At 37.6% G+C, this 72089-nt stretch overlaps 1 protein-coding gene across 3 annotated transcripts; it reads left to right on the forward strand.

Moving 5' to 3' along the window:
- The first annotated feature begins 1628 nt into the window (after window positions 1–1628).
- Window positions 1629–37608, forward strand: RAB18 (RAB18, member RAS oncogene family). Of its 3 annotated transcripts, XM_055092535.2 has the most exons (8): window positions 1746–1971; window positions 7418–7473; window positions 24594–24655; window positions 29300–29386; window positions 30279–30351; window positions 31511–31629; window positions 31704–31770; window positions 35652–37608. In XM_055092535.2, the coding sequence occupies exons 1-8, from the start codon at window positions 1904–1906 to the stop codon at window positions 35825–35827; spliced, it is 708 nt and encodes a 235-aa protein (XP_054948510.1). In that variant the 5' UTR covers window positions 1746–1903; the 3' UTR covers window positions 35828–37608. The 3 variants fall into 3 exon arrangements, with proteins under 3 accessions (XP_003821474.1, XP_034786079.1, XP_054948510.1); XM_003821426.5 differs by lacking the exon at window positions 29300–29386 and having other exon boundaries at window positions 1629–1971; XM_034930188.3 differs by lacking the exons at window positions 29300–29386; window positions 31704–31770 and having other exon boundaries at window positions 1740–1971; window positions 35652–35867.
- Window positions 37609–72089: the final 34481 nt, after the last annotated feature.

The following is a 72089-nucleotide window of genomic DNA, read 5'->3' on the forward strand; positions in this document are numbered from 1 at the left end:
ATCTCTTATTTATCCTACTAGAAATTAAAACTGAGAAAATTTCAAACATGTTAATTTACTTAAAAACAATAATAAACCTATTACCAGTTAATAGAAATGTTTATGAAAATAACTACTTTAAAACAGAACAAAATTGAGAACAGTGGCAATGTTTTACATTTTAGGAAATCCCTTTAATATCTGGCTTAATATCATAGAAAACCAATAAGTTCACATATCTTGTTCTGCCTTCAATCTGTTTTGCTATTACATGTTATTAATATATAGCCTCTGGAAAACTCCATTATATTATCATCAGAGAATGTGCATGAAAAAATAACATATTAACTATGAAAATAGTTTGATCTTGCAACCCCCCTGAAAGGTTTTCAGGGATTTCTAGGGATCTCGGGACCCCAGGGCAGGAGAGCGTGACAATACTGTGAACCTCACAAATAAGATCTTTTTGTCATAATGAAAAGTAAGCTAGATAGACTTGACTGAAGTTTCAAGGGCTATCTGATGAGAAGTGGAGGTTGTTTCATTGACATTATTCTCTAAGGTTAGGAATGGACTCTACAACATTCATTCAATTAATTCATTCAGCATACATTTATTTAGCACATATTATGTGCCATGAAGTACTCTAGATACTGAAGACATACCAGTAGACAAAACAAAAAATCCTTGCCTTCATGAGACTTCTAATAAAGTGGTAAAATATATAGCGTATCAGAGAGTGGTTAAATCCTATGCAGAAAAACAATGTAAAGAGGTCTAGAGAATGCTGGAGGGATTTGCATATTTCAGTAGAATGGACAGGGAAGGCCTCTTTAAGAATGCAACATTTGAGCGAAGACCTGAAGGAGGAGAAGCCATTTGGATATCTTTTCAAAGGGCTTTTCCAGCTATTTAACAAATTAATTTCTTAACATTTGAAATTTTATTTATATGTAGTCTTTAATCAAATGTCCATTGTATACGACATTAGCTGCAGGTATAAGGAAATAAGACAAGAGAACTGAGGTTTATTGAGTGCCTGCCATGTACCAGGCACTGTGCTAAGTATTATGAATGAGGTTTGGTACCTTCACTAAGATTTACAACTTAATGCAGGAGGCAAGGTGTAGACATACACTTCCTGCAGTCTGGGTGTAGCAGTTCTTATGAGGAGGGAGAGTTGACTTGAAGTTGCACCGCCAGAAGTAATGCACCTGACCTACCTGAAGTCTACGCCTCCCTTTCAAGATGAATTAGGGTGCAGAGGGTGCTCTCCACTATAACAGAGGGGAAGCCAGCAAGTTAATACCTGATCACACCTTTTATAGAGCACTTTGGTTAACAACATGTCTTCACAAATTAACTCATTTAACCTTCATAACAATAAGAAGCAGATGTTCTAAGAAGTGTTACTGTGTCTCTCAGAGATGGAGAAAGGCTAAGAAAGCTGGGTAGTATGACAAGGCAGTTATAAGGTAGAGCTGGACCTAAATTTAAGATAATCTGCTTCAAGCACAGTGCTTTTCCCACCGCAGTGCAGCTGTTATGAGCAGCTGCTGAAATGAAACAGCTTGATATTCTCCTGACTGAGTCCTCCCACTGACTCAAAAGGAGGGTTAGGTTGAGGTTGGGGCGGAGCTAGACCTCAAGAAGAAGCCAACAAAGTCACACACAGCGCTCCCCACCTGCGCTTGCGCAGGGGAGGAATACGCAGTCCGGAAAAACGCCGGGGATTCTGGGTCGCGCAGCCGTGGAGCTACCTCAAGGCGGAACTGGGGAGTCCAGGGCTTCGGCAGCCTGAACACCCGGTGTGAAAGGAAGGTGGCAGACGTGGAGCGGCGCGCATGCGCAGCAGCTCACTCCGCTGAAGGGCTGAGAGGCGCACCCGGGCGGCCAGCTGGGCTCGGAGCGGAACGGGGTCAGGATGGACGAGGACGTGCTAACCACCCTGAAGATCCTCATCATCGGCGAGAGTGGGGTGGGCAAGTCCAGGTGAGGCGGAGGTGCGGGTCGTGACAAGGGTGGCTGGGCTCTTTCTGCCCCGGTGGCTGCTGTCTCCTGGGCCGCGACGGGAACTGTAAACTGCAGCGGCGGGTTCGGGCCGGCTCCGCTCGCGCCCTCCTCGGCCTCTGGGCCGCGCTCTCCCGCGACGTCTGCTTCCCTCTCCCCACCCGCGCCTGCCTGGTTCCCGGCCTTTGCCAGGCCCAAGTTCTCTGGGTCGCTCTCCCTCCTGTAGCGCCGAGAAAACACCATTCCGAGGGCCGCCGCTCGGCCGGCCGGTTTGCTGCGCGGAGCTCAGGGCGTGGCGGGCTGGTTTGGGCCCGAATCCGGCCGGGGGCGCCTTGCCTGGAACCTCTCGGGGTTCAGGCTGCCTGTCACCCCGAGACCCGGGAGACATAACTTTCCCACTTGAGGGTTTCTGTGGGGCCTTCTCTAAATACATAATGTCCTCGGGAAGTTTCGTGACGCCTTAGGTCCCATTCCTGGCCTGTTTGGGCGCAGCTTAATGTCGATTCTTTTACTTTTTTATTAGTCGGCTGTGAAAGAACTGGATCTTGTGACTGCTGGAAAATTTCGCTTTAGTGTAAGGTCCGAGTGCTTCAGCCGTGGGCCACCTTTGAAAATAAAATGTAATTGTTATTTCTCATTTTGCCACATCCTGTGGGGACAGAAGATTAGTGTTGTGCTTTCATTTTTTACTTTTTCCTTGGGGAAAATAATATTGACAGTGGAGTTGAGTATAAGGTAAGACATGGATCTAGGTGGATGTTGCTAGAGGGCTGTGATTTCATCCAGGTCTTGGAACAGAGTTCTCCAGCTGATGTCATTCTTGCCATCTGATTATGAGTAGGTTATGTTCAAGGCCGTCCTGATCCTTAAACCACATTTGCACTCCAGGGGCTGTAATCAGTTTCATATTTTAGCTATACCTTCTGATACACGTATCTTTCAAATAATTTTTTGTATTTCATAAATTGAAATAGCCTTAATTCTACAAACTAGAATGAAAGCTCTCCTCAAATAACTTGTAAAAGTCACTTCATAAAGTCTTACTTTTTAAAAGCTTCTTCAGAATTTGAAAGCTTATGTAATATATTCTGATATTATTTACTTATTTATTTATTTATTTTTTGAGACGGAGTCTCGCTCTGTTGCCAGGCTGGAGTGCAGTGGCGCGATCTCGGGTCACTGCAACCTCCGCCTCCCGGGTTCAAGCGATTCTCCTGCTTCAGCCTCCCGAGTAGCTGGGACTACGGGCGCGCACTATCATGCCCAGCTAACTTTTGTACTTTTAGTAGAGATGGGGTTTCACCATGTTGGCCAGGATGGTCTCCATCTCTTGACCTCGTGACCCGCCCACCTCGGCCTCCCAAAGTGCTAGGATTACAGGCGTGAGCCACCAGTTTGACAACACATTTTCATAGTGTTCCTCATGTAATGTCCTCTGTGTCTACTGGAATGAAGGATTTGCACATACCAAGGAATAGAATAACGAAATACTATGAGTTAGCAAACCAGCATGATTTGTCTGTGTGTGTGTAAAAGGCGTGAGTAAAATTATTTACATCATCATCTATTATTGCACATACATATTTGAGTGTTAAAAAGTTAATGTAAACATTGTCTTAATAGGAATTTCACAGCCTTGTGATCTTTCTTTTTCTTTTCTCCTTTTTTTCCTTGAGATATCATTTAAGTTCAGGCATATGAAATTAGTGTTTTTGAAGTCAAGAATGGTTGGTTGTCATTTCATGTAGTTCAACCCAATACATGGTTGGTTAGCACTTTTTCTAAATGTATTGCATGGATGACAAGTTAGGGCATGTTAAAATTTTCTGAAAGGTTAACTGGAGTATATAAACAAAATTCCTCTGCTCTACCCGCTGTTTTTTTGAGACAGGGTCTTATTCTGTCACCCAGACTGGAGTGCAGTGGCATGATCATAGCTCACTGCAGTCTCAATCTCCTGGGCTCAAGTGATCCTCCCACCTCAGCCTTTTGAGTAGCTGGACTATAGGCACGAGTCACCATGTCTGACTAGTGTTTTTTTATTTTTTATAGAGAGGAGGACTCACTGTGTTGCCCAGGCTGTCTCGAACTCCTGAACTCAACAGATCCTCCTGCCTTGACCTCCCAAAGTGCTAGGAACATAAGCATGAGCCACCACAACCGGCCCTACTTCTAAAATTTTTTTCATAGATGGGATTTTCCTATGTTGCCCAGGTGGTCTCCAACACACAGGCTCAAGCCAAACTCCTGCCTCATACTCCTAAAGTGCTGGGATTACAGACACAAGGCATGACACCCAACCGAGGTTCTCCTTGTAGAGTAAGACCTGTTAAGTGGATTTATCAGTCTCCCTAGTTCATGCCACCGAAACAAAGAAACAAATTTACCGTGGGCCTAATCTGTTTTAAACTTTTTCCTCAATATGTAGCAATGGATTATCAACTGCTCGATGCAGGATTTTGTCACTTTATTTCTTTTGTGAAAGGATTACATATAGTGAGAAAGTTGTCTTATTTGTCTAGCTAGATATACATTATTGGCCTGTGTGATATGCTGTGGAAAACAATCTTAAACACTCTGGATAAGATGAGAATAAATGACTCCACTGAAATAGAATTCTATGCCTTTTAAAGTGAATTAGTACAAAAACATTTGCTGTGGATATGATCTTAAAGGATTGTTTTAACCAAGTTTGTTTCTATTTCATTACAGAGCTGGAGCTAGTGGAAGTGAGATAGCACTTGTGCTGTTGGGGAAAACAAAGGATATGTTTAATCCGAATTAGTGGATTACTTTCTAGTGTATTTCATAGTGTTAGAGTCTAAAGGGTATGTGATAGTAGTCAGGAGATCAGGATTATGAAACTGGGGCTGCCACTTGTGTGACCTTGTGTGTGATACTTGAATGCTGTAGGCCTTCATTTCAAAAGCGAGGGGGTTGGAATAGAAACCTCTCAGACCCTAAATGTGTAAGACTCCGATTCTGTGGCTAGGCCTGGTAAGGTAAAGAGTAGCAGAATATATCAAGAACTGGAAGGGATTAGAGAGACCTATTATCTAAATTGCTGTCCCTCCTTTGCCCCTTGCCTTCCCTTTTTTTTTTTTTTTTTTTGGTGAATTTCATATGTAAATTTAAAAAATGCAGATTAGTTATAGTCACACTCTGTTTATTATAAATTTGGTCACATCTAAGTGCCATGGTAGTAGTTACTCCTTCCATCTCTACTTCTGCATGGGAAACATTTTGCTCCTTTAACTTTGAAAATATGAGGGTGTAAATATACAATACTATAAGAATGGTGCTTCTGCCAGGTGCAGTGGCTCATCCTGTAATCCTAGCTACTCGGGAGGCTGAGACAGGAGGATCTCTTGAGGCCAGGAGTTCGAGACCAGCTTGGGCAACATAACGAGACCATGCCTCTAAAAAAATAAAAATAAAAAAATTAGCCGGCCATGGTGATGCACACCTGTCATGCCAGTTACTTGGGGGGCTAAGGTAGGAGGATTAGTGAGCTGTGATTGTGCCACTGCATTCCAGCCTGGGTGACAGAGTGAGACCCTCTCTCTTAAAAAAAAAAAAAAAAAGTGTGCTTCTTAATTATTTTGAGATTGTCAGTTCTTTTCAAAATCTTAATAGAGAAATGGACTCTCTGTCCCTTTCAAAATCTAATAGAGAAATGGACTCTCTGCCTAGAAAAATGCACACATAGAATTTAGAATACTTTTTGGGCTACCAGGGTACCCCTGTCTAAGATCTGATGTATACCCAGAGCCTGTATTAAAATTTGTTGCTTCACACCATGCCACCAATTCCCTGCCTCTCCTTACAAAGTACTGTTAATAACAAAGGCCATTTAAGGATTAGCAATTATGAGAGAAAAACCTCTGGCTTTGTGTCTGCACATTGCCATATGTTCAATAAATAATACCCAATATCATCATTATTGTATTATTATTATGATATTATTACAACTAGTCTACAAGGTAATCTTAACTTATGTTTTTGTAGTAATATTTTCTGTGGTGACCACGTGTAGATATTATGTACCTTTTCTTAAATTATGGGTAACTGAGTATGTTGGGAGAGAAGAAAAATTTTATAGGTAGTCTTTAAGAGTCTTACTAGTATTGTTACCTATGTTCCAAGTAAGTAAATATAGTCAAGATGTTAAGTAGATAAATCTAGAATTTGACTCTTCTTTTTTACTTTGATTTTATGATGCTGGTTTTATGGTAAACACAAGAAAACAAAACCAAGTAAGGGAGAGTTAATCGTTCAAATATAATTAATGACACTGGGTTTGGAAACTACCAGGAGGCCATTATGTTTTGCAGAAACTCTATGGACAAAACATACCTCTACCAGCAATAATCACAACCTGTAGAAAGAGTCATAAGATTTTTCTATAATTTAGATATCTGATGGCTGTTTCTTTGATTTTATTCATGCAAACAGGTCAATTAGGAGAGTCTTATACTTCAGAAGTTAACATGAGGGAAGATTGAATGACTTTAAAATCAAGGGCTTTAACAAAAGCTTAGATTTTATTTTTGAAGAGTTTCTAATAACTGACACTTCTGCTTCATAGTAAGTAAAATAATTCTGGAAGATGGAAAATCTTAGAGTACCCTTCTAATCTGGTGTCTTTTGCTTTTATCCTTTCTTTCTAGTTTCTTACCATTTCCTAGGTTTAGTCCTTTGTTCTCTCTTGCCATAACCATGGCGGTTGTCTTCCATTGATTTTCTTCCATTTTTTGTTAGTATTAACTTTTCAAAACAAAGAGCAGTACTTGTCTTAACTTTCTTTAAAAGCCTCCAGTAGCCTCCAGTTGCCTACTTGGTTTTACACACTCTACCTAGTGTTTGCCCGAGTCTACCTACTCTGTCCTGTGATCTTTCTTTTAACCTCTCTTTTTACTGTATCTTCTCTTAGGTAGTAGCCGTACTGCGTGTTACAGAATGCTCGGCTTTGATATATTTCTGGTTTTGCTTGAATTCAGAGTGGATTACACAATCAGATTTTTTAAAGCTAGTTTGTTGCATTCTAAGAGACTTTATTTTTTCCCTTTTCATCTATGTCAGTTAAAGCATGACATGCTGCTAATATCATTTTCTCAGAAGGACATACCAGAACAGTTAAAAAACAACTACAACAAAAACCCCCACCTTTTGTACTTGGGGGATTGTGTAGGAGAGCACGGGGAATATATTTCATAGTAAACTACTTTGCTCTTAGGATTTTTAAATTGCCTTTCTAGTAATTTAATTTTTCTGTGTATACCTGCTCTGAGGCAGTATTCCTAGGAACAGGCCTACATCAGTTATTTTTATCTGCATCTAATAATTTGTGACCAAATAATCATGAACACATTTATCATATGATTAAAAAATTCAAGTTCCCAACCTGTCTTTTTAATATCTCTTTCAGCCTGCTCTTGAGGTTCACAGATGATACGTTTGATCCAGAACTTGCAGCAACAATAGGTAAGCCTGTGTTTAAAAATTCTATAGAAATGGCCAGTATTTTCTTGCCTTTGGCCTTTTTAATCTAAATCCTTCTACCTTCCTCTCACCACCCCACTGCCTCCATGTCTGTTGAAATCTTATTTGTCCTTCAAGACTTAATTTTGGTATCATTAAATCTTTGAAGCCTTTCTAGATCTTACCAAGAGAAAAAAACTTCCTTATCTGTTGTCTCATGATACTTTATTAAAACTGCTAATGTGATTATCTGTACACACATTTCTTTCCTATACTATGGATTGTCTTTTATTTTGTAATATACAACAGTTATTTGAATACTTATTGTATGCCAGGGACTGCTACTAAGAGGAGGGGTTATAATATTGAATAACAAACTTGGTCTCTGTCATCATGGACCTAACAGAGTGTGTTAATTTTGTATGTTCAGCATTTGCTACAGTGTTTGACATGTATTCTTATCTTCACATATGTATTGATACTAGTTATTAAGGATTGTTAGGAGCAATGATACTTAAATGCCTTTTAAGGATAAGATTTAGATCGCCTGAAAGTGGTTAGTCACACTAACTTATGAGAATATATGAGAAGATAGAGGTAAGTATTTTGGTATCATGTGTTTAGACTGCAGACAACATAAAGGGATGAAGAGACCACTTGGAATAGTTGAAAGGTAGCTGAGCTGAGTCAGAGCTAGATAATAGTCTTGGTTGACTTTGCCTTGAATTACATGTAATCTTGATGAAGTCACTTAACTTACTAACTTCATCTGTAAATTGGGAGGTTTTGGGGAGAGAGAATACTTTTTTTTTTAAAGCTTTAAAATTTCATGATCTGATGAGGAGAATATAGTAAAGATGATCCTAGCATTATTGTTAGGGAAAATAAAGAGTTTCTCTTAACTGGCTTTATTTGTTTTCATTGATTGTATGTCTATTTTAAAAATTTTATTGTGAAACAATTTCAGACTCAAAGATTTGTAAAAATAGCACAAATAATTCTTATGTATCCTATTAAATTACTCCAAATGTTAATGTTTGTCACATTTGCTTTATCATTCTCTCTCTACACACAGTATTCTTTTTTTAAAAAATGAGAGTAGATTGTAGACATGATGTCTTCAATGTCTGCATATTTTAATGTGTATTTCTTAAATGAACATAGATATATTTTACTGTCTATACACAGATTTTATCAGTTGTCCCATTAATGTCCCATATAGCAAAAGACAAATAATTGTTTCGGGTCCAGGATCATACACTGATTTTAGTTATTTCTCTTTAGCCTCTTTTATTTCATTTAATTAATGAATTAATTTATTTTCGAGACAGAGTCTAGCTCTGTCGCTCAGGCTGAGTGCAGTGGCAGCATCTCAGCTCAGTGCAACCTCCTCTTTTCAGGTTCAAGTGATCCTCCTGCCTCAGCCACCCAAGTAGCTGGGACTACAGGCACATGCCACTACGCCTGGCTAATTTTTTTTTGTATTTTTGATAGAGACGGGGTTTACCATGTTGGCCAGGCTGGTCTTGAGCTCCTGACCTCAAGTGATCTACCCACCTCGGCCTCCCAAAGTACTGGGATTGCAGGTGTGAGCCACCGTGTCGAGCCTCTTCAGACTCTTTTAATCAGCAATTCTTCAGTCTTTATTTGCCTTTTCAGGGCCTTGACATTTTTGAAGAGTAAATAGTTATTTTGTAGAATGTCTCTCAATTTGTGTATGTCCAGTATGTCCTTAACGGTTAGATTCAGGTTATGCAGTTTTGGCAGCAATTCCACAGAAGTGTTTTTCAGAACATAGTGTCAGGAGGCACATTGTGTCTGTTTATCCCATTTACTGGTGGTGGGACTTTGGTTATTTGAGGTGATATATGCCAACTTACTCCTCTGTGAAGTTATTATTTTTCCCTTCATAACTAATATATTTCTTGTAGAGAGATACATTGAGACTGTATAGGTATCCTCCTTCTTACACTTTTTGCCCTCCTGTTGTAGCATCCATTGATAATTCTTGCCTGTGACAAGTGATAAGGACAGTATATGATCTTTTCATTCCAACTGTGATGGTTATCCAATGGGGATTTTTTTAAAATGCCATCACTCTGTCTATGTATCTTGTTTGGAATTCTGTAAGTAAGAGCTCTTTTTTTTTTCTTTTTTTGTGAGGCAGTGTCTCACTGTGTTGCCCAGGCTGGCCTGAGACTCCTGGGCTCAAGTGATCCTCCTGCCTCAGCCTCCCAAGTAGCTGGAACTACAGCCATGTACCACCATGCCCTGCTCAGGAGGAGCTCATGTTTGTTTGTTTCTTTTTCTTCATATGAACTCATGGTGCCTCTAAATTTTCAATAAATTAGGCATTACTTAGCTTTTGCATGATATTAAGATTTACAGATTTACTCTTATTTGTGTCATAGGAAAGGGAATCATTTAAAACACGAATTCAAAATCCATTGTAATTTGGCTTTGTTGTATTATAATAATAATTATTATTATTTAATTTTATTTATTTATTTTTAGACACAGTCTTGCTCTGTTGCCCAGGCTGGAGTGAAGTGGCACAACCTTGGCTCACTGCAGCCTCCACCTCCCCATTCAAGTGATTCTGGTGCCTCAGCCTCCTGTGTAGCTGGGACTACAGGCATGCACCACCACACCTGGCTAATTTTTGTATTTTTAGTAGAGATGGGTTTTGCTATGTTGGCCAGTCTGGTCTTGAACTCCTGGCCTCAAGTGATCCACCCACCTTGGGCCTCCCAAAGTGTTGAGATTATAGGTGTGAGCCACTGTGCCCATACTGGTGTATTATTTACTCCTATAAAAAATTACTTAGTAGTAAAACCTTATTTTGGTCAGAACCTGCCTGAGTACGTATTGGTATTGGCTAGCCAGGAGGAGAGCAGTAGCAACTGGCAGGAAAATAAACTTGCCTAAAGTTAAAATTTTACTGAAGGAATGAACATACATATAATATTAACTGTCTTCATTACAAACCCAAATGGAATTTGGGGACTTGTAGCATGACAAATCGTGGGTTGTCTTTATTACTAAAAAGGCTTTGTCTTCTGCAAAGACAAATACTAAGATTATAGTATGCTGGTGAAAATATATGTAATTTGTTCCCCAAATAGGCCCTAGATCTTGAATATGCTGAACAAAATATCTTTTACATTGAAGCATCAGATTACTTTCAGCCTTAGGTAATAACATATATATATATATATATATATATATATATTTATTTATTTTTTTTTTTGGAGACAAGAGTCTCGCTGTGTTGCCCAGGCCGGAGTGCAGTGGTGCATGATCTCAGCTCACTGCAATCTCCGCCTCCCAGGTTCAAGTGATTCTTCTGCCTCAGCCTCCCAAGAAGCTGGGATTGCAGGTGTGTGCCACCATGCCTTGCTAATTTTTAATGTTTTTAGTAGAGATGGGGTTTTACTATATTGGCCAGGCTGGTCTTGAACTCCTGACCTCAAGTGATCCACCCGCCTCAGCCTCCCAAAGTGCTAGGATTACAGGTGTGAGCCACCACGCCCAGCCCACACATGAGTTTTAAACATAAAAACAATTACTTAACGGCCTTGTGAAAATTAGTGTTTTATGAAAATTGGTATTTTACCCCACAGTAAAATGGTAGTAAGGAAAGTGTATTGTTACCTTTTAGTAACTTAGTGAGACACTTAAGTTTCTGTCTTGCATAAAATACTCTTTTAAGATAATTGTTGGATTTGGGATTTGCAGATGGTACTATAAAGTTAGCATTCTTCTTTCTTGGCAATTAGCTAAAAACAACAAAGAGAGGGAGAAACTGACACACAAACCCAGCATTCCACTAAACTAGAAGACAGTTAAAAACCCCAAGCCACAAAATAGGTGGAAATGTTGCCAGGAGCAGTGGCCATCAGGCTGGCTGCCTGTGGGAAGAAGTAGGTAGGATGCCGTGGCTGTGGAGCTCAGAGACAGCAAGAAACACCCATGAAACTGCAAGGCCCCCCTGAGGTATAAAACCTAAACCCCTTGTTTACAAAAGTGAAGTGGGTTTCTTCAGCTCAAGGCAGGAGCTTTCCTGCACCTGGTTTAATTCTAAGAAGTCGGGGAAATGAAGCCAAACAAGGAGTCACATAAACAAGCCATTTTTGCAGGAAGTAATATGTGTCTATCTCTATAGCAGTTGGGGAGGAGATGACTGCATTGTGAAAAACCTCCAGACTGCCTGTCTGCATTGGCTGTTGAGAAGTAAAATGCTAAACTGTCTCTTAGGTAAATCTCTGAATCACGAAAAAGTTGTCAGTCCAGAACTGGAGGCACTCTGGCCTTCTGCATAAACCTCCTACAAATATCAGGTTCTGGACAACCAGCACTTCTTCAGAGATGAATAATCAAAAGGAATTCATTAAGCTTGACTGCCACAAATGTTTGGAAATAAAAAAGGAAGAAAGAAACAGAAAAACAAAGGACAGATGAAGAACAGTAACCTAAAATATTGCCATAAAGAAGATGAATATTGTGATCAAACATTTTGCCATGAGTTTAGAAAACTTAATGAAGTATTTACTGCTGAGAGCACAACGCACTTGACATAAGAGGCCGGGGAAGAAATAGAATGATTGCATGAGAAAATGCAAGGTAAGCTGATTGAGTGGAAAGAAAAATAAATGAAATTAGAAAATAAAACTATTACTGAAATGAAGATGAAATTGAAAGGATCACATAGATAATAGAGAACTGTGGAAAATACAATAAGAGACAGAGTCTAGAAATGGAAAAAGCAGGTAGAATTTACCAAAATTAATGAAAACGTTAAAACGAATTAGAAAATGATAGATATGGAAATCAGAAAAGGAAATCCAACATATGCATATTTGAGACTAAGAAGGAAACATAATGAAACACAAATATTTAAAAATATAGTACAAGATAACATTTCTGACATAAAAATAAACATTCATACACACAAAATTGCAAGTTTTTTTGTTTTTTGTTTTTTTTTTTCTTTGAGGCAGGGTCTTGTTCTGTCGCCAGGTTGGAATGCAGTGGCACAAACATAGCTCACTCCAGCCTCAACCACCTGGGCTCCAGTGATCTGCTTGAGCCTCCTGAACTGGAACTACAGGCACGTGCCACCATGCCCGGGTGATCTTTGTATTTTTTTAGAGATGGGGTCTCACCAAACTGTTGCCCAGGCTGGTTTTGAACTCCTGGGTTCAAGCAGTCCTCCTACCTTGGCCTCCCAAAGTGCTGGGATTGCAGGTGTGAGCCACTGCTCTCAGCCTGCAAAAATATCTCGACCAGTTTTTTTGTTTGTTTGCTTATTACATAGGAGTGTTTGATAAAAGATAGTATTAGGTTTCTTTTTCTGCTATGACAGGATCACATGGTGGTCCTTAATCAGGTACTTATCTAAGTAATTGGTAGCATAGATGGAATTGGTAAGCATGGAAATTAGATCCTGTAGAAATTAGTTATACTAATTTTATATAATCTGATTAAATAGGCACAATTTGCTTTAAGTTTTTTATTTTTTTATTTACCCTGTTTTATGTACCTTTTGACTATAAAAAGGGTGCTTTAAAAACTATTTTCAAATAAAAACCTAGAAAATGAATGTAAAACCATTTTTCTACTTCAGACTGGGTCACAACATATTTCTTAATCTATTTTAAGACTTATAATTGTTAAAATATGTGAAAATGTCTTTTGAGGGTTGGTATATTTCAACTACAGTTAGACAAATTGTGGTTGTTATGGGTTGATGTTATTTCCTTAGTGAGCTTTCAAAAATACCTATGACTTCTGCTGGGCACAGTGGCTTATGCCTATAATCCCAGCACTTTGTGAAGCCAAGGCAGGAGGATCACTTGAGCTTGGGAGGTCAAGGCTGCAGTAAGCTGTGATCGTACCACTGTATTCTAGCCTGGGTGACAGAGCAAGACCTGTCTCAAAAAAAAAAAAAATTTTTTTTTTCATGACAAACTTAAATAATATTGGAATTATCTGTTCTTTAAAGGTTACATTTTACCTGTTGAATCAATCTGATCCTCCTTCCTTCTTTATCATTCCAACCTCTTTAAGTTTTCTATTCTTAGAATAGTCTTGGGAGTGTAACTTGGAAAGTATTCATTTTCTCTTAAGATAGTTGCACATAGTATTATTTTAAACTTTTCATTATCTGTGATCGTGGCTCTTCATTTCTAAAATTGTCTATTTTTGTTGTCTTTTCCTAAGGAATGTATCTATTTTATTGTTTTGAGGATTGCTTTAATTTTTTTCCCTCGTTCTTCCTGCTTTTCTTTTGGTGTTATTTTTTTGGTTTGTTAAGATAAATATTAAGTCCCCTCATTTTTAATGCTTATTCTTTGTTAAAGATGTTCTCTAAGAACCAATTCTGTGTTCCATAGGTTTTGGTATGGAGTGTTTCTTTGTCATTGCTCTGGATACTTTGAATTTTCAGTTTAGTTTTCCCCTTTGAACATTTGAAATCTTTGGGCCAGGCGCAGTGGCTCACGCCTGTAATCTCAGCACTTTGGGAGGCCGAGGCAGGTGGATCACTGAAGGTCAGGAGTTCGAGACCAGCCTGGTCAACGTGGTGAAACCTCCCATCTCCCCTAAAAATACAAAAATTAGCCAGGCGTGGTGGCAGGTGTGTGTAATCCTAGGTACCTGGGAGGCTGAGGCAGGAGAATCGCTTAAACTCAGGAGATGGAGGTTGCAGTGAGCCAAGATCGCACCACTGCACTCCAGCCTGGGTGACAGAGAGAGACTCCATCTCAAAAAGAAAAAAAAAAAAAAAAGAAATCTTTGATTTCTATACCTTAGTCTATATTCCTTAGGCTATACCTTAGTCAGAAGGCTGGGGCTAAATCCAGCCTCCCAACTTCTAATTTGGAATTCTTTTAATTATTTCACAGTATATCAACCACAGATTTGACCTGAATGTCAAAGAATGCTAAATATAATTAAGAGGGAAGCAGTAAAAAAATATGTTAATTAATTAAATGTGCCTGGGTCCACTTCTCTTAATAATTCAAATTATCAGCTAGAGTTGAAAAAGAAGTAAGAAAAGGTTGAAAATAGATGAACCAGGCAAATGCAAAAATGCAAAAGTGGTATGGTAAAATATAGCCTAAGTTAGGTAGAATTTAAGGTTAATGCACTGGACAGAATAAAGTGGATAGTATGTAATGCTGGCCCAGTAAATTAACTAAGCAGCTATAACAGTCATAAACAAGTAGGCACCAAACATAGAAGCTCTCTATAAAAGCTTCAAAACACAAGAAAAGAATTCAATGAGGGCCAGGTGCAGTGACTCACACCTGTAATCCCAGCACTTTGGGATGCTGAGGAGGGCGGATCACCTGATTTCAGGAGTTCAAGAACAGCCTGTCCAACATGGTGAAACCCCGTCTCTACTAAAAATACAAAAATTAGCCAGGCATGGTGGCTCACACCTGTAGTCCCAGCCACTCGGGAGGCTGAGGCAGGAGAATCACTTGAATCCGGGAGGCAGAGGTTGCAGTGAGCTGAGATTGTGCCACTGCACTGCAGCCTGGGCGACAGAGCGAGACTCTGTCTCAAAGAAAAAAAAAAGAATTTGATGAAAATACAGTTATATTAGATTTGCTGCATTTCTTTTGTAGATAGATAGACCCAAAAGATACAGATAAAGGCATAGGGAATTGGACTAACAAAATCAGCAAATCTTTTGAATAAAGACCTCACTACTTTAAAAGCCCATGGAACAATTATACAGAATCAATCTCAGACTTGACAACAACAAAGTAAATCCTAAATTGAAAAGAAGTAGAGGTTTTACAATACACATTCTTGATAATTTATTCTTTCAGAAAATATGTTTGACCTATTGTGTTTCTTACATATGAGTTCATAGCAGCATTTTTAAAAAAATTATACATTAAAGTTGATTTTTTTGGTATACAGTTTGATTTTTAACATATGTATTAAAACAAATGTTTATGGTCATATAATTGCCACCACCACAGTCAGCATACCAAATAGTTCCATCATCCCCAAAGCTACCTGGTGCTATCCCTTTCTGTTCTATTCTAGTCTGGTCCTCCTGCCTCTAACCTCAGCAGCCACTTACCTGGTCTCTAGTTTTATCTTTTTTGAGAATGTCATGTAAGTGGAATCATATGGTATGTTACCTTTTTTTTTTAAATTATACTTTAAGTTTTAGGGTACATGTGCACCTCTGAGACTGCTTTCACTTAGCTTAATGCCTTTGAGCTTCATCCAAGTTCCTGTGAATTGTTTGTTCCTTTTTATTGCTGAGCTATATTCCATTGTGTGGATGTACCACAGTTTTAGTTGGTTTATCTATTCATCAATTGTAAGACATTTGTGTTGTTTCCAGTTTTTAGTGATTATGAATAGTCCTGTTGTAAACATTCAGGTATAGGATTTTGTATGAATACTAATTTTTATTTCTTTAGAATACATACCCAGTAATGGAATTGGTGGGTCATATGATAAATGCATATTTAACTTTGGAAAACAGTTTGGCCATATTTTTATAAAGTGGTTGTATCATTTTTACATTCCCACTAGCTTCATATGAGAATTCTTGTTCTTCTATACCCCTCACGTATTATATATCTACGAGCAGCCTTATTTAAATTTTAACCATATTTTCAAATGAGTAAGTAGGTATGTGTTCAGATCTCATTGTGGTTTAATTTGAATTTCGCTAATGACTAATGAGGTTGAGTATCTTTTTAACGTCTATATGCACATTTATATAGGCTGTATATATGTATTTTTTTGCAGTGTCTGTTCAAGTCTTTCATTAATTTTTAAGTGGGTTTTTTGCTTTTTTTTGGGCTTTGAGAGTTTTTAAAATATATTCTGCATTTAAGTCTCTTATTAGATGATCTATGCTTTGCAAATGTTTTCCTCCCAGTCTCTGGCTTGTTTTTTCATTCGTGTAAAAGTATATTTCTAACAGCATATGTTTTTTATTTTGATGAAATCTAACTTCTTAATTTTTCCGTTTATGGATGATGATTTCAGTGTTGTATCTTTTGCCTGACAGAAGATTGCAGTGATTTTCCCCTATATTTTCTTCCGGAAGTCTTATAGTTTATAAAGTGTTACATTAAGTATAATTTTTTGAATTAATTTTTGAATACAGTGTGAGGTATGAAGTTCTTTTTTTTCCTTTTGCATATGGATATCCAGTTGTGCTAACACTATTAGTTGAAAAGACTGTCCTTTCTACACTGAATTGCTTTTGCACTTTTGAAAAATTATCAGTTGATATGAAACATATGAAGAACAACACATAATAAACCAACAAAACGAAGTGGGGTTTATCCCACATAGGAAAAGTTGGTTTAACATTAAAAAAAAATCAATGCATACTTCACTACTTTAAACTAAAAAAGAAATATCACGTAATCATCTCAATAGATGCAGAAAATGCATTTGAAAAAAATCCATCATGTATTCTTGATAACATCTTTCAGTAGACTGTGAATAGAAACCTGATAAAGGATATCTATAAAAAACATACAACTAACATCATACTTAATGATAAAATAAAGAATGTTTTCCCCTTAATATGAGGAACAAAATAAGAATATAAGCTCTCACCACTTCGGTTGTACTAGAAATTTTTAGCCAGGGCAGTAAGACAAGAAATGCATCCAGATTGGAAAAGAAGAATGTAAAAATCCACAGGAATACAAAATCCATATTTATAGTATCAATTGTATTTCTGTTTATTAGTAATGAATAAAAGGAAGATGAAAAATTTAAATACAATTTTAAATAAAAATCTACGGAATACCCAGGGCTAAATTTACTGAAATTTGTCAAAGACCTGTAATACTGAAAATTACAAAATACTTTCAGATTAATTTTTAAAGACCTAAATGAATGGAAAGATATAACTTTTTCAGTAGCCATAAGATTTAATATTGCTAAGAGGTCAGTTCTCCCCAAAGTGATCTATAGATTCAACATAATCCCTATCAAAATCCCAGCAGGCTTTTATTTTTAAATCAACAAGCTGATTCTAAAATTCACTAGGAAATGCAAAGGAAGTAGACTAGCCAAAACAACTTGGAAAAAAACCAAAGCTTTATCACCGTTGAGTATGACATTAGCCATGGGTTTTTCATATATGGTGTATATCATGTTGAGGAAATTCCCTTCTATTCCTAGTTTGTTGAGTGTTTTATCATGAAAGGGAATTGAATTTTGTCAAATGCATTTTCTGCATCAAGATGATGATCATGTGTTTAAAAACCTTCATTCTTTTAATGCGATGTGTTACTTTGATTCATTTTTCTTAAAGTTCAACTGTTCTTGCATTCTGGGAATAAACTTGATTGATTACTGATTCAATCTTCTTACTAGTTATGGGTCTATTCAAGTTTTCTATTCATGAGTAAATTTTGGCAGATTGTGTATTTGTTAGAATTTGCCCATTTAATTATGTTATCCATTTCGTTGACATAACGGTTGTTCATAGTATTCTCTTATGATCCTTTTTTTCCTGTAAAATTGGTAGTAATGACCCTGTTTTCATATCTGAGTTTTGTAATGTAAACCTTTTCTCTCACTCTCTTTTTTTTTTTGAAGTTAATCTAGTTTAAAAGTTTGTCTATTTTGTTGATCTTTAAGAAAAAACAACTTTGGTTATCAGTTTTCCTTATTGTGTTTTATTCTCTAATTATCTTTGCTCATATTATTTATTACTTCTGCCCTGCTAGCTTTGCACAGAGTTTACTCTTCTCTTTTAGTTCCTTAAGGTATAAAGTTAGGTTATTGATTTGAAGTTTTATTTCCTTTATAATATATTCATTTACAGCTATAAATTTCTGTGCCGGGCATGGTGGCTCATGCCTGTAATCCCAGAACTTTGGGCGTCCAAGGCAGGCAGATTACCTGAGGTCAGGAGGTCGAGATCTGTCTGGCCAACATGGTGAAACCCCGTCTCTACTAAAAATACAAAAATTAGCCAGGCATAGTGGCGGGCACCTGTAATCCCAGCTACTAGGGAGGCTGGGATGGGTAAACCACTTGAACCCAGGAGGCAGAAGTTGCAGTGAGCCGGTATCGCACCACTGCACTCCAGCCTGGGTGACAGAGCAAGACTCCATCTCAAAAAAAAAAAAAAAAAAAAGAAAATTTTTTTTCTCTTAACATTTCTTTCACGGCATTCCCTAAATTTTAATATATTGTATTTTTATTTGTCTCAAGGCATTCTCTAATTTTTTTTCTGTGATTTTATTGGTTGTTTAAAAGGGTGTTGTTTCATTTTCACGTATTTGTGAATTTGCCAGTATTCCTTCTGTTATTAATTTCTAGGTTTATTCCATTGTAATCAGAAAAATGGTTTGCATGATTTCGGTTTTTTAATATGTATTAAGACTTGTTTTGTAGCCAACATATGGCCTATCCTGGAGAATGTTTCATGTATACTTGAAAAAAATTTGTTGTTATACGGAGTATTCTGTTGGCTCTAATTGGCCTTCAAACCCTTTGTTTTCTGTTGATAATATATCTCAGTACACTATTCATAATTGGAAGTGGTGTATTAAAATCTCCGACTGTTTATCCTATGAAAAAGACACTTTCACATGCATCTTTATAGCAGCACAATTCACAATTGCAAAAATATGGAACCAGCCCAAATGCCCATCAATCAATGAGTAGATAAAATGTGGCATATGCATACCATGGAATACCACTCAGCCATAAAAAGGAACAAAATAATGACATTTGCAGCAAACTGGCTGGAACTGGAGATCATTATTCTAAGTGAAGTAACTCAGGAATGGAAAACCAAACATTGTATGTTCTCATTTATAAGTGATAGCTAAGCTATGAAGACACAAAGGCATAAGAATGATACAGTGGAACTTGGGGACTCGGGGAAGAGTGGGAGAGGGATGAGGGATTTAAAAAACTACACATTGGGTACAGTGCACACTGCCCGGTTGATGGGTGCACCAAAATCTCGGAAATTACCCTAAAGAACTTATCCATGTAACCACATACCACCTGTTCCTAAAAACCTATTGAAATAAAAAAAAAATAGGATAAAGTATATGGGAGGATTTAAAAAAAAAAACAAGAGGGTGATGTGCTCTGGTTCTGCAGGGAGCGGAAGGGGAGACGCATGGAAGCTCCGTGTTTGGGACCCTCCCAGACCTCATCCTTATGTGTTTCTCTTTTTGGTTGGTCCTGATATTGTATCCTTTGTAATGAAACTGTAATTGTAAAAATCTAAATAAAATGTAATTTGTGGAAAAAAAAAGACGTTTTGGAATTCAGTCAGGCAATAAAAATAATCAGTATTTTCAGTGGAGGGCTTGTGTTTAGAAAAATAAATAAATAAATAAATAGAATCTCTGACGGTTGTAACACTATTTTTCCATTTAATTCTATCAAGTGTTTGCTTCGTATATATTGGACTTCTGTTCTGTGGTGTATATGTTTATAATTGTTGTATCTTCTTGAGAATTGGCCTTTTTATCAAAATATTTTGTTTTAGTCTCCTAACAGTTTTTGACTTAAAGTCTATTTTGTCTGATTTTAGAATAATTACCTTTGCTATCTTTTGGTTACTATTTGTATGGAATATCTTTTCCTGTCCTTTCACTCTCAACCTATATTTGTTTCTAGACCAAAAGTGAATCTCTGATAGAAAGCATGTAGTTGAATTTTTAAAAAGTATTCTGCCAATCTTTTGATAGGAGAGTTTATTCTATTTGCATTTAATATACCAATAAGGAAGGACTTCTGCCATTTTGCTATTTATTTCCTTAAAGAGTTTTTGTTCCTGAATTCTTACCATTACTGCCTTCTTATCTGTTTAGGGATTTTTCATAATAATATGCTTCGACTCTCTTCACATTTCCTTTTTTATCTATATTCTATATATATTTTCTTTGTGATCTATTTCAGTAAATTCTGGTAGCTTTTAATCTTTCAAGGAAATTGTCCATTTTTATCTGAATTGTCAAATTTATTGGCATAAACTTGTCATAACATTCTGTCATTCCTTTAACTTCTGTACAATCTATAAATGGTGTGATTTTTTTCATCCTTTGTAATGATTTTTTTTGTCTTCTTTTTCCTGATCAATTTGACTAGAAGTTTATCAGTTTTATTGGTTTTCTTATAGAAGCAACTTTTGGATTCATTGATTTTTGTTGTTGTTTTTCTGTTTTTAATTTCTGGTTTGAACTTTATTTTCTTTCTTCTACTTCTTCGGATTTAATTTGCTGCTTTTTCTATTGTCTTAGTTTAGAAGCCTAGGTCATTGATTTTAGATCACTTTTCTTTTCTAATATGGGTGTTTAGTGCTATAAATGTTCCTATAAGTATTGCTTAAGTGGCATCATACAAATTTTGATGTTGTTTTTCTTTTTGTTTAAAATATTTAATTTAAAATACTTAGAACAATTTCATTATGATGTCTCTGAGTTTTTCTTCTTTTTTTTTTTTTTTTGCTAGGGGCTTATTGAGCTTTTTTGATCTGTGGATTTATATTTTTCATCAAATTTGAAATTTTTCAGCCATTATTTCTCAGATATATTTTCCCCCCTTCTCTCTTCTTTTTCCTCAACTCCATTGTTTGCATATTAGGCTGCTTGAAGTTGTCCCACAGATGATTGATGGTCTCTCATTTTCTTTGAACCTTTTCTTTCTACTTCCTTTTGGGTAGTTTCTGTTGCTGTGTCATCACATTCACTGATGTTTTCTTCTGCAGCGCCTAATTTGCTGTTAATCCCATCCAGTGTATTTTTCATCTCAGACATTGCCATTTTTACCTTTTTTTTTTTTTTGAGACAGGGTCTTGCTCTGTTATCCAGGCTGGACTGCAGTAGCACAACCACGGCACATTTCAGCCTCGACCTTTCAGGCTCGATCCATCCTCGTACCTCAGCCTCCTGAGAAGCTGGGACTACAGGCGCAAGCCACCATGCCTGGCTAATTTTAAAAGTTTATTTTTGGCTGGGTGTGGTGGCTCACGCCTATAATCGCAGCACTTTGGGAGGCCGAGGCGGGCGGATCATGAGGTCAGGGATTGAGACCATACTGGCTAACACGGTGAAACCTCGTCTTTACTAAAAATACAAAAAATTAGCCGGGCGTGGTGGCAGGCGCCTGTAGTCCCAGCAGCTCGGGAGGCTGAGGCAGCAGAATGGCATGAACCCGGGAAGCAGAGCTTGCAGTGAGCCAAGATCACTGCCACTGCACTCCAGCCTGGCCAACAGAGCAAGACTCCGTCTCAAAAAAAAATAAATAAATAAAAATGTATTTTTGTCAAGACGAAGTCTCGCTGTTTTGCCGGGGCTGGTCTTAAACTCCTGGCCTCAAGCGATCCTCCCACCTTAGTCTCTCAAAGTGTTGGAATTACAGGCGTGAGCCACTGTGCCCAGCCCATTTTCATCTTTAGAAAGTTCTGTTTGATCCTTTTTTATGTCACTCATGTCTACTTTTTGAACATGTGGTGTACAGTTGTAACATCTGTGTCAGTTCTGAGTCAGTTTCTATTGATTGATTTTTCTCCTCTTCAACAAGATGTGTGCTTCTGCTTCCATTAATATCTTCTGGTCTCCCATTCACATATATCTACTGTTGAGTTCATATTTTCTTTGGCCTTTTTCATGAAGGTTATTTTAGTTAAAACTAGATAATATAGTTAATGGAGCCTTTGAAATAAGCAGTAAGTGCAACATGAAAATTTACCAGTGTGCCTAAAAAAAGATTCTTGCAAAGAAACTGAATTAAAGATCATATTAAAAATGCAAACACAAATGAACAAGGAAAAGCTGAGATGACAGTTCTTCTGTTTCTGTTGTGAGCTCCATGTTATCCACATGAAGAGATTGAAGACACAGTTTAATCAAATTGGGTAAGAAACTGGCAAAATCAAATCTCTCAAAAAGACTCCCACTGCTGCTACCAATTAAGATAAATTATCAGCCACTTAACAAAAGAGAAGCATGATGAAGAAGCAGTTTTAGCATGTGAGATCTGAAGAGCTCAATTGCTGCATGTGAGATTCACCAGAGGAACCTAGGGAAGATGACTGGGGACTTTAGGGGTCTGGATTTAGATTAGGTGCCCCTTCAGGCTACCTGTGTCTGTTGGCTTTGATGGCAGGATGACAGTGGTCAGTGTCTCCTGTGGATGGTATTGGTAAGTTTCAGATATAATATGTCAAAAGCATAACTTAGAGACATTGTTAGTTATCCACATGGAAATTATTCTTATGTCAGAGACAGTCATTAGACTGTTCACAACAAACTTGCAGAACCAGGAAATAATAATAGAGGAAGAGGAGTTGGGGTATGGGAAGAAAACACATACATTCTGGAAGCGGTGGGTTTCTTTTCTTGGGTAAACAAATTAGCTGATAGTTAGGAAAGATGCTTGTCTGCTCTTGAACATGTATCTGGGATTATTAAGGAAAAAAATTAGTTCTTTATATACTCCCTGAAAAACCTTGAGAATTTAACTGTAGAGTGTGCATGACAGAGGCTATCTCTGTGTAGTGTCTGCCAGTGGCTGTCATTTAGTACCTGCACCAAGTCAGAACCATTTTCCTCCTCTGAATTTTCTCAGGGTTTGTGCTTTGCTTTTTTTTTTTTTTTAAAGCAATAGGAAGAAAATGTAGATAATTTCATGTTGTTTATGTAGATGGTTCCACTTTTAAAATGGCATAGTAACTTCTTTATTTAGACCTGGTTAATACAAGATTATTTAGCATGTGGGATTTTTTGTTTGGCTGTGAAGAAATTTTATATTTAGGTTTTTGTTGGGCTATGTAATCAGCACTGTCCTTTTACTAATGGCTGCCCATCATTCTAGGCTTTATCAACTCCTTTATCACCCCAGCTCAAAACACCAAACTTAAAAATATATATATTTGGTATACAGAAAGACCTGGCATAATGCACATTTTGAATGTGCATTTTTATTACCGAATTTGTATATGTAATGGATCACCACAAGTCTTCCAAGAATTACGAATATATTTCCATATTGGTGACAGGTGTTCTATTAAGCATTTAGTATGTGAGGGTGCTGTTCATCTTAGTTGGGGCTGTTCTGAATTAATTGTGACAAGCTAATAAGATCTTTTGAAAGTTTCTTTCCAAGCTTCTTGAGCTAATGTTTTCCCTCTGGCCAGTGGGGTAGACTGAACTCTTTAAAGACATGTGGGCAGTTGCTGTTCATTTAAGCCAGATGGCATGTGTCAACTCCTTTTCCTGGAAAGGGAGAGGTTTCTTTTTTGGCTGCTGTAATAAAGCCTTGTGTGACTTCTTATGAAACTCTTTTCTTTACATAAATTAGTACTTATAGAAGCTTTTCATAGAACTTTGGGCACTCCTCTTTCACTTATGAAGATTCTTAGATGGTTGTATATAAATGTTTTCATGTATAAATTGTTTTATTGAAATTGTGCTGTAGCAAGTTATTGATTAGGTTATTACATAAAAATAGTATTTTTTTAGGATAAAAATAAAGAGATTATATGACAAGGAGTGAGTGGCCCTTTAATATTTTTACCGGTTCCCCAAGCTGCTTACAGTCAAGATCTGAGTTAGTAACCACTAACTTTAAAAATAATAAACATTTTTTAAAGAAGAGAGGTTTTCCCCCTGGCTGTAAGAATAATACAGGGTCATTCTAAAAGGGATAATTGAGACAATAAGAAGAGCTGGCAGTGGACAGCACTCTTAACAGTAGCATGTGGATGCTTAGGGAGCCCCTGGAAGCTGCCATGACCCACAGTCAGCCATGGATAGTCTTCTTTATGTGAGCATTGTAATTGCAGCTCTTGACTTTTAACACGCATAGTGAGTTATCACCTTAAATTGAATTTTGTTTTTCCTTTTTGGAAGAATAGAAGGTAGGTGAGTGAGTGAATTCTACAAGCATTTGATTTTCATTTATCCTGATTAAATCCTAAGATACTGGATTTTAATGACACTTTTTATCTCCACATCCAGAATTCTAAGAAGTTGGGGTGTGAATTGGGCATTTGATAATAGTGACTTTTCTGTTTTCTGGTTTTCTTGGTAATGGATTTTAAAAGTCTGTTTTACTGGGAGACTTATCAAAATTTTCATTTCTTTAAGGTGTTGACTTTAAGGTGAAAACAATTTCAGTGGATGGAAATAAGGCTAAACTTGCAATATGGGTAAGAGTTTTTAAAATGTATTTTTAAAATATTAAACTTTACTTTTTAAGGATGCAGAAATTGATTTGTGTAGTGTTCTAGAGGTGGTGAATGAACAATTTGTATTAAATAACTTTTGGGAGATTTGATACTGATTAAAGGATAAACAGTAATATCTTATAATTGGGTAATTAGGCAGCTATGTTTTTAAATTTTCACAATGCATAATTCTTTATGAATATTTCAAAACAGAACAGAATATTAAAAAATCATCTCATCTGCCAAAGAGAATCATAATTGGATATGTTTCTTTGAAGTTTTAAAAAGACCATCTAGACTGAACTAACACTAAAGACAATTTTTAAGGGGAGGAGGAATGACGTGATATTTAGGAAAAAATTTTATTTTTCTTGTTTGTTAGTATAGATATTTATAAAATTTGAGGTTTCAAACTTTGGGCTTATTTTTAATGCCTCATTTTTCCTTACTGGCTTCTTTTCGTTTTCCTGTCAATCCAACCATTCTGATCCCCGTTACTGTACTAGCTAGACCGCTCATGCTAGTGTCAAATAAGGTAGCATTAACTGTCAGAAATATCCAAGATGCTTAGTGTCTATGTTTGTCTCTCTCTGTGTCTCCCTTTCATCAGTCTATTTACCCACCCACATACCGATCTATCTATATCTGTCTATCTAAATATGATCGGTTATATATATATGTATATTAATTCTAAATATATACTGTTTTATATATCTACTTTTCACATAGACTGTGATAATTATACATATATGTTTGTAATATAAGAAATCATATTAGAACTGATCAGTCATCAAATCGAGACTTATTTCCACATGGTGGTTAAATGGTAAATGCTGTTTGTACATCAGTCACAGATTGAAAACAGCAAGTGTTCATGCATTGTATGATGTCATATTTCTTGGCATTCTCTGAATGGCACACTGTTTCTAATACACATTTATCCCCAAATAACAAATAATTGTGTAAGTGTGTTTAATGTTTTTATGTCAGTTTTTCCTAACATACAATACTTTAAATTTGTTAACCTGTTTGCCCCTTTCCCCCAAATATGTTTAATATCAATCAGAACAGTAATGTCTAACAGAAAACAATTTGGAAAATGTTGGACTAGACTATGGTAAAATGTGTTGAATGATATAAGAATGCTGGCTTTTTCCATACTAAAGTGGGGGCCTGATTTCCATATGCTTTTCATGGTTAATTTATTATCCCTTTCCGGCCTTGCTGCTGCTTTGTGAAATACGTAGATTAGAGTAGTATCTGAGACTTGCTGGTTGCAGTGAGATTTTTCTCTCATAGTTTTGTTTTGTTTTAAATTTATTTTCTAGTTCCTGCCTAATAAAAAGGCTGGCAGGTATTATTGAAGAGACATTTTTACCATAGGCCTATAAACATTTTTTAAAGAAGAGAGGTTTTCCCCCTGGCTGTAAGAATAATACAGGGTCATTCTAAAAGGGATAATTGAGACAATAAGAAGAGCAGAGAAGAACATCTATAAAAGTATACCACTGAATAGATTTTAGTGAGCATTCTTTAAAATATCAAGGGATATGTATACATACCACTATACATACCAGTATGTGAGTTTTCCAAAACAAAGGGATTATATCTTACATTTTTAAACCTGTTTGTCCTCCTTTCCTACCACCTCACCCCCACTCATAGTATGTGCCGTATCCGTTTAGATGGCCAGCTAGTATTCCGTTTCATAGCTGTACTTTAGTCAGCCTTCAGTGAGAGACACTTACATTTTTGCCAGCTTTCCACAAAGATTAGAGCTCTTTGAGCATCCTGATTTATACGTCTGTGTGTACTTGTCCAGTTACTTTAGAATGTGTAGCTGGAAGTAGAAATGAATATGAAGTCTTCACATTAATGTACACCAAAAAGCCTTTTTTTTCAGTTTATACTCCCACCAATTGTATTCATATTCATTCTGCCACATCCTTATCTCTACTGTTATCATTCTTTCTGTTTTTGCCTCTGAGTGTTGCTGTTTTACTTATATTTGCATTTCTTTTGATAAGAGATTTTTGCCTGTTTATTGATCATTTTAAAAAATAAGTTTTCTTTTTACATATTTTACCCATTTTATATGTTAGCATTCATCTTTTTCTTCATTAAAGTCTTTATATAATAAAATTATTAGCTCTTTGTCATGTGGTACAATTTTCTAAGCTATCATTTGCCTTTAAAATCATGTATCAGTTGAATATATGTTTGTGTTCTTGTGTGTGTGTGTAATACTGCCATATGCTACAGATTTTTTTTTCCAGTTTGTCATTTACCTTCCAATATTGTTAAGGATGAATATGGGGATGGGGAGGTGAAGAGGAGGTAAAGGGTGTTCTTGTCATTTCAAGGTTTTAATATTTATATGGTTGGATCAGCTATTTTCATCATGGCATTTGGGTGTAACGTATTTAGGAAGGCGTTTCCTCTGTATTAGAAATATATGAATCCATAGTTGCCTAATTCTTCTATAGTTTTATTTATAAAATGAGTTTCTCTCCTACTTGGAAGCTTCTTCTAGGATGAAATAGAATAATTAAGCATAGCCCTGCCCCTCCTCCCTCCTGAAAGTGCATACTCATCATGACCTTGTTTTCTTCTACTGCCTTTTTCTATGTCCTTGCTTCACTTTCACTCCCTACATCTATTATTAAGCCTTTCTAGATCTTTCCTAGCCCTGAATTTATCTATATATCTTTCAGTAATTTCTTCTCTCCTTCCCCCATCAGAAAATAAAACTACAGGATAGAGACAAAAAGCTGTGCTTCATTTATCTTACAAAGATGTTATTATACCTACCACATATTCCTGTTTTGAAAACAAACACAAGCAACAATCTAACTTCTATTTAAGCATATACACTTTATAGTTACTATAAATCCTGATGCGATGCTATTGCACATGGTTCCCTCCACCCCCTAAATTATAACACCTATTTAAACACTTTTATAAGTGAATCCAAAAATGGCAAGCCTCTAAACATCTGGCCTAATTATTAATAAATATTCACAAGCAAAGTTTCAAAGTCAAGTGTAATATTTCAACATTAAAACTTTCTTGCTATGGTTTTTACTTTTAAAACATCAGGATTTATGGATATTTTAACTGGAATTGCAGTTCTGATTTTTATGTTGTGTTTCATTAAGGCAGTTTTTGAAGTTGATCTGAATGAAGACCAGAGAGAACAAAGTTCATGTTCACTTGTTTTTCTGCCAGCTCTGGAAGTTATGGATACAGTTTCCTTATGCAAATAGAATAAACTTTCTTCCTGTTATCAAAAAGTCTTGGGGCTAAAATATTTCATACTTGGTCCTTACCTCAAACTATTTGTTATGAATATAGAACAGTGTTCCATGTATGGAAAAATAGCTGCTTCTTAAATTTCCGAATTCACTAATTCACTGTATAGAAAAATAGCTGCTTCTTAAATTTCCAAATTCAGTAATTCAGTAATTCGCTGTTCCAAATCCAAGGCTTGTCTTTTCAGTAATGGCTTTTCCTTCTTTTTTTTTTTCTTTCTCTCTAAAACAGATAGTCTGTACTACTAAAAGTTAAATGCTTAACATGGTGCAGTTCTCAAAGTTATAATGTATCTGGATACTGAATAATTTGAATATTACTAATTTGTCAATTTTTGCATGTAAGCAAATAGCTAGGATACATTCTCATAATGATTTGTCATTTAAAAATATACATTTTTTATTGAGTTTTTATGAATCAGATTGTCTGAAATAGGTACTAGTACAAGGCTGTGAAGAGCATTTCTAGTTTCTTATTATATATATTACCAATTGCTTCCTAAAAGTGGTGACACTTTTACTGATACACATAGTAATCATTTTACTATGATATGCATAGTAGTTACATCTTTTGGCTTCTAGTTGATTACTTTTTTTTTCCCTGCAAATTTGGGTTTTGATTACTTGAGCATAGTGATCAAAAAAGATCACTGGGCATCCATATACCGTTTCATTAATGATTAATGGACTACAATATTGACTTGTCTCATGTTATCAAAGTTATAATCTGCTTTATATAGCAGGTTCACTTTGCTTTAAACAGCTTTTAATTTATATTATTGTTCTTGAAAAGGTGAGTAAATATGCAAATTGAATAATTTTAAAATCCAAGGCAGGTTTTGTAAGAAACTTAGAGGCAGAGAGAATTTTTGTAAAGAGAAAAATTATTTATTTTATAAATTTATCTGTTCAGAACATTTACTTTAAATCTGTTAATTCTTCACTTAAGCATGGCAGAGTGGGGATTAGTTTCTGTGGTGGTAAGGATCTGGAAGGAAAGGCTTTCAAATTTATGTAAGTGTATCTGTGGAAGAGTGGTGAATGTTCGAAGTGGTTTACATTGAAACGTTACTTTCCTCTTAAGTTTCTCTTCTGGGGTTATAAATGACTGCAGATCCTCCCTACTGTCTTGCTGAAGCCCCTCACGCCCCTGGTTTGAATTCTTCTCCAATCTTATAAACCTCTTACAGGTTATTCTAACATTTTTATATCTGGGGGAGCTTCTGCTTGTCCCATAGCAAACCCTCATTTACAGCAGTGGGACTGGTAGCTAAGTTGAGGTTTGATACATGTTTTTACTTTTACTTTTCTTTAGGTTACTTTGCATCAGCAGACTGCAAACTTTTTCTTAAAGAGCCAGATAGGAAATAGTCCAATCCTGAAGTGGGCCATGTGGCAATACGTAAGCAAATAGGCCTGCTGTGTTTCAATAAAACTTTATTTAATAAAACAGGTGGTGGGCTGAGCTGCTTTGTATAATCTTAGGTACCTTGAATCCATAGTCCAAGGATGGTAGAAAGACAAGAGAGAGAAGGAATTGGGCCCGGAAGTAAAGGCTTGTTAAATAGGTTCATTCTTTTTTTTTTTTTCTCAACAAATTCTGAGCAACTGTCTTTTTTCAAGAATTGGTCTCAGCACAATGGTTAAACTGGTGATTAAGCAGATGAGTCCCTGCTTTATGAAATTTACATTTTCTACCTAGTGTACATTGTTCACTAACCCTAACATGAGTCAGAAATAACATGTAATAAAGAATGGCTTGGTTATATGCATTTTCTCAAAAGGAGATACATAGAAAACACTTAAAAGAGCCCAACCTAAAAATCTGTTACCTAAAGTAAGACGTCCCATAATTTTCTTCAAATCAGTGGTTCTCAGCCTTGATTCTACATTAAAAGCACCTGGTAAGATTTAAAAAAAAAAAAATTCCTGTCATTACCTTAGACCAATTAAGCAGAAATTTTTTGGAGGGTAGACTCAAGATTCCCAGAAAATTTCATTGTGCAGCTGGAGTTTAGAACCATGGGTTTCATTTCATGTATGATAAAAGTCTTAAATTCAAAACAGCAGAAAACCTTTACATAGTTTCATTTTTCTAGAGATCAGTATTTATAAATAATTTTATTTTGTGACACTTGTCAGTAAGCGAACACATCTTATTTAAGTTCCAGTTTTTTAATGAGCTCATGCATTAATACTATTTTTAGTAATGCTGTTTGACTTTCTACTCTTAAACTAGTATATTGAAGGTCTATTTATACTTTGTTTAATTTAATAATAATGATCATTTTTAGGATACTGCTGGTCAAGAGAGGTTTAGAACATTAACTCCCAGCTATTATAGAGGTGCACAGGGTGTTATATTAGGTAAGTGTTTACTTTAATGTACTATTTAAAAATATTTATTGGAGTTTCTGATTGTCCTAGTCTGTGAAAGTTAATGTCTTTGTTTTACTTCTCGTTAGAGCTACTTTTATGTAACTTGTAGTTGTATTAACTTCATGTAATATTAATGAATATTAAAACTTTTGATTTTAGTCTTGTCTAGCACTTAAAAAATAAAGACAAGGCTAATTTATTTGGTTTGAAAACACATGTCAATGAGAACATAATTGAGGATTAATCAGCATATGTTGGACTGTCTTGGAGTATTACAGAAACTGGGCTTCAGTTATCAGCATATTAATATTTGCTGTAGTTTATAAAGGACGAAAAGTATTTGTTGATTAGTAGAATCTGCTTTATTAGTCCTAAAAATATCACAAAGCACTTAACACTATTGATTTATAATGAAACAAAATTTAGAAACCAGATGTGGATTCTCAGTGTAATTTGTTGAAAAGTGCTTGTTCTTGATATTCCTGGGAAACTGTTTAAAATGAATATTGATCAATTGTATTAATAGGTAGAATTCTCTTTTTTTTAAATATTATGGCTTGGTAGTGACAGCCTTTTGGTTCAGCATCTCTTGAGTTTATAAAACACTTTAATAAGGTTTTTGTTATAATGCAGAATGACATAAGATGAAAGCGATAACAGGAAGACCACCAGGAACCCATCTACTAACTGTACTACAATTTTTTCAAAGCTGTAAATTTTGGTTCTTGTAATAAACAAATTAATGGGGTCATAGATGTTTATATTCATGTATTTCTTTTTTAATATTTTGCCACAGATTTGAATCTAAACACTCTGGTTTTTGGATAGACCTCATTCATCATTATGAATGGGAATAGCTGTTGTTTTGCTTTAATGGGTATTAAATGTGTTTTCACTTATTACACAGGATATAATTTCATTTCTGTGACAGTATATGTTAATAGGATTGAAATGTGTATGCTTTTAAAAAAAAAAAACACTTGTTTCTTCCATTTGGATCAGTAGACACTCAATATTAATCGTTGAAGACAATAAAAAACAGACTTGTCTATATTGCTTAGTAATGCTAACTCCTAGCTACATATCAGAAGTACGCCATTGCTTCTTTCTTTAATGCTTATTTAACAAATGACTCCTTTTATTTCAGTTTATGATGTCACAAGAAGAGATACATTTGTTAAACTGGATAATTGGTTAAATGAATTGGAAACATACTGTACAAGAAATGACATAGTAAACATGCTAGTTGGAAATAAAATCGATAAGGTAAGAAGGCAGACACTTGGCATTTTGGTTCTATATTTTGGTAGCCTTTCTTAATCATTGCATTTATATTTTAGGAAAATCGTGAAGTCGATAGAAATGAAGGCCTGAAATTTGCACGAAAGCATTCCATGTTATTTATAGGTAGGTGTGTGAATGAATATCTGTCCTTTCATTATTAATGAGGAATTTTTGAATGGAGTTTTTGCCAAGTTTATTTCTTTATGAACCATAAAATGTGTATAGAGTATTGTTCCTAGTTGCCTTGTGTTACAAAATCTAACTATATAACAAGGTTCTTTATTCTTCTTCCTGTAAAATGTATGATCATATTATGTGAAATCATATTAAAAAACAGTCAAATCATTCCTCACAGGATATAGTGGCATTCAGTAAAGTTTGGCACCCAGTGCTAAAGTTATGCCTTGCTGGTCCATATGCTGATACCATCAGCACCACCTGGGAGCTTGTTAGCAGTGCTTCAGCTCAGGCCCTACCCCAGATTTTCTGAATTAGAATCTGCATTTTAACAAGCTCTTCATATGGTTTGTATGCACATTAATTTTTGAGAAACATGGTCCAGCAAGAGTTGCCAAACTACAGCCTGGTCCAAATCTGGCCCCACCATTTGTATTGGTACACAGCCATGTCCATGTGTTTACATGTTGTCTGTGGCTGCTTTTGTGCCATATGGCAGAGTTTAGTAGTTACAACAGAGGCCATACGGCCCACAAAGCCTAAATATTTTCTATCTGGCCCTTTACAGAAAGAGTTTGCCAACCCCTCATCTAGAAAATTGGATGAGCTATGTCAGAATCACCTGGGCCCTGTGCCGTATTACAGGTTTGAAAGGCAGTTTATTGAAAGCACTCTAGTTGATTCTGATGTGAAGCCAGCTTTAGGAATTACGGATTTAACCATTCCATGGCGTTAGAAGCTACCAGGAATCTGCAAATGAAGTTGAGAGGACTTCATATATAGATAGAAGCAGAATGGAATTAGTGGAAAGTATTGAGATTTTCAGAAAGGAATCGAGTACTTTTACTTGCTGTATGTCCCTCATTTCCATACATTAGTTTACCCAATATTTATTGAACACTCAAGATGTAACAGTGGACAAAACTGACAAACTTTCTGCCCACATGGAGCTTACATTCTGGTAAGGGAGACAGACTTAAATAAGTAAGTAGTGCTATGAAGGAAATAAAACATTATAAGGGGAGAGAGAATGACTGGAGTGGGGACTGCTTAGGGAAAGTTCTTAGAGGCTGTCCCATTTGAGCAGAAATCTCTCTGGTGAGGATCTAGAGCAAGCTTGTCCAAATCATGGGCTGCATGTGGCCCAGGATGGCTTTGAATGTGGCCCAACACAAATTTGTAAACTTCCTTAAAACATTATGAGATTTTGTGCTTTTTTTTAAGTTCCAGCTATCATTAGTGTTATTGTATGTTATTTGTGGCCCAAGACTATTCTTCTTCTTCTAATGTGGCCCAGGGAAACCAAAACACTGGACACCCCTAGTCTAGAGGGAGATCATCTCAGGCTGAGAGAAGAGCAAATATTTCCTGAGGTGGGAATCAGGCTACTGTGTTAAAGGAACAGGAAGAAAGCGTGTGTACTGGAGCATAGTGTGTGTTAAGGAGAAGGCAGATGGTGAGAGATGCCATTCAAATGGTAAAGAGATGGATTGTATTCCAATTGTGGTGGAAAGTAGGGAAGCAGCGGTGTGACCTGATACTCTAAAAAGATCCTGTTGTGTAGAAAATGGACTAGGGGAAACAGAAGCAAGAGACTAGTTCTTCTCTTGCAGTGGCCCAGATGAAGGAAGAAGCGGTTTGACTGTGTAGCCGTAGAGGGTGGTAGAAAATTGGCAGTTCTGGGAGATACAGTGAAGGTATAGCTGACAGGATTTGTGGGTGGATTGGGTATGGAGGATAATTAAAAAGAGCAATCGGGCAGGTGCAGTGGCTCATGCCTGTAATCTCAGCACTTTGGGAGGCCGAGGCAGGTGGATTACGAGGTCAGGAGATCGAGACCATGGCTAACACGGTGAAACCCCGTCTCTACTAAAAATACAAAAAATTCACCGGGCGTGGTGGCGGGTGCCTGTAGTCCCAGCTACTTGGAAGGCTGAGGCAGGAGAATTGCTTGAACCTGGGAGGCGGAGCTTGCAGTGAGCGAGATCACGCCACTGCACTCCAGCCTGGGCGACAGAGCGAGACTCTGTCTCAAAAAAAAAAAAAGAGAGCAATCAGAGATAACTCCATGTTTTAGGCATGAGCAGTGAGGTAGATTGTGCTGCCAATAATTAGGATGTGAAAGATTGAGATAAGAGCAGGTTTAGGGTAGGGAAGTGAGGAGTCAAGAATTTCACTTTGACATAAGAATGAGACATTTTTCCGATAACCGGTGGACATGGTGGTCATTGGCATTTAGGTGGCATTCAAGGTCATGTGATTAGAGTGGTGACTTCAGGAAAGAACGTGGATAGAAAAGGGCTGAAGAAGCCTGGGCAACATAGTGAGACCTCATCTCCAAATAAAATCAGCTGTGTATAGTGGCATGGGCCTGTGATTCCAGCTGCTCTGGAGGCTGAGGTGGGAGGATCACTTGAGCCTGGGAGGCCAGGGCTGCAGTGGAGCTCCCACTGCACTCCAGCCTAGGTGACAGAGTGAGACCCTGTCTCAAAAACAAAACAAAACAAAGAAAATGGCAGAAGATTGAACCCTGGGGGATTCCAGCAATTAGAGGTCAGCAGAAAGAGGAAGTGCCAGCAAACAAGGCTGCACATGACATGTCAGTGGGCTCAGAGGATTTTCAGGCATGTTCAGTGTCCTGGAAGTCAAGGGAACAACTTGTTTAAAAGAAGAGGAAGTGATTAGCAGTATCAGATACCAAAGATGTCAAATAAAATTAGGATATGGGATTTGACAAGATAAAGGGTGTTGGTGGTCTTGGAAAAGAATGATTTCAGTGGAGTGGTGGGAATGAAAGCCTAATTAGAGTAGTTTGAAGAAAGAACGTGAGATAAGAAGGTAGAAACAGCTTATGTGGATAACTCTTTAGAAGAGGTTTCAAAGACAGTGGAGAAATGGGTGGCTACAAGAAGGGCATGTGGCCTAGAGAGCAAGTTTGTTTTTTAATAGGATGGAAAATAATTCAGCAGACTTTTAGGCTGATTGGTATGATCCAATAGAGAGAGCGTTTGGTCCTTCGGTGAATGAGAAGGGATGGGACTCCAGGAACAAAAGAAGGCGATGGCTTGGATAGCAGCAGGGACAGTTTATCCATTCTCACAGGAGGGAAAGCAGAGCATGAGGATACATATGCAGGTAGCTTGGTAAATTTATTAGTGGGATGATCAGGCAGTTCTTGCCAGATTGCTTCTGATTTTCTCAGCATAATGCAGCTAGATTATTAGCTGCGATAGAGTTTTGAGAGGAAGGAATAAAGTACTCATCTCAGACGGTGAGAAAGATCGTCACTAAGGAAACGTAGGGTTGGAAGCAGTGCTGAGTGTCCAGTTGAGTTTCATGAGCAAACATTTGCTGTGGGACCAGTTTTCGTGGTGGTTTGTCATTTTGTCCAGCTGCCTGGAGCTGCTTGGTTGAAGGCACAGAATAATCAGGTTAATTGTTTAACTTGTATGAATTTCTTTATTTTAAAATAGGAATAATATCTGCCTTGGGAGCGAGTTGTAAGAGTTAACTGAAAGCTTAAGGAAAAAACTTTCGCTTGCTATTTAAGTAGGGCTTTACAAGTTACAATTCTATCACAGTTTTAAGATTATAAACCAGTGTTTTTTTGGTATAAAATTATATACTAGTATTCTTATGGATAGAATTTAATTAGCTCAATTTTGAGATTTGGAAATTCACTAGTTATTGACCTTTGGGGAAAAATTGCTGATTTGGATCTTAATATATTGTAGGCTGATATTTATGCCCTGATAGTTTCCCAGAAAAACATGAGAATATGGCCAGAAAGGAATATACTATGAATGACCTTTTTCCTTGAATTTCAGAGGCAAGTGCAAAAACCTGTGATGGTGTACAATGTGCCTTTGAAGAACTTGTTGAAAAGATCATTCAGACCCCTGGACTGTGGGAAAGTGAGAACCAGAATAAAGGAGTCAAACTGTCACACAGGGAAGAAGGCCAAGGAGGAGGAGCCTGTGGTGGTTATTGCTCTGTGTTATAAACTCTGGGAAATTCCATCTCTTGCATATTTGATCAGATAGTGACATCTTTCTGTATATAAACTCTTTAACTGCTATTTTAGGGACCTTGCAGTTTGCACATAATTGTTTTATATCATAGCAGTAAATATTTGCAAGAAATCCCACTCATCGACCCCGGGTAAAATGTTATGGTAAGCATGCACAGTTTGCAGTCTACAGTTTTTTTATGTAGCACAAAATAGGTGTACCTTTATAAGTACATTCAATTTTATGATTTACATTTATCATGTAATTTTTTAAAAAATCCATCTATCTAGGATATGTTGATACAAAGTCTGCTTTTGCTATTCTTTTTGCTTAAATACTCCTATCATTTTCTGAATTACTTGGTATTTAGAACTCCTAGAACCACGGGGAAGAATAGAGGTATCATCAAACGTGGCAAATTTTCTTTCAGGAATAATAAAGAGCATGATTCCACAGCTTTTCTGGGATGTTTGAGATTCTTTTTTAGTACTAAGCAAAATTCTCATCACAGAATGTAGCCCAGGCCAATTTATAACTAAATCTCTATTTGTTCGGATGATGCTTCTAAAACAGCATTGATAGGTTAAAGAAGCTTGGTATTTTTAATTTACTTCAATGATTAGCTCAGTTGCTTAACTGGAGTTTTAATCCTGTGATATGTACATTGGATTCATGACTCTGTGCAGCATTTTTAGTTATGTGGTGTTTGGCAGAATGACAATAAGGTTTTCCCCCATTTTGGTTTCAGGAGGACATGAATAGTGTGTTTATTGTAACTCCTCATACACTTTTAAAACCAACATCTTTTTTCATAAATGTTGGTAGTGTTTGTCCAGGTACCTTAATTGTAGCTTGTGTAATGTTGATGAATATCTGTATCTTACGGCTTCCATAATGGCTAGTTGATATTCAAAAACCTATTTCTGTGTTTTGAGGGGTGGGGAAAAAAAACACTAAGTGATAATTTGAAAAAGGCATATTGCTTCCAGATTCTGATGTGTGAGGGAAAATACTGTCACAATGAAAATCTTGACAATTTACTTAACAAGTAACCAATAGTTCATCAAAACCAACTTGTACAGACTAATAAATCTTTTTCACAGTATTCAGTTTTCTCACCTCTTGCTATTGTATATTGTAGATTTTTTTCATTCATGTGTTATTTAATTTACACTGATCTCTGCTATTTTAACCCCTCAAATAAGTTATTTGTCCTTTAAGGTTGGTTACTATAATACCCCTCAGTAAGATTCCAGTATTAATTTCTGGGCAGTTTGTTCTCTGTATACAATTGCAAATGATAAGCATTTTTGTGAGTGACCACCTTTGCAATATGTTTGTTAATTTACTTCATGTTGGGTTCTTTCTGAAATGTACATCTTTACATATAAAAACCTCACATTCTATTTGATTTACACTTCCTAGTCTACATTACATGTGGTTGAAGGTTTTATACATTCTATATGCTTTTACTAAATATACAAGATTTACTACTAGAAATTTGGAGAAAGAACACTAACACATGTACTTGTGATTTGTTCATGTTATATTAAAACTTGAGATTTGTGTATTTATGTAGAGTCTGTATTGACAAGACTGTTGTTTTTTGCTCCTTGAGCTATATAATAATCTGTGTATTGGATTGTTGTCTTGATTTGGTCTAAATTTGAATATATATGAGTTACTTGAATATAACAAAAATGAATTTTGTTTGATAGATTTATATTGTAACCTTTTTCTAGTTCTTGAATAAATATAGCCTGCTTTCCCTAGATGCATTTGTGTAGGAAGTATATACATTTCCCTATTACTCTCATCAGCTGAAGAATACGTACTATTGTGTTACTCAAATTATGTGGCTTTCATTTTGTTATTTTGTTGCAAGCTTAGTGTTTTGTAGTGGAGGTTTTGTAATGAAACAGTTGTAATATCTAAGGTCAGGCACCTAGTAACAGGGTTTTGTTAATTCTTTTCAGAATCATTGAAGCAGTCTTAAAGGGTCTTTTGCAGATGGTACAAATTAGAACAATTAGAATATAGTATTTTGAGTTCTAGTAGTACTGAGATTGACCCAAACAAATAAAAAACTATTCAATTTCTGAGTAATAGTTAATATTTATTGAAAGCTTCCTTGGTGCCAGATGCCTTTCTAAGTGCTGAATTATCTCATTAAACCTCACAGCAACCTTAAGAGATTAGTACTCCTATTATGCCCATTTTAAAGGTGAGGACAACACAATGTAGGTATGTTAGGTAACCCCCAAAGATCACATAGCTACTCAGTCACTGAGCTGGATTCCAGTCATGGCATTTTTACTTCTGAGCCCGTACTCTTCACCTTCGCTCCTTTTACAATGGGTAGTTAGTTACCAGCTTTTTGTAACACAACCGAGTTAAGGCAGTTCCACTATTTCTTTATCACTCTTTTGTTATATGTAATAGAAGTATTTCACACTTTTGGGTTATAGAGTAAATCCCATGATGTAAACCTACCTCATAAGTCATGTGACATAAAAGTTAAGGTAGTGGAGTAGGTGGTCTTATTTCTTTCACCTGCTCAGAGTGGACTGAAAATCCTGACTTAGAAAAGGTACAAAGTTAGGGGACTTATGGTACCTTCACTTTTTATGTGAGAATAGAAATTATGGAAACAGTAATTTGCTCAAAACTGAAATCTGGGGTGATGTTTTCATTTCATGTATTTGATTGCCATCCATAAACTCATACTTGGTGTTGACATTCTAGTTGAGTGTTGTGGAAATAGACTTGATTTTGATTCATCGTAGCTTGCATGGTCAAGAGACATGATTCTCTACTAAGGGTGGGGCTAGCACCATAGCTCATAAAAGAATCCTTCTTACACCAGTACTTGTTCTGCCTGTGAGTTGGCACAGGCTTACCTAATAACCATAGTGTCTTTAAGTACAACTTAATACATATTTTTTCTGTGTGTTTTTTTCAAATGAACTCAACAATTCTTCAGGTATTATAGATCAGAGATCCTCTCCATATTCAAGCATTATGCTTCTCTTTCTTGGGGGTACATTTCACTAGTAATACTTAGGAAGTTATTTTGTCTTTCCTGTATTTCCCTAGTTAAGTATAGGGGTAAAAACGTTATTCAGCTTTCAGAAGACATTGTTCTGACTCCGACCTTGCCGTGTATACTCAACTATATAGACTTCACCCTGGGTTTTGCCTAAACTGTTGAAAGACGAGAATAAATAGACATAGACAGGCTAGCTAAGTCAAGACTACGGGCTAAGGAATATAGAATCACCCAGGTCTTTTTTTTTTTTTTAATTTTTCTCTCCCCAGTTGGGACCATCTATCATGCTGGAGGACTACTGTGATGGGGCTTTACATTTTACTGTTTTGTTGCTAGCTTATTGTTTCATATTTGGGAATCAGTCATGTTTCTGATTGTGGTATAAAGTTTGCTTAAGTGCCCCTTAGTTAAAGCTGTTCCATGAATGCAAGCACACACACACCTACACACATATTTTGAATGGTCGTGTGTTCATGCCTGTTCTCAGTCTTGTCCCCTTTACCATTTCTCATGCAGGTTATTTCTTGTTTTTTTTTTTTTTTTCCTCTTTTTTAACCGGAGAAGCAACAAATTACGTAGTTTTTTTTTGTGTTTCTTTGATTACTAGTGAGCTTGAGTACTTTTAATATTTTATTGGATATGTTTGTGACTGACTTTAATTTCTTGTTTGTGTGTGCTGTGGCTGCCCGATCCAGCACCTACTTCCTTCTCCCACCATACCACCCCCACCCCCACCCCCACCCCTGCAAACAATCGTGCATGTGATTTGGGTGGCATTGTCACACCCTCGGCTTTCTAGATTAACCCAGTTACCTTTTAGCAGTGCCCCACTTCCCCAGTAGCAATGGTTCAGGGGTAGGCACCTGACCCAGACCAGACTACTGAGATAAAGATGTTTGCCTAGGCTTTTTCAGGAGCTATTGAAGACATCTTGTTGGAGATAGTGTGCTGGGAGGAGTCACATTCTGAACTTGCTGCAGCTCGTTTTTCTAATATAAAGGAACCAGCCTGAGGCAGTACCAGGGTGAGAGGGAGTCTATTGGAGCCCTTGGGAACTTCTGGATCAAATTGGACCTGAATTGAGATCTATTTCTCAGCTTTCACTTATGTGAGCCAATAAATTCCTTTTTTGTTGAAGGCAATTTGACTTGGATTTTCTTTTTTCTTGCAACCAAATATAAGTAGTGTGAGAATGTGTGTGTTTTTCTTATTTAGAGGTGCTCGTACGTCAAGTTAGTTACATCAGTAATAGATTATTTGCATAAGGAAGAAAAAAAGTAAACCACTTGAAAAGCCACTACTCTTAAATAACTATTAACATTTTAGTGAGAATACTTTTACGTATTTCTTTATGGATATATACATAGAAAACTGTAAATGAGTTAACTTCATACATATATGATGTGGTTTCTTTTCATTTCCTCTGTCACCCGAGCATGCCCTCTCGTTCCTCTCCTCCCTGAGGTATCTGTTGCATCCTAGCACATAGGCTCTTTCTGCATTTCTCGATGTTTATAATCATATGCAAATACATATAGATACATATATATTTATATATAGTTACAGTTTTCTTTAAATATATATTATAAATTGGAACCATCTGTATATTCATCTCTGCATGTTGTTTTTCTTTGTCTTTTTTTAATTTTTTTAGAGACAGGCATTCGCTCTGTCGCCCAGGCAGGAGTGCAGTGGTGTGATCACAGCTCACTGCAGCCTCAACCTTCCAGTCCCAAGTGATCTTCTCACCTCAGCTTCCCAAGTAGCTGGACTACAGGTGTGCACCACCATGCCTGGGTAATTTTTTAAACATCTTTTTGTATAGACAGGATCTCCCTGTGTTGCCCAGGCTGGTCTCGAGCTCCTGGGCTTAAGCTATCCTGCCTTGGCCTCCTGAAGTGCTGGGATTACAGGCATGAGTCACCGCATCTGGCTGCTTTTCTTTCCTAATAGTAGATTGTGAAAATCCCTCCAAACCAATTTCTGTACATCTAAGATCCATTTCTGTGATGGTACAATATTAAAATTCTAAATGTGTCAGATACCACAATTTATTCAACTATTCCTCTAGTAATGGGCAATTATCTTGTTTCTATGTTTTTGCTACTGTAGATAGTACCACGATAAATATCCTTGTACACATTTCCTTTTGTTAGATATCTGTGTGTTGGATCCATAGATCAGACAATGCATTTTTTAAGTTTTGATATATTTTGTCAATAGCTTCCCAAAGTCTGTAACCTTCTACATTTCCACTAGTGTAATAACTATGGACATATCACTTTCCCTGCATTCCCCATCAGCCCTGAGGTGTTACCACATTTTAGTTACTTTGATACTTATAAGGTGTAATTTTTTTTCAACTTTTATTTTAGACTCGGGAGTACATGTGCATGTTTGTTACAAAGGTATATTGTGTGATGCTGAGGTTTGGAATACAAATGAATCTTTCCCAGATAGTATATATATATATATATATATATATTTTTTTTTTTTTTTTGAGACAGAGTCTGACTCTGTCGCCCAGGCTGGAGTACAGTGGCGTGATCTTGGCTTACTGCAACCTCTGCATCCCAGGTTCAAGTGATTCTCCTGCCTCAGCCTCCCAAGTAGCTGGGATTATAGGCATGTGCCACCATGCCTGATTAATTTTTATATTTTTAGTAGAGACGGGGTTTCACCATGTTGGCCAGGCTGGTCTCGAACTCCTGACCTCAGATAATCTGCCCCCCTCAGCCTCCCAAAGTGCTGGGATTATAGGCACGAGCCATCGCGCCCGGCCAGGTGTAACTTTTGAGTGTAACTTAGTTTGCATTTTCTGCAGTCGTTTTCATGTTTGTGGACTCTTTTGAAATGATTATTTATATCCTTTGCCAGTTTCTCTGTTCAGTTTTTTGTGGTTTTATTATATGAGCTGTTTGTATACTACAGATATTAATCTAAATGTGTATGTTATAAGCATTTTTTCAAACCTAAGCCTTTTTAAATTTTGTTTATACTGTATTTTCCTTACAATTAAAAAAATGTTTTATTGCTTCTGGGCTCCTCAACTCTTAAATTTGACATAGTTTCCTTAACCTCTTATGAGATTTTTATTTTATTTTTTCTTTTAAAATCTTGAATCCCTTGGAATTCACTTGTTTATGGCACAGGATAAGGAGCCATCTCATTCTTCTTCATACATGTAGCTTGTTCTGCACAAAACATGAAATAAGCCTGCCTTTTCCTACTGAGCTGAAGTACTGCTATTGCCCTAGATGAAATTCCCATAAGTACTGTAATCTACTTTGACCTTCTATTTTAGGGGCTCTTAACCTTGGAAAGTAATGTATTTTAGTATAATTGGTTTTTCTTTAATCCTGTGTATTTTATGTTTTAAAAAACATTCTTAAAATAGCTCTGCAGGTTTCATCAGACTGCCACAGGGGTTTGGTAAAGCAAAAGTCTTGATCATGGCTTTAGATAACAGAAAACATAGTATATGACTTGTAAGGCAAATCCTTCTACGTGCTTTATTTTTTTTCTTCACATATGAATCTTCAAAATGATCCCTCACCCATTTTTCCTTTTGGTGGGTCCTTTAAAAAATATTCATATGAAGGAGGTTTATTTCTTTTAATGGAATATGGTTACTAATCTTTTGTCATTAATATGTATTGCTGACATCTTCACCCAGTGACTTGTCTTTTGAATTTGTTTGAAGTTTTGCATCCTTAAAAGTTTTAAAAACCAAAAATTTAATTTTTAGTTAGTTTTTTAAAATCAGGATTCTAATTAGGATTACATGATATTCCTGCATTAATTGTGAGAAAACTGATAATTTAGTTACAAGACTTGCCATGAGGATACATGGGGTATCTTTCTGTATTCAGATTCTATGTTTTTAGTGGTTTATGGTTTTCTTCACATAGGACCTATACCTTCTTTATTAAAATTATCCCTGTGAATTTTGTTTTGTCAGTGTGAATAGAACGTAGGTTTTCTTCATTTCAGAATTCTGTGTAGTTTTCACTAATAAAGAAAAGCTATAGACTTTTCTAAGTTTATTGAGACACCTAATTAATTTCTTTCATTTGGTACTTTGGTTTAACTAGGGTTTCTTTCATTTTCTAGGCAAAATAGCAAAAATGCAATTTGTAATTTTTCAGTGTTTATGTTTACTGCCTTAGATGAAATTCCCATAAGTACTGTAATCTACTTTGATTACATAAGGCTACATCTTGATGAGTTTTAATAAATATATGCACTTGTATAAATACTATCACAATCAAGGCCAGGTGTGGTGGCTCACGGCTGTAATCCCAGCAGTTTGAGAGGTTGAGGCAGGAAGATTGCTTGAGCCCAAGAGTTCCAGACAAGCTTGGGCAACATAGTGGGATCTCGTCTCTACAAAAAACTATATAAAAAAAAAAAAATAGCCAGGCATATTGTGGTGCAGCTATGGTTTCCACTACTCCAGAGGCTGAGGTGAGAGGATCATTTGAGCAACCCAGGTCAAGGTGGCAGTGAGTTGTGATTGTGTCACTGCACTCCAGCCTGGCAAGAGTGAGACCCTGTCCTCCCCACTCCCTAAAGAACCACTGTCAGTTAAGATACAGAATATTCATATTACCAGAAAGTTTCCTTGTGATTATGTCTGGTCTCCCTCCTCCCACCTCTACTATACCTGACACTGATCAGGGCTTTCCTGGCCACCCCGAGGCAGGTTGGCTCTCATCACTCTGCAGTCTCTACCTACGTGTTCTAGACTTCCTTTTTCTCTTCCTTTATCTATTAGAGGCCTCTATCTTGCATAAATCTGTAGAAATATCTCAGGATGATATTCTTCGCTGCCTTCACTATTTTATTTTTAGTTAGGATCTCACCCTGTTGCCCAGGCAGGAGTGCAATGCTGCCATCATAGCTCACTGCAGCTTCCTGGGCTCATGCAATCATCCCATCTGAGCCTCCCAAATAGTGGGGACTACAGGTAGGCACTACCATGCCCTGCAAATTTTTCTACTTTTTGGAGAGATAGAGTCTCTATGTTGCCCGGGCTGGTCTTGACCTCCTGGGCTCAGGTGATCCTTCCGCCTCAGCCCTTTACTATTAAGATTTGTTCTTGGCTGGGCGCAATGGTTCATGCCTGTAATCCCAACACTTTGGGAGGCCAGGGTGGGCAGTTCACTTGAGGTCAGGAGTCCAAGAGCATTCTGACCAACATGGTGAAACTCTGTCTCTACTAAAAATGGAAAAATTAGCCAAGCATGGTGGTGGTCGCCTGTAGTCCCAGCTACTTGGGAGGCAGGAGAATCACTTGAACCCAGGAGGCAGAGGTTGCGGTGAGCCGAGATTGCGCCACTGCACTCCAGCCTGGGCGACAGAGCAAGACTCCGTCACAAAAACAACAACAACAAAGATTTGTTCTTTTCTTTAATTTTTTTTTTTTTTTTTTTTTTTTTTGAGACGGAGGCTTGCTCTGTCGCCCAGGCTGGAGTGCAGTGGCCCAATCTTGGCTCATTGCAACCTCCACCTCCCAGGTTCACACCATTCTCCTGCCTCAGCCTCCCGAGTAACTGGGACTACAGGCGCCCGCCACCACGCCCGGCTAATTTTTTGTATTTTTAGTAGAGATGGGGTTTCAACCGTGTTAGCCAGGGTGGTCTCGATCTCCTGACCTCGTGATCCGCCCGCCTCGGCCTCCCAAAGTTCTTTAATGTTTAAAATATATTTTTAACATGTTCTCAGGGAGGGCATAAGAACCAACTCATGTCCTTGTCAGAGACAGAGCATTTGTTCTTGGCCGGGCGCAATGGTTCAGAGCAGTCATTTGGCTTTTTTGTTTTCGTTTTGTAGAGATGAGGATTTCACTGTGTTGCCCAGGGTGGTCTTGAACTCCTGAGCTCAAGTGATCCACTGCCTTGGCCTCCCAAAGTGCTAGGATTACAGGTGTGAGCCACTGCACCTGGTCAATCATTTGTTTTTTAACTATTAAATTTAATTATTTCACTTTTGTGTGGACGGCATTATTAATCCTTTATGGCTTTCGTGTTTCCCTTTTAGTTAAGAAGGCAACCCCATCCCAAGGTTATACAGCCATTCTCAAACATTTTTTTCCTACTATGTTCATAGTTTTGTTGTTTGCTTATTTGTCTTCACATTTTATTATGTAATCCATCTGGAATTTATTTGTGTTTATGGTGTTTTTATGATGTTTATTTTCTTCCAGGCAGATAGCAAACTGTGCCAGCACAATTTAATCTTTTCTCCCCTGAATAGAAATTCCATAACTTGTTGATTTATTCAGCAAAGATTTATTTCAGACCTCCTATTTGCCAGGCATGGTTCTAAGTCCTAGGGATAGAGTGGTGAATACATCGGAGTCAATGTCCTCATGTTAGTGTATGTAGTAGGGTGGAAAAGAGAGTAAAAAGATTAATTACATGATTTTGAAATAAGAGTGGGAAGAAAATAGACCACACTAACTGGATAAAAAGTGTTTCAGTCTGAAGCAAGTCCTCTCTGGGCAAGTGACATTTGAGCAGAGACTCTAGTCAATAAGAAAAGCTGTTGCTACGCATACGCCTACGTGTGGGAGAAGAGAGTTTACTGGAGAAGGACTGGCAAATGTGAAAGGGCCTGAGCAGATCCTGCTTGGTGAGTTCAGGGAATAACAAGGCCAGTGTTTATGTAGCACAGAAAGCGAGCAGGAGGGTGTTAGAAGAAGGAAGCAGGAGTCAGAACATGTAGATCCTTTGTGGAGTTTGGATGTTATGCTGAGTGTGATGGGAAACCACTGAAGAGCTTTAAATACAGAAGTTACAAACAGCAAAACAAATGATCCCTTTAAAAAGTGGGCAAAGGATCTGAGTAAACTTTTCTCAAAAGAAGACATACAAATGGCCAATAAGTATATGAAAAAGAAATGCTCAACATCAGTAATCATCAGGGAAATGCAAATCAAAACCATAATGAGATATTATTTCACACGTTTTAGAATGGCAATTATCAAAAAGACAAAAATAAATGCTGGTGAGGATGCAGAGAAAAGGGAACTCTTCTACACTGTTGGTGGAAATGTAAATTAGCACAGCGACCATGGAATGGAGATTTCTCAAAAAAACTAACAATAGAACTACCATTTGATCCAGCAATTCCACCACTGGGTATTTATTCAAAGGAAAAAAAATCAGGCTATGAAAGGAATATCTGCATTCCGGTGTTTATTGTGGCACTATTCACAATAGCCAAAATATGGAATCAACCTAAGTGTCTATCAGTGGATGAATGGATAAAGAAAGAGGAATACTATTAGACCATAAAAAAGAATGAAATCATTTGCAGCAACATGGTTGGAACTGGAGGTTATTATGTTAAGTGAAATAAACAAGGCACAGAAGGACAAATATTGAATGTTCTCACTCATATGTGGGAGCTAAAAAAGTTGACCTAACAGAGGTAGAGAGTAGAATGATAGTTACCAGAGGCTGGAAAGGGAAGATGGGCAAGAGGATGAAGAGAAGTTGGTTAAGGGTTACAAAAATACAGATAGAAGAAATAATTTCTAATGTTCAATAGCACAGTAGGGTGACTATAGTTAACACTATATTGTGTATTTCAGGATAGCTAGAAGAGGGGATTTTGAATGTTCTCACCACAAAGAAATGATAAATGCTTGAGGTGATGGGTAGTCTGAATAATCAGATAACTTGATTATTGCACATTTTATACATGTATGAAAATGTCACTTGTTTTCCATAAATACATACAAAAATTATGTACCAATAAAAAAGTTCTCACCACAGAAAAATAAGTACATGAAGTGGTGGATATGTTAACTAGCATGACTAAGAAAAAACAAAGGAATTGTATTATTTAGGATTAGGTTTGGGTGTATATTAACTGAAAATTCAGAATAATAATTGTTTAAATGTGCAAGGATTTGTTTTCTCATACCAGAGAAGTCCAAAAATGATCATTCAGGACTGTTGAGAGTGACTCTATTGGCCATTTCTATCCATCCTCAAGACTACCTCATGGTCCAAAGTGGCTGCAGGATGGGAGATCTCTGTTTATCACATCCATATTCCAGGCAGCAGAAAAGAGAGGAAGACAAAAGGGCACACTCTCTACTGAGTCAGTTGTCTTTTGGGGGAACTTCCTGAAGATACACGTATACCGTTCCCATTTATTTCACTGGCTGGAATGTAATCTCCTGGCCACACCTAACAAAAAAAGCTAGAAAATATAGTCTAGGTTAGGCACATTGCTGTCTCCAATGGCAGTAAGGAAGAAGTGTTAGGTGGTTATTGGGAAGATAATTAACCAACTTTGCCATAGAAGTAATGTGATCTGATACTTGTTTCAAAATATTTGCTAAACTGGTATTTGGGAGTAAGAGTGAAAGGAGATCCATGAGGAGGGTGTTGCTTAAGTCTAACGAAGGGATGATGGTGGATTGGACTAAGGGTGGTAGTGAGAAGTGGTCAGATCCAAGATGTATTCTAAAGGTAAATACAATAAGACCTGCTAAGAGACTGGATGAGGAAAAGAGAGGAATCAAAGGATGATTCCTGGTGGTTTAGCCTTAGCAACTGGGTAACGGTGCTCCATTATAAGATGGGAAATATGGAGGGAGAAACAGACTTGGGGAAAAATTATTTTGCACTTACTAAATTTGAGTTGCCTGTTAGATATCCTAGTGGAAATTTTGAATAGAGGTTTTTTGTTTTGTTTTGTTTTGTACTTATTTATTTATTTATTTTTTGAGATGGAGTTTTTGCTCTTGTGGCTCAGGCTGGAGTGCAATGGCGCAATCTTGGCTCACCGCAACCTCTGCCTCCCAGGTTCAAGCGATTATCCTGCCTCAGCCTCCGAAGTAGCCGAGTGGCTGGGATTACAGGCATGTGCCACCACGCCTGGCTAATTTTTGTATTTTTAGTAGAGACAGGGTTTCTCTATGTTGGTTGGGCTGGTCTCGAACTCCTGACCTCAGGTGATCACCTACCTCGGCCTCCCAAAGTGCTGGGATTACAGGCGTGAGCCACCGCGCCCGGCCTTGAATAGATATTTGAATATAAGAGTATAAGAGTCTGGGGCTCAGGAGAGAATAGAGATCTGGAAATATATATTTGAGGATTATCAGCACAGAGATGAAATTTAAAGCCATAGACACATGAGATATATAGGAGATCACCAAGGGGAGAATATATCTATAAAATAGATAATAAGAAAGTGCTAAGTAATCCTAGAACCCTTTGCTGTTTAGACAGGAGAAGAAAGAGTCAGCAAAGGAGACTGGGAAGTTGCCAGAAAAATCCGGGGTGTGTGGTATCCTAGAAGTCAGTCTAAAAAAAGGTTTCAAGAAGAAGCGAACAATCAATACTAATAATAGCCAACATTTATTGAATTGTTAAGTTGTGCCAGACAAGGTCTAAGTGCTCTATACATATTAAATCACAGAATCCTTCCACGACCCTATAATATAGTGTTAGAGTAGTATGATCATCGTCATTTTACAAATGAGGAAACCTTGGCACAGGGAGGTAAGTAACTTGCCCATATTTTCACAGTTGATTCAAGACCAGATTCTTGTCCTCTGGTGTAAAGTGCTTTTAGACACTATCCCCTGCTGCTGAGAGCTGAGACATATAGGAACAGGGAATTCACATTTAAATTTGGTAATGTGGAGGTCACTGGTGACTTTGACGGATTTCAGAGGTGGGTGGAATGAAAGCCTAGAGAGAGTGGGTTAAAGGAAGATAGGCAAAGATAGCTGGAAGTGAGGAGAGGGTAAGTGGGCCTAGGAAGAGAGAAAATGGGACATGTTACAGAATGCTTTTGTGTTGATGGGAATGAGACAGTGAGGTAGGCGGCAGGAATTTACTCTGGACCAGACTGAAGACTGGCTGTATGGAAGAGGTGAAAGCAGCTCTCCATAAGATGCGTCCACCAGTGCCATGTCAGTTTACCGTTGCCATGGCAACACTCAGAAGTTACCACCCTTTTTCTAGAAATTTCTAAATAACCTGTCCATTAATTTGCATATGATTTAAAGTTGGTATACATATGACTGCAGAACTGCCCCTGGGCTGCTGCTCTGGGTGCACTGCCGATGGGTAGCCCCGTTCCACAAGGAGCAGTCCCTCTGCTGCTGCCGTGTACTCCTGCTTCAGTAAAAGTTACTGTCCAACATCATTGACTTGCTGTTAAATTCTTTTCTGGGCGAAGGCAAGAGGTCCCCTGGGCTAACCCCCAGTTTGGGGGCTCACCTGCCCTGCATCAGAAATGATCTACTAGAAAGAAAATAACAGTCATGAAAAGGGAAACTGGTAGGAACAAAGCTCTTTAGTAGGTAAGAAGGAATGGGATCTACTTCTTGAGTGGAGACAGTGACCTCAGACAGGAGCAGAGATAGTGCAGCCCTCATATCAGATGGCAAGACTGCGGGGGAGCACACATATGGACAGACTTGTAGGTTTGGGGTAGGAGGATGTGAGAGTTGTCTTCTGATTTCTTCTGTGTTATTCATGTAAAAAGCAAGATCATCACTAAGGTAAATGGAAGAAAGGATTTGAGAAAAGAAAATGGGAAATAATTATCTAGGACAATAGGAAAGAAACTCTATTAGGGTAATGTAATAGAACTTATCAGTAGTGCAAAGTGATTTTTTAAAATGTGTGGTCAAAAATAGAGGCCAGTCAGTTTAATTCTGTGTGTTTTTCTAGGAAGTTCATCTAGGGACACAGAGTGGGTAAAAAGTTGAATTTAAGCAGGGCTGGGATTTTCCTAAGGGAGCGAAATGGGGATAGGTCCATCCCCACAAGTTATCTAAAAGTAAACACAAGGGACAAATTATAATGATGCATTATGGAATCTCAACTGGATAGAGAGAGAAGTGAGGTCAGTGAGAAGTTGATGATGGAGGGTGAAAAAAGTAGATAGAACCAAAGGGTGGGTGTTCCTAATGTGGCCAAATATTTCGGCCTAGATATACTCAGGCAAGGGACCTGGAAAGAAATGTCAGAGAGATGTTTGACATTCAGACTTTGAGGGTAGGTCCAGGTTATAACCTGGGATAAAGTTGAAAGGGAGGAGGCCCCGGTGCTGGATGAATAATTTTTTTTTTAATTATACTTTAAGTTTTAGGGTACATGTGCACAACGTGCAGGTTTGTTACATATGTATACATGGGCCATGTTGGTGTGCTGCACCCATTAACTCGTCATATAACATTAGGTATAGCTCCTAATGCTATCCCTCCCCCCTCCCCCCACCCCACAACAGGCCCCGGTGTGTGATGTTCCCCCTCCTGTGTCCATGTGTTCTCATTGTTCAGTTCCCACCTATGAGTGAGAATATGCGGTGTTTGGTTTTTTGTCCTTGTGATAGTTTGCTGAGAATGAGTTTCTGTTTCTTCAAAGAGTAAGTTCCGATATACAGTCGAGTCTGTTTTTAGATTCTGTTCTGTTCACTGACATAGTCCTATGCCAAAATCACAACCATTTTGATTTACAGTATATTTATAAATTAAGTTCTCTCACTATTTTTTTTTTTTTAGTAACTACTATTTTGGCAAGCATTTTGCCCAGTTACAAAATAAAGTCCTTTGGAATCCTGACAGGAGCTGCATTAAATTTATGTATTAATTTATAAAAGTGACATTTTAAAAAGTCTTCCTATCCAGAAACATGACATACCTTTCCATTTATTCAGTTCTTGTTTTATGTCTGTTAATACAATTTTAGAGTTTCCTTCATATAGACTGTCTAGCTACATTTGTTAATGTATTTCTAGGTCTTTTATCGTATGTGGTTACTATCGTGCGTCTAGGTTTTTTTCCATTTCCATTTCTCATTTATTTTTCTCCATAAAAAGAAAAAAATTACTGTTTATGTATTTCTTATAACAGCGTCTTACCAAATTTGCTACTAATGCTAATCTCTTTTTAGTGTTTCTTGTTTTTTAGGTTCATCACAATATGTGTGAGTAAAGATAATTTTGTCTGTTCCTGTTTTATAACAACAGTTTTAGTACTTTGTCTTTTAAGGTACCATTTGCTTTTTTTTTTCTTTTATTTCAAGGAATAGTCTTTACTATTTTAGAATATTGAGTTAACTGTATTATTTTAATATTTTACTTTAATCTTCTTTGGAATAGCAGCTAAATTTTTTCAGATTCTTTTTTTTTTTTTTTTGCCAACTATTGATATAATCAAATGGTTTTGTTGCTAGTTTATATAATGAATTATGTTGAAGATTTTCTATTTCAAAACGATCTTTACATTCTTGGAATGTATCTTGTCCATGTTGTATTTTTTTCAATGCACTGCTGGATTCGACTTACTCATATGTGTATTTATAGCTTTTGCATCTATATGCTGCAGAAAGGCATAGATGGGGTCTTGTAAATTGATTTACATTAAGCTCCTATAATGAGGGCAGTTCATAGACACAGTTGTACTCCCCCTGTAGATTTCTAGTGGGTTCCATTGTGTTCTATGGGAATGGTGCCTCCTGGGGATTCCGTGAGCAAAAATTATGTGAATATCCAGGAGACCCTACCTAAAAACGTGTCTGGCCCATAGTAGATCAGTTTACCCTAAGTTTCTGAATGTATTGTCACTGAATTGTGTATATCATGTCTCTTACTTTTAGTATCAGCTGTAGTTGGGGTAATATCTTATTTCTTCTTCCTACTTGTATATTTTCCATAATCTCTCTTTTTCCCCCTTGTTCAGCCTTGTTGGAGGTTTAATCTGTTTCATTCATGTTTTCAAAAACCAAGATTTTATTTAAAAACTTTAAAATAAATTTTAAATACTTTTTATTTTAAAATTTCATCTTTTTTAAAAAAAATCTTTTTTTGAGCTAATTATAGATCCATTAGAAGTTACAAAGATAATACAGAGCATTCCCATGTACCCTTGATCCAATTTTCCCAATGGTTATGGCTTACATATCAAAACTAGGAGGTCAACCTTAGTACAAGGCATGCATGTACTTCTGGGCCATTTGATCACATGTGTGGATTAGTGTAGTCACCACCACAATCAAGATACGGAACAGGCTCATCCCCACAAACGTCTCTCTTGTTCTGTCCCTTTACAGTCATGCTTCCTCTTCCTCTTACTTTCCCTAACCTTTGGAAACTACTAATTTGTTCTCCAGATAGATAATTTTGTCATTTCAAAATTATCATATAAATGGAATCATATAGTATGTGATTTTTAAAATTATTTTTTTCTTTTTAGAGACAGGATCTTGTCTGTCACCCAGGCTGGCGTGCAGTGGTGTGATCATAGCTCACTGCAGCCTTGAATTTCTGGGCTCAAGTGATCCTCCATCTTCAACCTCCTGAGTAGCTATGACTACAGGTGCATGCCACCATGCCCAACTAATTAAAATTTTGTTTTAGAGACAGGGTCTTGCTGTTTTGCCTAGGCTGGTCTCGAACTCCTGGCCTTAAGTGATTGGCCTCTCGAAGTGTTAGGATTACAGATGTGAGCCAGTGTGCCCAGCCAGCATTCGATCTTCTAAGATTAGCTTTTTCCACTTGGCATAATGCTCATGATATTAATGCAAGTTGTCGGGCATATCAACAACTTGTTTTTTATTGCTCAGTAGTATTTCAAGGCATGTATGTTCCACAGATAGATTTAATCGTTCACCTGTCATAGGACACTTTGATTGTTTTCTGTTCTTGACTATTACAAATAAAGCTGCTATGAACAATTGTGTACAGATACTGTGTGGCCAGAAGTGTGATTGGTTGGTCAATATCCTTGATTTTTCATTCTCTATGATTTTCTTTTGATTTATCGTAATTTTTAGAAAGTTCATTAGTTGGCTTACTTCATTTATTGTTAGTTTTTCTTTTTAGTAATAGAAGCATTTAAGATATTTCCTACTGTAGTATAGAGTTTACCTATGCCTAGATATTTTTATATCAAGTATTCTTTTTATTCGTAATATAGGTGTGTGTTTTTTTGTTTTTTTGTTTTTTTTTTTTTTTTTTTGAGACAGGGTCTCACTCTGTTGTTTAGGCTGAATGCAATGGCACAATCATGGCTCACTACAGCCTCTACCTTCCGGGCTCAAGTGATCTCCCATCTCAGCCTCCCGAATAGCTGGGCTTACAGTCTTGTGCCACCACACCTGGCTAATTTTTAATTTTTTGTAGAGATGAGGTTTCACCATGTTGTCCAGGCTGGTTTCAAACTCCTGGTCCTAAGCAATCCTCCTGCCTTGACCTCCCAAAGTGCTGGGATTCCAAACATGAGCCATCTTGCCCAGACTGTAATATCAGTTTTAAGTACCTCTTTGGATAGGAACTATTTTGAAGAGTATGCCTTAATTTCATATTATTCTGCCTTTAGGCTATTATTTTCCTTCTTGTTGTAAACTTCTAGTTTATAATCCAATTATGGTTAGAAAACGTGAGACAAAATCTCTCTATTTTTTGAAATTCATTAAGGTTTTCTTCGTGGCCAAGAATTCAGTTTTTTTTTTTTCTGACTGGCTTGTTAATATTTTGTGATTACTTATTTTAGACTTATAGTTGGATAATACAGCGCGGCTAAGGGCAAGACCAATTCATTGGACATGCTGGTCTATAAAACCGCCTGACTCTGATTCGAAGCTGCAATGATGTTGGAGTATGTTGGGTAGCCCAGTTTGTGGCATCTAAAATTTTTCGAAGTAATAGAGAGGTGTGATATGAAGAAGGAGTGAAAAGTACTTAGCATTCAAGTTGGAGAAGATGATGACCAGGAAGAAATACGATAACAGAAAGAAAAAACACTGTTATTTACTGTTTTGTAAGTGCTAGGTCCCATGCTTGGCTTTTACTCCTATTAATCATTTAAACCTTCGCAACAGTCCAGTGAGTAAGTGTGACAGTTTTTATTTTACAGAGACGGAAACAGGAATTTAGAAAGATTAAAGAACTTTTCCAAGGTCACAAAGCTAACAAATAGAGTTGGAATTTTGACTGAATTTTTATTTATTTTTTTTTTGGGGGGACGGAGTCTCGCTCTGTCACCCAGGCTGGAGTGCAGTGGTGCAATCTCAGCTCACTATAACCTCCACCTCCCAGGTTCAAGCAATTCTTCTGCCTCAGCCTTCTGAGTAGCTGGGACTACAGGTGCCCACCACCACCCCCTGCTAATTTTTGTATTTTTAGTAGAGATGGGGTTTTGCCATGTTGGCCAGGCTGGTCTCGAACTCCTGACCTCAGGTGATCCACCCGCCTTGGCCTCCCAAAGTGCTGGGATTCCAGGTGTGAGCCACCGCGCCCGGCCTTGACTGATTTTTAAAGCTACTTCATACATATAAGAAGTTTAATTTATAGGATTTGTGGAATACAACGTTTTATACAGATATGCGTATTAAGTAAAACACATTCACATCTTCTATAACATTGTAACTTTGTGTACTTTGTCAAATTCTGAAAGAGTTGTATTAAGGTTATTATCATGACAGATGATTTTATCACATTCTTATAGTTTTGGAATTTTTAGCTTTATGTTATTTAGTTCATGAAGAAATACAATGTGTATATTCTTTATCATTGCATCTTTTGCCACTACATAATATTCCCTCTTTTTCTTGTTTAATTAGTTTCAGCCTTGAATTTTGTCTAATACGATAATCTTACAATCATGTCTTTTTTATTTCATTTTTAATAAAATTTTCATCTTCATAAAAGAATATAGGTTACGTAGATACATTGTAAAGAGTAATATGATAAACACCCATTGAAGTCCTACTGTGTGTGTCTGTGTGTGTGTGTGTGCATCTATACACATTTATGTGGTATAACCTATTATTTTATAACTTATTTTTGGAGGTTCCTTAAGTTTCTATGTAAACTCACCGTGGTGAAGAAATTGAAAGCAGACATTTTACTTTCAGATTTTCTCTTCCAACTTTCTAAATATTTGAAGGACATGTGAAATACAAATATGGAAATTCAGATTTGTTTTTAAACTTTACTAAGATTTGTTGAAGTGTGAGCCCAGAGTACAGAGCTGGGGTGGGATCAAAAGTAGGTGAACAAATTTGTAAATAACTTGCTTTTATCTACAAATTTCCTGGGGGACAGTACCTGCTTAAAGCATTAAAAACAAACAAACAAACAAAAACCATGGAAATGCCAAAACTCACCGAGTTTCAAATGATGAAGATGCGATTATTAGAAATCCCATTCTGTCTCCAGTGAAGAATATCATTCATAAAAATTACATTTTACACTTTGAGGTAATTTTTTCTAGATCAAAATCCACACAATGGCACTTCTATAAACACCCAACACGGTTTTTCTCTGCGAGTAAGGTATAAAAGCTCCTTGGAAATGAATTTATAATTTTATTTTAGTTCTTGTGCTTGCCCATTTCTTCTTCTTCATTATTTTGAAGAATTGAGACAAGGTCTCACTTTTGTCGGCCAGGCTGGAGTGCAATGGCACAATCATAGCTCACTGCAGCCTTGACCTCCCGCATTTTTTTTTTTTTTGTAGAGCCGAGGTCTTGCTATGTTGCCCAGAATGATATTGAACTCCCAGCCTTAAGGGATTCTCCCACCTTGGACTTCTCAAGTGTTGGTATTACAGGCATGAAACACTGCACCAAGCTAGAAATACTTGCCCATTTCTATTGCTCGGGTCACGTGGCTTAAGATAGAACTTGAAAGTTGAGAGACGGCGGAGCGTGGTGGCTCACCCCTGTAATCCTGCACTTTGGGAGGCCGACGCGGGCAGATCCTTGGGGTCAGGAGTTTGAGACCAGCCTGGCCAACATGGCGAAACCCCGTCTCTACTAAAAATACAAAAATTAGCCGGGCGTAGTGGCGTGCGCCTGTAGTCCCAGCTACTCCGGAGGCTGAGGCAGGAGAATCGCTTGAACTCGGGAAGCGGAGGTTGCGGTGACCTGAGATCGCGCCACTGCACTCCCGCCTGGGCGACAGAGCGAGACACCGTCTCAAACAAACAAACAAAACAAAAAAAAGTTGAGAGACAATAATACAAAGAACAAGAAGGAAAGATCTTTTGATTTTCAGTGAGGATGTTGCAGGGAAGGTGGAAAAGGAGCATCAAGACCCTTTTAAATTTTGTTATTCTCTGAATTTTGCAATTTAGCTATTAGCTTTGTAAAGTGTACATTCAGGGCAGAATTGTAGCCTGTCGGTGTTAGGTTATTTCTCTGCAGTCAGTTTGTGGAACATAATTTGACTGATGATAGATCTAAATCCACGCAGTAATCACTCAAAATGAGATGATATTTATTTCATATGCATGTGCTATATAGTACTATGGTTATCAAAAACTGAATTAGGAGAATTGCGCCCAACGAGAATGGGCTTGTCTATGTGAGATTCATGTGGTTGTTATGCTTTCTTTTTAATAGTCCAACAAAAGAGAAAAGGCAAGATATAAATGAGTGTTTCCGGAATCCATGCACCTAGAAAATGATTGTTATGTCTATCTAGATTGGTTTTCTTTTGCATGTGAATTTCCAATTGTTCCAGCAACATTTCTTGAAAAGACTTTCTTTGCTTCATTGCATTACCTTTATTTTGTCAAAGATCATTTGGCTATTAGAAACCCATGCGCTTGGAAAATGAGATCTCTCAGTTCTCCATGAGGTGGCAGCAGCTCCTCAGTAACATGAGAGACCCTGTGGTGAAGGTCAAGTTCAAAGACGCCTTAGGCACTGTCCAGCTGAGAATTTTCACAGGCTGTACTTTCTTTGGCCAGGTTTCCTCTGTGACTTTGTTTCTTTTATTTTCTTTTTGAGAAAATTCAGCAACAAATCACCTTTTGATTATATCTGGCCCTTCCTGTTGTAAGATGGACTGCTTATACTGATCAACAGACAGATTTCACAGCAGTCCTGGGGCCAAATTATAGTAGCCACAGAGATTGACTTAGCTGGAGGTGGAAGAAATGGAAGCATAACCGATCTTGCAATTTTGGAGGAGAGAATTGCTTCCTTTCTATTGCATACATTTATCTTTTTATAGAGAAGTTTTAGGGGGTTGAATAGAGGCATTACAGATAAAATGAGGATGCTACCAGTATTTTATAAAACTGAGCCAATTTAGGGTTTTAAGATCACTTATTTATATAATTTTATATTTTTCCTTTAAAACCATTTTAGAGATTATACTGTGTTTCCTTTTCTGAGAGAGAAAACTGTTTTCTGGAAACACTCAGTTAAAATAAAGAATTTAAAATTGCGCTTCATTTTCCATCAAACTTTTAAAACTAAGTTGTTTGATGATTTTGACTCTAATATATTGAATACATTTAATTCTAATAGGCTTCCTTCTCCAAATGTTTCAAATTATAAGACAATCCTTTCATTGTATTCTTCATCAGAACCTGGCACTGTCCCTCTTTCTCTGCCTTTCTTTGCTTAAATTACGCTATTCTGGATGAGTAATGATAGACATGCTTGATCTAAGTATATGTCTGTAATGTTAAAGTCATTTTAGAACGTTCAGAAGCCCTTTTTCTGCTAACATTCTTTTTTTTTTTTTTTTGAGACGGAGTCTTGCTCTTTCACCAGGCTGCAGTGCAGTGGCACGATCTCAGCTCACTGCCACCTCTGCCTCCCGGGTTCAAGCGGTTCTCCTGCCTCAGCCTCCCGAGTAGCTGGGACTACAGGTGTGCGCCACCACACCCAGCTAATTTTTGTGTTTTTAGTCGAGACAGGGTTTCACCATGTTGGCCAGGATGGTCTCAATCTCTTGACCTACTGATCCGCCTGCCTTGCCTCCCAAAGTGCTGGGATTACAGGCATGAGCCACCGTGCCTGGCCTCTGCTAACATTATTGATCACACTTACCACTTCAAAAATCTTGGTTCTAGTGATAGTCTACATTTTTATTGTTGTTGTTTCTATTTTCTTAATTTTTCTCCTAGAGTGATTAATTCCATTCTGTACTTTTTCACAAATAGACTGTTTTTAGAGTAGTTTCTTGTTTACAGCAAAATTGATCAGGAAGAACAGAATTCCCATATATCCTCTGCCATCACACATGCACAGCCTCTCCATCATCAACAACCTACACCAGAGAAGTGCCTTTGTTACCATCAATGAACCTATAGAGATGCGTGATTATCAACAAAGTCCATAGTTTACATTAGAGTTCACTCTCGGTGTTGTACATTCTGTGAGTTTTGACAAGTGTTCAATGACATGTATCTACCATTGTGGTATCATACAGAGTAGTTTTACTGCCCTAAAATTCTCTGTGGGCTGGGCGTGGTGGCTCACGCCTGTAATCCCAGAACTTTGGGAGGCAGAGGCAGGCAGATCACCCGAGGTCAGGAGTTCGAAACCAGCCTGACCAACAAGGTGAAACCCTGTCTCTACTAAAGATACAAAATTAGCCGGGCATGGTGGTGGGGGCCTGTAATCCCAGCTACTCAGGAGGCTGAGACAGGAGAATCGCTTGAACCCAGGAGGCAGAGGTTTCAGTGAGCTGAGATTGTGCCATTGCATTCCAGCCAGGGCAACAAGAATGAAACTCCATCTCAAAAAAAAAAATTATCTGTGTCTATTCATCCCACCCTCTCCTTTAAGACCTGGCAATCACTGATTTTATATATATATATATATATATATATATGTATATATATGTATATATGTGTGTATATATATGTATGTATATGTATATATATATTTTTTTGAGACAGAGTCTTGCTCTGTCACCAGGCTGAAGTGCAGTGGCAAGATCTCGGCTCACTACAACCTCCGCCTCCCAGGTTCAAGCCATTCTCCTACCTCAGTGTCCTGAGTAGCTGGGACTACAGGCATACCCCACCACGCCTGGCTAATTTTTGTTTTGTTTTTTTTTGGTAGAGGCAGGGTTTCACCATGTTGGCCAGGATGCCTTCGATCTCCTGACCTCATGATCCGCCCACCTTGGCCTCCCAAAGTGCTGGGATTATAGGCATGAGCCACCATGCCTGGCCAATCACTGATATTTTTATCATATCCATAGTTTTGCCTTTCCCTGAATGTTGTATAATTGAAATCATTACAATATGTAGGATTTTCAGATTGGCTTATTTCACTTAGTAATATGCACTAAGTTTCCCCCATGTCTTTTAGTGACTTAAATCATTCACTTCTATTTTAGCACTGAAGAACATTTTATTCTCTGTCTATACCCATTTATATTTCTGCTCATCTACTGAGGGACATCTTATTTGCTTCCAAGTTTTGACAATCATAAATAAAGCTGTCATGAACTTGTGCATACAGGTTTTTGCATGGATGTAAGTTCTCAATTCATTTGGGAGAATCCCTGAGACTGCCAAGCTTTTACAAAGTGGCTTTTTGCATGCCCACTAGCAATGAATGCTAATTCCAGTTGCTTCACATCCTCACCAGCATATGATGTTGTCAGCATTTTGGGTTTTGGCAATTCAAATAGATGTGTCATGTTAGCTTGTTGTTGTTTTAATTTGCAATTCTCTAATGACATATGTTGTTGAGCATCTTTTTATATGCTTATTTACCATTCTTGTGTCTTCTTTGGTGAGTCGTCGGTTAAAGTATTTTTTAGTTGGGTTATTTGCCTTCTTATTGTTGAGTTTTAAGAGTTCTTTGTGTATTTTGAATAACAGTTCTTTATCTGATAATGTCTTTTGCAAATATTATTTCCCAATCTGTAGCTTTTCTTTTTATTCTATTGACTTGTCTTTTGCAGAGAAGAAAATTTAATTTTAATGAAGTCCAGCTTACCAATTATTTCTTTCATGGATCATGCCTTAGGTATTGAATTTATAAAGTCGTCACCATCCCAAGGTCATCTAGGTTTTCCCCTGTATTAGCTTCTAGAAGTTTTATAGTTTTGCATTTTACATTTAGGTTTATAATCCATTTTCAGTTAAGTTAGTTAGGGGTGTTATGTCTATCTAGATTGACTTTCTTTTGCATGTGGATTTCCAATTGTTCCAGCAACATTTCTTGAAAAGACTTTCTTTGCTTCATTGTATTGCCTTTATTCTTTTGTCAAAGATCAAAGTCTTCAAGTCAGATAGTGGCCATCCTCTGACTTTGTTCTTCAATATTGAGAAGGCCCTTCTGGGTCTTTTGCCTTTGGGATTTTGGAATTGTATTAGATTTATAGATCAAGTTAGAAAAACTGACATTTTGAAACCATTAATTTTTTTGTGTCCATGAACATGGAATATCTCTCCATTTATTTTGTTCTTTGATTTCTTTCACAGAATTCTGTAGTTTCTCTCATATAGATATTATACAGATTTTGTTAGATTTACAGCTAAGTATTTCATTTTTGGTGGTGCTAATGTGAGTAATAATGTGTTTTTAATTTCAAATTCCACATGTTCCTTGCTGTTATATAGGAAAATGGTTGATATTTGGAAGGCAGTTCTGCTCACCACTATACCACTGAGACATGATTGACATTTGTATGTTAGCCTGTATCCTGTAACCTTGCTATAATTTCTTATTAGTTCTAGGAGGTTTATTTTTTTGTCAATTCATTCAGATTTTCTACATATACAATCATGTCATCTGAAAACAACCATAGTTTTATTTCTTCTTTCTCAATCTGTATATATTTTATTTCCTTTTCTGGTCTCATTGTATTAACTAGGACTACCAGTATGATGTTGAAAAGGAGTAGTGAGAGGAGAGCCTTACCCTTTTCATGATTTTAGTGGGAAAACTTCTAGTTTCTTGCTATTAACTATGATGTTAGCTGTAGGTTTTTGGAGATTTCTTCTTATCAAGTTGAGAAGTTTCCTTCTATTACTAGTTTTCTGAATGGTTTATCATCAATGCATGTAGGATTTTATTAAATGCTTTTTCTGCATCTATTTGTGTGATCATGTAATTTTTCTTCAGCCTATTGGTGTGATGGAATTACACTAATTAATTTTTGAATGTTGAAACTACCTTGCACACCTTAGATAAATCTCACTTGGTCATAGTGTGTAATCTTTTTATACATTGTTGCATTCTTTTTGTTAATATTTTATTGGGGATTTTTGTTCATGAGAGATATTGATCTGTAGTCTTCTTTCTTAATAATGTCTTCATCTAGTTTTCGTATTAAGGTAATGTTGGCCTCATAGAATGAGTTAGGAAATGTTCCCTCTGCTTCTGTCTTTTGGAAGAGATTGTAGAAAATTGCCATAATTTCTTCCTCAATATTTGGTAGATTCACCAGTGAACCCATCTGGGTCTGGTGCTTCCTGTTTTGGAAGGTTATTAATTATTGATTTACTTTCTTTAATAGATATACGCCTAGTCAAAGTATTTCTTCTTTTGTGAGTTTTGTTAGATTGTGAAATTTCAAAGAAATGGGCCCATTTTTTAAAGTTATCACTTATATGTAAACTTACATAAACATACATATATATATATATAAGCATAGATAATAAAAGACATTGTTTTTATTACTATTATTCTTATTTTGAGACAGAGTCTCACTCTGTTGCCTAGGCTGAAGTGCAGTGGTGTGATCATGGCTCACTGCAGCCTCAAGCTGCTGGGCTTAAGTGACACTCTTAGCCTCCCAAGTAGCTGAGGCCACAGACATATACCACCATACCCTTCAATTATTATTATTATTTTGAGGCAGGGTCTTGCTCTGTTGCCCAGCTGGAGTGCAATATTGTAATAATGGCTCACTGCAGCCTTGACCTCTGGGGCTCAAACAGTCCTCCTGCCTCAACCTCCTGAGTAGCACTACAGGTGCATACCACCATGCCAGGCTAATTTTGTGTTGTTGTAGAGACAGGGTCTCATTGTGTTGCCCAGACTGGTCCCAAACTCTTGGGTTCAAGAGATCCTCCCACCTCAGCCTTCCAAAGTGCTAGAATTACAGGTGTGAGCCACTGCACCCAGCCTCTATTATTATTTTGAACATTTATTGGTTAGAAAAATGAGTAATAAGAAAAGTAAAAGTTTTTGTCCAACCATATCTTATTCATTTTCCAGTGCTAATCTTTTCTTTATGTAGATCTGAGTTTCTGACCTGTATCAGTTTCCTCCTCTTTGAAGAACATGCTTCAACATTTCTTGCAAGGCAGGTCTACTGGCAACAAATTCGATTTTTGTTTGTTTGAGAAAGTTCATTTCTCCTTCACTTTTGAATAATTTCTCAGGGTACAGTATTCTAGGTTGGTGGCCTTTTATCTCAAAACTTTAAACACTTCACTTCACTCTATTCTTGCTTGCCTACTTGCTGAGGAGACATCACATGTAATTCTTATCTTTGCTCCTCTAGAGATAAAGTGTTTTTTTTTCTTTTGCCTTCTTGAAACACTTTTTCTTTATCTTTGATTTTTCTTCAGTTTGAATATGATATGCCTACATGTAGGGTATGTGTGTGTGTGTGTCTGTGTGTGTGTGTGAGAGAGAAAGAGAGACAGAGAGAAAGAGAAAGAGAAAGAAAGAGAGAGAGAGATTTATCCTGCTTGGTGCCCTCTGAGCTTCCTGGATTTGTGGTTTGGTGTCTGACATTTATTTGAGCAAAATTCTCAATGATTATTGCTTCACTTAATCTCTTCTGTTCCTTTCTCACTTCTTCGTTTTCTGTTTTTCCAATTTGAATATTTCTATTGACATTTCCTCAAACTTAGTGATTCTATCCTCAGTCATATTCAGTCTACTAACAAGGTCATCAAAGGCTCTTCATTTCTCTTACAGTGTTTTTGATTTCTAGCATTTCTCTTTTTAAAAATTGTAGTAATAGCATTTAACATGAGACCTATTCTTTCAACAAACTTTTAAGTATTAGCTATAGACATTTAATTGTACGGCAGATGTCTGGAACTTATTCATCTTGTATAACTAAATCTTTATACCCAATGAATATCAACTCCCCATTTCCCCCTCCCCGCCGCCAGCCTCTGGCAACCAGTCTTCTTACTCTCTGTACGGGTTTGGCTTTGGCTATTTTTAGATACTTCATATAAGTGGAACCACTTATATGAAGCATCTAAAAAAGTATTTGTTATTTATAAGTATTTGTTGTCCTGTGACTACCTTATTTCACATAGTGTAATGTCCTCCACATTCATCCATGTTGTCTCATACTGTAGGATTTCCTTCTTTTCTAAGGCTGAATAATACTTCATTGTTTGCATATATTTTCTTTATCCATTCATCTGTCAATGGACATTTAGATTATTTTCCACATCTTGGCATACATAAATAGAGTTCCTTATCCTTAGTTCAGGTCTTCGTTAAAACCTGAACTTCTCCATTACCACTGTAATCTGTAACATTAACATTCTCTAATGGATCTCTCTGAATCTGACCTTCCATCATTCAGTCTAACTATTACATTGTTAGTAGAGTATTTTTCTAAAAGGCAAAAATAATAATCCTTGGTAATAGACGAGTAGCTCATAAGAGGCTTAGTCCATTTTGTGCTGCTAAAACAGAATACCACAGACTGGGTAATTTATAATGAACAGACATTTATTGGCTTATAGTTCTGGAGGCCGAGAAGTCCAATATAAAGTACTAGCATCTGGTGACGGCCTTCTTATGCATCATAACGTGGTGGAATACATCATATGGATGAGAGAGACAGCAAGAGGGGACAAAACTCATCCTTTTATAAGAAACCCACTCCTAGGCTGGCGCAGTGGCTCATGCCTGTAATCCCAGCACTTTGGGAGGCTGAGGCAGGCAGATCACCTGAGGTCAGGAGTTCAAGACCAGCCCGGCCAACATGGTGAAACCCCATCTCTACGAAAAATATAAAAATTAGCCAGGCATGGTGGCATGCACCTGTAATTCCAGCTACTCAGGAGGATGAGGCAGAAGAATTGCTTGAACCCAGGAGGCAGAGGTTGCAGTGAGCTGAGGTCACGCCACTGCATTCCAGCCTGGGCAACAGAGTGAGACTCCATCTAAAAAAAAAAAAAAGAAAAGAAAAGAAAAGAAACCCACTCCTGTGATAATAAACCTACTCTCACAATAATGGCATTAATCCATTTATGAGGGCAGAGCTTTTACAAACTAAACACCTCTTAAAGGTCCCATCTCCCACCACCTCCACATTGGGGATCAAGTTTCCAATACATGAACTTTAGGGGACACATTCAAACCATGGCATAGGTTAATCTTTTACACAATTGAAATTCACTAGAAAGGTGAACAAACAAGAACATGGAATCCATAGTCAAGACAAACAAACGCTGAGATATTTGAATTACCAGACAAAATCTTGGAAGGAGCTATTATGGTCATCTTCAAAGGCTTAAAGGGAAATGACCACAATGACTAAACAAACTTATAATTTTATTGGAGAAATGGATAAAAGAAATCAAATGGAAATTCCAGAAATGAAAAGTACTGTATCTGAAATGAAATGTTTTCTGGGTGGGTTTAGCCAGTAGACTAGAGATGGCAAAAGAAACTAGCATGAACTGAAGATGAGTGAACTGAAGGTAAAATCAAAAGCTACAGAGAAAATTTTGAAAATAGCCAAAGGAACAAGGATACAGATGGTGTCTTATATCTCATTTGAGCAGTGGAGCCCAGAGATAATGGAACAACATATTAAATGTGTTGAGATGAAAAAAATTTGCTTGCCCAGAATATCATATCCATCTAGAATATCATTCAAAAGAGAATGAAGAAATTTTGTGATCAATGAAAGCTGAGAGATTTTTTTTTTTTTTTGCCAGCCCATCAACACTACAAATCTAAAGTTGAAAGCTCAGGGTACGGTAATGACAGGTGGAAACTTCATTACAGAAAGCAGTGAAGAACACCCAAGTGGTAAATATGTGGGTAAATATGGAATATCAGATATCTATTTTTATCTTACTTTAAAAAAAGAAAACTGTTTTTCAATAGCAAAATAACAGCTAGTGCTTATTGAGATATTTCAATGTTATGTCATTTCACACACATTAATCCACTTAATTCTCATAATAAACCTCTTTTATAGAACATTATCTCAACAGCTGCAAAATATGCATTCTTCTTTTTGTTTTTTTTTAAAAACAAGGTCTTGCTCTGTTGCCTAGGCTAGATTGCAGTGGCATGATGATTGCTCACTGCAGTCTCAAACTCCTGGGCTCAAGCAATCCTCCTGCCTCAGCCTCCCAAGTAGCTAGGAATACAGGTGTGTACCACCATGCCAGGCAATTTTTATTTTTTGTAGAGATGAGGTCTCACCATGTTGCCCACATTCTTCTTAAAAGCATATGGAATGTTCACCAAAATGTATCATATCCTGAGCCATGAAACAAGTCTGAATACATTTCTAGTAATAAAATCTTAGAGTATTTTTTCAGACTTTAACAGAATCAAAATAGAAATCAGTAACAAGAAAACTTCTTTATTCTTTTTATTTTATTTTAAGTTCTGGGATACATGTGCAGGACGTGCAAGTTTGTTAATAGGTAAATGTGTGCTATGGTGGTTTGCTGCACCTGTCAACCCATCATCTAGGTATTAAGCCCAGCATGCATTAACTATTTTTCCTGGTGCTCTCTCTGGCCCTGCAACCCCCGGCAGGCCCCATTGTGTGTTGTTCCCCTCCCTGTGTCCATGTGCTCTCATTGTTCAGCTCCCACTTATAAATGAGAACATGTAGTGAAAACTTCTTTATTCTCATCAAAAATTTCAGTAAGATGTATCTGCTATGAGTTTCTCCTCACAACTTCTGCTAGGGTTTCAGTGGACTCGTGTTCTCTATTTTCTTTGTCTCTTAACCTTTTCCCCATCACTTTATTACTTCTTATTTTGCACTGTATCCTGGAGGATCCCTCAGCTTGCATTTCCAGGTCGCCACTTTAATCTTCACATATTTCCTTTCTGTATCTTAGCCCACAGATTGAGATTTATCTGTGGAGTTAGGGGATGACAATCATTTCTATTTTCCAACCACTCTGATCACTTTTTCAAAGAAACTTTTTCTTGTTGTGATAGCTTCTCCTTTCTCTGAGGATACTAATGATTATTTTGCAGTCTTCTCTTGTTTCCTTTGTAAATTCTGTTTCCTCATGTGTTAATTCTTTTTCACATTGTTATTTTCTCAGCTATCTGGTGATTCTTAGATGTGTGTTTATATTGATGAGGGAAGATTACCATTTCAGTACTTTTAAGTGAAAGGTATTCCCTCCGTAAGTTGAAAGTGCTTGGATTCCTGGAAGTGAATGTGGATTCCAAGGTTATACAGGGAGGGTCACAGAGGATGTGCATGAAGCTGAGCTTCCCTCTAGGGAAGTGGTACCTTGTCTTGTGGGTGCAGGTCTGCTATTTTTTTTTTTATCAGCTGCAATTCATGTGTGAAGTTACCTCATTTCTGTGGCCCCAGCGTTTTTGTCTCTGAATCTTTCAAATCAGGACTCGTAATTTGTTTAGAGGAATGTACTGTCAACATATTGAAAGAAAAAAGAACAACGTTTCCACATGGTCCCCTAGTTTGTAATCACAGAAACATGAACTTTGAGAACTGGAAGGGCTATCAAGAGTTGAGGGAATGGAGTCATAAGTCAGTAACTTCTCATGAGGGATGGAGACATGTGTTAGTTTCCTGTTGTTACCAAACAAGTAACCACAGACTTAGTGGCTTGAAACAACACAGATGTATTGTCTTATAGTTCAGGAAGTTAGAAGTTCTAAAATCAAGGTGTTGACAGGGCTGCATTTTTCTGGAATCTCAAGGGGAAGGTCTACTTCCTTGCTGTTGTGGGCTTCTAGAGGCCGCCCACATTCCTTGGCTAGGGCCTCTTCCTCCAGCTTCAAAACCAGCAGGACTGTCTTCAGATCTCTCTCTTCCTCTAATCTCTGCTTCTGTCATCACATCCCCTTCTCTGAGTAAGATCCTCCTGCCCCTCTCTTGCAAGGACCCTTGTGAATACATTGGCCCTATCCAGATAATCCAGGGTAATATCTCCATCTCGAGGTCCTTAACTGTATTAGTGTACTCTCACGCTGCTGATAAAGACATACCTGAGTAATTTATAAAGAAATACCTGGGTAATTTATAAAGTAATTTATAAAGACATACCTGGGTAATTTATAAAGAAAAAGAGGTTTAATGGACTCACAGTTCCACATGGCTGGGGAGGCCTCACAATCACGGCAGAAGGTGAAAGGCATGTCTTACATGGCAGCAGACGAGAGAATGAGAGAGTGCCAAGTGAAAAGGGAAACCCCTTATAAAATCATCAGATCTTGTGAGACTTACTCAGTACCATGAGAACAGTATGGGGGAAACCACCCCCGTGATTCAATTATCTCCCATGGGGTCCCTCCTACAACACGTGGGAATTATGGAAGCTACAGTTCAAGATGAGATTTGGGTGGGGACACAGCCAAACCAGATCCTTAACTAAATCGATTTTGCAAAATCCCTTTTGCCATGTAAGATTCACTGGTTCTGGGGATACAGATGTGACCATTTGGGGGAGACCATTATTCTGAGGTGTGTGTCTCTTTTTGAGCTGGTGGGGCACAGCAGTGGGTGGTCTCAGGAGCACTGAGGATGAGGCATCTTAGGTTTGAACATTAGAGTCTCTAATTGTTCCTCTACCCTTTCCCTGTTTGTCTTCCTACTTTCCCCTATCTCCATACTCTCACAATGATAAGCATTCTTACTGAGCCCGTACGTTCTCTTTTCCAGCTGGTCTTGGCTCATTCCTGCTCCTCCCTGCTAGTATCTCAAAGCCACCTTACAGGAATGTAGAAGCCACACTACCCAATTACCACAACTCAAAGGATAAATGTCAACATCTATACAAAGTATTGTCAGAAAGAGTGTGAAAAAAAGGTAAGGTTCTTTGTGGAGTCTGTACAGGCCTGTAAAAATCCAATTTATGTACCAGAAATGACTACATATGTTATGCAATAGAAATACCTCTACCAAATCCTGACATGTATATGTGTTGGGCCTGCATTTAATCGAGGGTCGTCTCTTTAGATTATGATGTGAAATGCCCATTTGAGGTCTTTGATGGGAACCACATGGCAGAGCTTTGCTGCTTAGCTGTAGAGCGGGGCAGCCCCGCTGCTGCACAATGCATCCTGTGTAGCTTTCATGTTTGACAGATGGCCTGCTTTTCTGTGTATATTATCAGATGCCTCCTTCTCAAGCTGTAAAATCTGATGATAGAGCCCAAATTTAATATATTCAACCTGAGCTGTTGATAGAATTAAAAACTTATCAGCCAAAGATGTCATGTTTACTCAACATCAGAAACAGAGTACTTTTTAATGTTGTTTTTGTTGATCTGGCCAATATACTCTCCAAAACGTTGTGCTCTGAAGAAAGGACAGAGAAGCAAAATAACAGATAGAGGAGCAGTGGGAAGTGGTGTCAAATCCTAGCAAGGTCATTCCATTGTGGAGGGAGGCCAGCTGACATTTCATTTTGTAATACTTAACAAGACAGAAGGGCTGGGTGTGGTGGCTCATGCCTGTAATCCCAGCACTCTGGGAGGCTGAGGAGGGAGGATCGCTTGAACCCAGGAGTTCGAGACCAGTCTGAATAACATAGGGAGACCCCATCTCTACAAAAATCAAAAATTAGCCCATGTGGTGGCATGCACCTGTAGTCCCAGCTATTTGAGAGGCTGAGGCAGGAAGATCACTTGAGCCCAAGGGTTCAAGACCAGCCTGAGTAACATGGCAAGACCCCATCTCTACAAAAAATACAAAAATTACCCAGCCGCGGTGGAGTGAGCCTGTAGTCCCAGCTACTTGGGAGGCTGAGGTGGGAGGATCACTTGGGCCTGGGAGGTTGAGGTGGTAGAGAGTTGTGATCGTGCCACTGCACTCTAGCCTGGGCGATGGAGTGAGACCCTGACTCAGAGGAAGAAAGAGGAACATGAATAAGAGGAAGAAGAAGAAGGAGGAGGAGGAGTAGACAGTATATGATAAATAATTTCACAGAATAAACGTTATTTCATGTATGCTCCTGAGTGCAACACAATTTTTCTTTTACAAATTTTTTAAAAATTATGAAATAATTCAGACATATAGAAAATAGCAAACACTTAGGTGCTTAAGATCCAGATTTAACACATCTTAACACTTGCCTTGTTTACTTCAGATATTATTAAAAGTAGGACAAATATAGTTAAAGTCTCCTTTGTGTCTTTCCATGACAGGAACATCCTCTTCCCATTCTGTGGGTCTGGCCATTCTTCTCAAGTTGACATCTTTCTCATCTAAACTTTTGCCTCTTAGGAAGCTTCTGTGCAGTCATAAAAGTAAACATTATTGGCCAGGTGCAGTGGCTCACGCCTGTAATCCCAGCACTTTGGGAGGCCGAGGTGGGTGGATCACTTGAGGTCAGGAGTTCGAGACCAGCCTGGCCAACATGGTGAAACCCCATCTCTACTAAAAATACAAAAAATTAGCCAGGCGTGGTGGCGGGTGCCTGTAGTCCCAGCTACTAGGGAGGCTGAGGCAGGAAAAGCTAGCTGGGCATGGTGATGGGTGCCTGTAATCCCAGCTCCTTGGGTGGCTGAGGCAGGAGAATCACTTGAACCCTGGAAGAGGAGGTTGCAGTGAGCCAAGATTGTGCCACTGCACTCCAGCCTGGGTAAGAGAGTGAGAATCCATCTAGGAAAAAAAAAAAGAAAAAGTAAACATTATTGTTTGGTGTGTTTGAAACTTTACATAAATGGCATTATACTGCACCTATCATTTTGCAACTTGATTTTGTTACTCAACATTGCTTTTGAGATTTATTCATAAGGATATACGAAGCTTCAGTTTATTCATTTAAATGGCAACGTTCTGTTTCATTGTAGTAACATACCATATTTTATTTACCTATTCTCTTACTGATAGGTACTGAAATTGTTTCCAGTGTTTCGCTATTTTTTAAAAAAAGCTGCAAAGAATCTAGTTATTGCTTTTCTTGTTTTGTTTGTGTGTGTATTTGCTTTCTAGTTTGTTAATTTCTGCAAAGGTTTTCACTTTCAACTTTTTAAAAAAGATTTACTCCGTTAATCTTTTTCTAATCCTCCCTCCCCCTTTTTTAGAGACAGGGTGTTGTTCCAGGCTGGAGTGCAGTGGTGCAATTATAGCTGACTGCAGCCTGGAACTCTTGGGCTCAATTGATCCTTCAGCTCCAGCCTCCCAAGTAGCTAGTACCACAGGTGTGCACCACCATGCCTAGCTGATTTTTAATGTTTTTTGTTTTTTGTTTTTTTTTTTTTGAGACGGAGTCTTGCTCTGTCGCCCAGACTGGAGCACAGTGGGGCGATCTCGGCTCACTGCAAGCTCCACCTCCTGGGTTCAGGCCATTCTCCTGCCTCAGCCTCCCGAGTAGCTGGGACTACAGGCGCCTGTCACCACACCAGGCTAATTTCTTGTATTTTTTAGTAGAGACAGGGTTTCACCATGTTAGCCAGGATGGTCTCAACAGTCTCCTGACCTCATGATCTGCCCGCCTTGGCCTCCCAAAGTGCTGAGATTACAGGCGTGAGCCACCGCGCCCGGCCTATTTTTTTTTTTTTTTGTAAAGATGGAGTCTCCCTATATTTCCCAGGCTGATCTTGAACTCCTGGCCTTAAGCTATCCTCCTGCTCTGGTCTCCCAAAGTGCTTAGATTATAGGCATGAGCCACTGTGCCCAGCCTCCTAGCCCTTTGTATTAAATGGCTAATTCTTCAGGCAAGAAGTTTTATCAGAAATAAAACCTTAGTACATTTTCATAGGTTTTAATGTGCTATATATTCCCTGCCATTTAATTCCAAAATTTCAAAATTTCCATTGTGAGTTTATCTTACAATTATCAGTTGTTTGTCACTTTGACTTTTAGTTTTCAAACTTGTGCTGTTAATTTTTTTGGAGAGGAAGATTCTATTTCTTTTTATTATTAATTTATAACGTTGTTATAGGAATCTGGTATAAGACGTGGGATGTGTGCATTGCAACTCTTTGTCCCGGTTTATACCTGCTGCCTAATCATAATTATTATGTCCGCTTTTACCTCAAATGTGTCCCAGTTGTGCACATCATATTATATGGTTATGGTTTGTGTGCATGTGTGTGTGTCTGTGTGCATGTCATTGTCTCATTAAAATCTCCTCTATCAAGAATAACTTTTTGTCTACTTGACCTCTCCATTTAAGATGGAAGTGTGTTAAAATCTCCCACTCTGATTTTAATTCAATTTCATATCTCCAGTCTTGTCCTCTTACCTGAACTCCAGACTCTTGTATCCTTCTTGTACCCTCTTGTACCTCTACGTCACACCTTCAAGGGCCTGTCTGATAAATCTAAAATGTTACATGTGCAAACAGAATTCTTGATTTTTCTTGCAAATAGCTCTTTGCTCGGGGATCCACCTCTCAGGAAGTAACACCTTCTTTTGTCCAGTCATTCAAGCCCCAAATCTTGTAACCATCTTGTCTTTCTCTTGATTTCTTCATCAAATCAACAAACACATCTTCGGGGGTTGGGGGTTTTAAGAGAGGTTGATTAATGGATACAAATATACAGCTTGATAGAAGAAATAAGACCCCGTGTTTGATAGATCGTATGGCGACTAGTTTAAAACAATCAATTGTATATTTCAAAATAGCTAGAAAAGAATAATTCAAATTCTAGCTTAAAGAAAAATGTTTAAGGTGACAGATATCTCAATTACACTGATTTGATCTTACAAATTATAGGAATGTATTAAATGATCACATGTACCCAAAAATATATACATCCATTATGTATCAATAAAAAATAAAATTATATAAAGAAAATAAAAAATAAGGCCAGTTGTGGTGTCTCACACCTGTCATCCCAGCACTTTGGGAGGCTGAAGTGGGTGGATCACTTGAGGTCAGGAGTTTGAGACCAGCCTAGGCAACATGGGGAAACCCTGCCTCTACTAAAAATACAAAAACTTAGCCAGGCATGGTGGCACATGCCTGTAATCCTGCTTACTTGGGAGGCTGAGACAGGAGAATCGCTTGAACCCAGGAGGTGGAGGTTGTAGTCAGCCGAGATCGCGCCTTTGCACTCCAGCCTGAGAAACAGTGAGACTTTGTCTCAAAAGAATATATATATGTATACATATATATGTGTTTGTGTGTATATATATATATATGTGTGTGTGTGTATATATATATATATAACAAACAAAAGCGTTCTGAAGATGATAACCCAAATTTTTACAGCCACTCTAGCCTAAATCACCCTTACTTTGCCAGAGTAACCTTCTGATTTGCTTGCTGTCTCCTCTTTTGCCCTAATCCCTACCA

Source organism: Pan paniscus, chromosome 8 (genome assembly GCF_029289425.2).
Source record: "Pan paniscus chromosome 8, NHGRI_mPanPan1-v2.0_pri, whole genome shotgun sequence".
Lineage (NCBI taxonomy): Eukaryota > Metazoa > Chordata > Mammalia > Primates > Hominidae > Pan > Pan paniscus.

Coding starts and splice junctions, on each gene's coding strand:
- RAB18 (XM_055092535.2), top strand. CDS start 1,904: ATGGACGAGGACGTGCTAACCACCCTGAAGATCCTCATCATCGGCGAG. Junction 1,972..7,417: donor AGTGGGGTGGGCAAGTCCAG/GTGAGGCGGAGG, acceptor TATCTCTTTCAG/CCTGCTCTTGAGGTTCACAG. Junction 24,656..29,299: donor AGGCTAAACTTGCAATATGG/GTAAGAGTTTTT, acceptor ACTTTTCTTTAG/GTTACTTTGCATCAGCAGAC.